Source organism: Pristiophorus japonicus, chromosome 5 (genome assembly GCF_044704955.1).
Source record: "Pristiophorus japonicus isolate sPriJap1 chromosome 5, sPriJap1.hap1, whole genome shotgun sequence".
NCBI lineage: Eukaryota > Metazoa > Chordata > Chondrichthyes > Pristiophoridae > Pristiophorus > Pristiophorus japonicus.
Genome location: NC_091981.1, coordinates 283955257 through 284027345, shown reverse-complemented (window position 1 = coordinate 284027345; position 72089 = coordinate 283955257). Strand labels below are relative to the sequence as shown.

General features: G+C 45.8%; 1 protein-coding gene across 2 annotated transcripts; it reads right to left on the bottom strand.

Annotated features, from left to right (window-relative positions):
• Nucleotides 1–27803: 27803 nt before the first annotated feature.
• Nucleotides 27804–67380, bottom strand: sec22c (SEC22 homolog C, vesicle trafficking protein). 2 transcript variants are annotated; one of them, XM_070881744.1, is made up of 7 exons: nucleotides 67064–67380; nucleotides 54941–55152; nucleotides 46369–46532; nucleotides 43102–43281; nucleotides 36899–37017; nucleotides 34319–34384; nucleotides 27804–32247 (listed from the first exon to the last, which is right to left on the bottom strand). In XM_070881744.1, exons 2-7 carry the CDS (start codon nucleotides 55120–55122, stop codon nucleotides 32047–32049), a joined length of 912 nt encoding a protein of 303 aa, XP_070737845.1. In that variant the 5' UTR covers nucleotides 55123–55152; nucleotides 67064–67380; the 3' UTR covers nucleotides 27804–32046. The 2 variants fall into 2 exon arrangements, with proteins under 2 accessions (XP_070737845.1, XP_070737846.1); XM_070881745.1 differs by having other exon boundaries at nucleotides 67068–67380.
• Nucleotides 67381–72089: the final 4709 nt, after the last annotated feature.

Genomic DNA, 72089 nt, shown 5'->3' with positions numbered 1-72089 from the left:
GATTGTTTCGCTCAGAGATTGTGAACCTGTGAAATTCTTGCACAGAAAGTTGTTGAGTCCAGGCTTGGACAAATTCAAAGGGAGTAGATGTGACCCTAAGGCTAAAGCATTTCAGGGGGTATGGAGAGAAGTTTGGGTGGGGTTGAGAGAGGGTGGGATGGGTACTGAAGTTGAATGATCAGCCATCATCATATTGAATGGCGGTGCAGGCTCGAAGGGCCGAATGGCCTGCTCCTGCACCTATTTTCTATGTTTCGATGTTTCTATGAAGCTAGATAAGCACAAGAGGGAGAAAAGAATAGCAGGATATGCTGATAGAGTGGGATGAAGTAGGGTCGGAAGAGGATCGTATGGAGCACAAACACCGGCACAGACCAGTTGGGCCAAGTGGCCTGTTTCTGTGCTGTCCTGTATCAGCTGTGGCTCAGTGAGTAGCACTCTTGCCCCTGAGTCTCAAGGTTGTGGGTTCAAGTCCCACTCCAGCGACTCGAACACAAAATCTAGGCTGACACTTCAGTGCAGTGCTGAGGGAGTGCCGCACTGTCGGAGGTGCCGTCTTTCGGATGAGACGTTAAACTGAGGCCCCACCTGCTCTCTCAGGTGGACATAAAAGATCCCATGGCACTATTTCCAAGAAGAGCAGGAGATTTATCCCTGATGTCCTGGCCAATATTTATCCCTCAATCAACAGAACAAAAGAAAAACAGATGATCTGGTCATTATCACATTGCTATTTGTGGGAGCGTACTGTGCGCAAATTGGCTGCTGCGTTCCCACATTACAACAGTGACTATGCTCCAAAAGTACTTCATTGGCTGTAAAGCGCTTTGAGACGACCGGTGGTCATGAAAGGCGCTATATAAATACAAATCTTTCTTTCACATTCTATGTAACTCTAGTAACAATATCCCATCAGTCTGGGCTGGATGTGAACCCAGATCTCACAGGTGAAAGGGCAATGTGCTCCTGTACTCGGTCACTTAATCCTCTCGGTGCTTTTTCCTCCTGTCCAGAATAGGAATGGGAATTGGAACTGTTCACTGGAAATATATGGAGCAAATATCTCTCAGTAAGCAAAGCGTCCACTGTATTCGCTCACAATGGTACTTCGGCGCCCTCAGGCTGCGAGACTTAGTAACTACTGCCAGCTGGTTTCCAATGTCAGCAGTAACAACATGGCCTGGATTTTCCGGTCTTCGGCGCTCCCACTTTCCAGCTCTTGGTCCTTAGCCTTGTAGGTTACGACACTTCAGGTGCACATCCAAGTATTTTCTAAATGTGGTGAGGGTTTCTTCCTCCATCACCCTTTCAAGCAGTGCGTTCCAGACCCCAGCATGCTGCTCCCATTTCCATTCACCTTATGGGCGCCATTATACGAAAAGAGTCTGAAATGTATCAAAAGATACATACGTAAAGGGAAAAAAAACAATTACAGGGCTATGGGGAAGGGGCGGGCGATGGTGGCGGTGGGGGTGTCAGCGGCCCGCAGCGATCCTCGGGTCTGGTTTTGCGGCAAAGAGCAGCACCGCCCGGAAGAGCCGCGCCTGGTGTGCAGCGCACCTGATTCCGACACCGGCGCGAATTTGAGCTCCTGCCCGACCCGTCCGCCCGGGAGTGTGTCCCGCAATGACCGCCTGGGAAATCAGGGCGGTCCAACCATCCCGTCGGCGAAGAGGTGAGTAATGGACTCCTAAAGTAAGTGCGATTGCTTTTTCTTTTAATTTTATTCAGCAATTTGTGTTGTGATGGCGTGAGCAACGTTTTGGGAATGTTTGTGTGGAGGTTTTTAAAGTCCCCACCCCAGACGTCTCTCGGCGCGCTCCCGACCCAGCCCTTCAGCTCGGGAGTTTCCCATCCTTGGGCCAAGCGAGGTACACAATGCCTCCCTTCGCGTGGCGTCCCCTGACGCAGGGCCCCGATGTCCAAACTTAAATACTAAAGCGCAAACTATTCCCGGCCACTAACCTTCCCGCTCCGCCGTTATTATTGCCCCAAAAACATCAAAGCCTAAAATCCAGCCCATGAGATAGACAAAAGCAAGTCGGTGCTTGAGGTTAATCAGAGCTCTTAGGTTTTAAATGGGGCACTGATGTTACGACTCCCTCTTCAAAGAGGCATCAAAGTCTTAACTTGTAATGTCTCTTGGGAACATTTTCTTTAGCCTGTGTTTGACAAGCTGATTTCAGCTGAGTGGATTCCAGTCATAAGGGTGTGGTGTATGTAGCACTCAAATCACTGACTCCACACGGTCTGATGTTGTAGCAACTGCTGTGACCTTAGTCCTTTATTGTGTTACTTCAGAGTGTCTCTCAGGTGTGGTGGGCAGCCTTTTATACTCTGTCTTGCAGGTACTTTCAGGTCTCCCACCACAGCGCCCCCTGTGGCGCACCATTGTACTTATACATTTAATGTACCTGGACAATACGTAACATCTCACTCCCCCCCCAGTTCCAAAAGCCATTGCCGGTGACCTCGGCCTTGTTCGTCCTGGTTGATTTGTGAGTGTGGGTCCATGACCATCCACTTCCCTCTTCTCCCCCCTGTGGAGGACCCGGTGCAAACACGTGGTATTTGCAGTCCTTACATGGTGGATAAAGCACCCGAACATAACCTCCAACAGAAAGCAGGTATACATAGACGGTACATTTGCATGGTACATATAATATGTGGTACAGATGTTATGTCAAAAGGTTGCAGTTACACTGAGCAGTTATTTAATCCCAGCCCTTCTGGGTGAGGTATGGTGGCGGTATATTGCCCCTTTTTGCCCGAGGTAATGGGCTGCTCTGAGACAGGGTATCGCAACTGGTGCGTTGCCTCTGTTCTCATGAAGTAGTCGCCTTAGCAGCCGCTGAACCATTGCATGAATCACCTAAATCGAAAATCGCATTAGCCCACTGGTCATGTTAGTCACGGGTCCATATCTCTTTTACTTGAACCTCGTGGTACTAACTCTTTTCGTAATTCATATCCATTATTTTAAACACAGTAACCATTCAGCATTAAAACATTAATTCTTATCATAAATCCGTCATCCTACATTCACATTACTCATTTAGACTCGCTCTTGCCTTACAAAAGTCTCTTTGTGGGGACCGCCAACGGTGTAAGGCCCTTTTAAGATTCCCGGGTGCATTTCCCTTTTAAGACGCTATCTTGTGGTTCCTATGAGGTTCGGGTGCCATGAGGTTCGGGTGCCGCCATTTTAGTTGTACTGCTTGCCTTTGTTCTTTGCAGAGCTCTGCTGCCGCCATCTTGAGCTCGCTGGCCTGCCGTTTTGTTCTCTGGAAAAGAAGAAATAACGAAGAACGAAGGAAAGAAAACAGCCAAAACATGATCTTAAATCTGGCGGTATCCTCTGTTCTGGCTCCTGCATCTGTCCGAGAAATCGCGTTCTCCCGAGTCGTACCTGCCGCCTCCGTAGCCTCCGCCGCCGCTGGTGCCTCCGTTCCTGCCGCCGCTGGTGCCGCCTCTCCTGTGGCCTCCGTTCCTCCCGCTGGTGCCGTCTCTCCTGTGGCCTCCGCCGCCGCTGGTGCCTCCGTTCCTGCCGCTGGTGCCGCCTCTCCTGTGGCCTCCGCCGCCGCTGGTGCCTCCGTTCCTGCCGCTGGTGCCGCCTCTCCTGTGGCCTCCGTTCCTCCCGCTGGTGCCGCCTCTCCTGTGGCCTCCGTTCCTCCCGCTGGTGCCGCCTCTCCTGTGGCCTCCGCCGCCGCTGGTGCCTCCGTTCCTGCCGCCGGTGCCGCCTCTCCTGTGGCCTCCGCCGCCGCTGGTGCCTCCGTTCCTGCCGCCGGTGCCGCCTCTCCTGTGGCCTCCGCCGCCGCTGGTGCCTCCGTTCCTGCCGCCGGTGCCGCCTCTCCTGTGGCCTCCGCCGCCGCTGGTGCCGCCTCTCCTGTGCCTCCGCCGCCGCTGGTGCCTCCGTTCCTCCCGCTGGTGCCGCCTCTCCTGTGGCCTCCGTTCCTCCCGCTGGTGCCGCCTCTCCTGTGGCCTCCGTTCCTCCCGCTGGTGCCGCCTCTCCTGTGGCCTCCGCCGCCGCTGGTGCCTCTGTTCCTGCCGCCGGTGCCGCCTCTCCTGTGGCCTCCGCCGCCGCTGGTGCCTCCGTTCCTGCCGCCGGTGCCGCCTCTCCTGTGGCCTCCGCCGCCGCTGGTGCCGCCTCTCCTGTGCCTCCGCCGCCGCTGGTGCCGCCTCTCCTGTGCCTCCGCCGCCGCTGGTGCCTCCGTTCCTCCCGCTGGTGCCGCCTCTCCTGTGGCCTCCACTCCTGCTCCAGCACCTGCCGCCGCTCCTGCAGCCGGGGTGAAAAGCTGCTCTTCCAGGGTTGGGGCTGCAGGGTTGCTGTGGCCTGTGGAATTGAGACTGCTGATGAACGGCTTAGTTCTTCTCCAGCTCGGTCGGCGCTGCTGCCTGTGAACACGGGGGACAGCGGTCTGTGGAGGAGTGAAGTCTTCCCAGCTCCCACGGACCTTTCCCATCCATCTTCTGCCGAGAAACATCGGCCCATCGCCTGCAATGACCCACAAAGGTAAAGCGTGCGTCTCGCCCCCTGTGAGATACCTGCACCTCCGCTCTGCCAAGAACGGGTATCAGTTCCCTGGTGTAGGTACGCAGCTTCGCCGTGACCGGGACCAGCTTGGGTCGTGCAGCTGGGTTAATCCACAGTTTATCAAAAGTTCTCCGACTCATCAACGACGGACCCGAGCCCGTGTCCACTTCCATACTCACTGGGACTCTGTTAATCTTGACTTCCATAATCACCGGGGCCGAACCGTCGGTACACGTATACAGTCCAAACAACGCCTCGTCTTCTTCTGCCTGCTCCTCGCTGGAAAATGGGCCCTCTGGACCCTCTGCCATCTCCTCAGCCACACAGTGAGTCAGGTGTCTTTTACACATACGCTGAAGGTTGCCTTTCGTGTGGCAGGTGTGGCACGTATACTCCGCAAACCTGCACCGGTGAGCCCCATGGCTTCCTCCACAGCGCCAGCATGGTGCTACTCGATTAGCCCCCCTCGGCGGACTCTGAGTTCCAGGACGCCGAGGTCCGTGCTCTCTGCCCTGGGCAGAGCCACGTTCTGCAGTTTTGTCCATGGTGGGCGCTATCCTGTGGACCGTGCCTGCCGGGTTTGAGACTGTGTGGAACATCTGCTTGGTGCTGCAAGTCGATGCCATAAACGCCCGGCTGATGGTGATGGCTTGCTTCAGGGTGACTGTGGGTTCCGTGGATAACAGCTTGTGAAGGAGACCCTCGTGGCCAATCCCCATAACAAAAACATCTCGCAACGCGTCTTCAAGGTGTGTGCCAAAATCACACAGCGCCGCGAGTCTCCTGAGGTCCGTAGCATATTTGGTGACATCCTGGCCCTCAGGTCTGCAGTGGTGGCAGAATTTGTACCAGGCCGTGAGGATGCTCTCCTTCGGTTTAAGTTGGTCATGAATGAGTACGACCAGCTCCTCATATGACTTGTCTCTGGGGCTTGCGGATGCCAGCAAATCCCTGATGAGACAGTAAACCTCATCGCCACAACTGGAAAGCAATATCGCCTTACACTTCTCTCTCAGTGCGTCCGTGTTCCCCGTCAGGTCGTTTGCCGTAAAGTAGTACTCGAGCCTTTCCGTAAAGGCCTCCCAATCATTTCCCACCATAAAATCCTTTAACGAGCCTAGAGTAGCCATAGTTGTGTGATGTTCGTCTGTGTCTTTGTCGCCAATGTGATGTATGTAGCACTCAAATCACTGACTCCACACGGTCTGGTGTTGTGGTAACTGCTGTGACCTTAGTCCTTTATTGTCTGACTCCAGAGTGGCTCTCAGGTGTGGTGGGCAGCCTTTTATATTCTGTCTTGCAGGTACTTTCAGGTCTCCCACCACAGCGCCCCCTGTGGCGCACCATTGTACTTATACATCTAATGTACCGGGACAATACATAACAATAAGAACATAAGAAATAGAAGCAGTAGTACTGCCCCTCGAGCCTGCTCCGCCATTTAATACGATCATGGCTGATCCAATCATGGACTCAGCTCCACTTCCCCGCCTGTTCCCCATAATCACTTATTCCCTTATCGGTTAAGAAACTGTCTATCTTTGTCTTAAATTTATTCAATGTCCCAGCTTCCACAGCTCTCTGGGTCAGCGAATTCCACAGATTTACAATCCCCTGAGAGAAGAAATTCCTCCTCATCTCAGTTTTAAATGCGCGGCCCTTCATTCTAAGATTATGTCCCCTAGTTCTAGTCTCCCCATCAGTGGAAACATCCTCTCTGCATCCACCTTGTCAAGCCCCCTCATAATCTTACACGTTTCGTAAGATCGACTCTCATTCTTTCCAGAGCCACAATATCACCCACCATGTGAGGAGACCAAAACTGGACACAGTGTTCCAAGTGCAGCCTGACTAAGGTCTTGTACAAGGACAAAACAGTACACCTCGTCTTATACCTGCACTCAGTTGTCCTATGAATACACCCCAATACCCTATTTGCTCTAGCTATCGTTGCAGGGCATTGCTCATGTGCCAGGGATGAGGGATTACAGTTACGTGGATAGACTGGAGAAGCTGGGGTTGTTCTCCTTGGAGCAGAGAAGGCTAAGAGGAAATTTTATAGCGGTCTTTAAAATCATAGGGCTAGACTTTCGTCTTCATTGTCAGCGATTTTCTTGGCGGTACAGCTGGTTTTCCGCCCGGCGAAAGTTTCCCCTTACGTTTTTTCATGGTATCGCCCACATCTGAAGACGCCCGCCGGGACCAAATCGTCGCCGTGCAATGCCGAGAACAGGTTTGGCGTCAACCTCCAGATCGGCGAGAGAACCGCCCTGTAAAAGCTGCTTAAACAGGACGGTAAGGGGGGACCCTGCAAAGAAAGGTTAAGTTAAAAGTTCTTTATTTATTATTTTTAAATTTTAAAATGGCAATTAGGTATAAAAGTGTCTTGGGAATGCTTTGTACATTTTTTTAATTGAATTTTTTTTAAAGTTTCCCCCCCCCACTTCCCTAGGCCCAACCGCAGCCTTGGACTAAATTTTAGTACTTACCGTCCATTCAGGTAACGACCGCCCATATTGCTGCCTTTCCACTTACCCACCAAGAAAACCGGCGACAATGAGTGTGCAACACCCATTTTCTCGCCGGGCGATTAGTTTGTACTTACTTTAAACATTACTCACCAAACGTTAGTGGTTCTTCTCAGCAGGCAATCGGGCGTTGAGGGGCTTTCGGGAAAGTCTAGCCCATAAGAACATAAGAAATCGGAGCAGGAGTAGGCCACCCTCGAGCCTGCTCCGCCATTCAATAAGATCATGGCTGATCTGATCATGGACTCAGCTCCACTTCCCCGCCCACTCCCCATAACCCTTTACTCCCTTATCGCTCAAAAAATCTGTCTTAAATATATTCAATGACCCAGCCTCCACAGCTCATCAATGATTTAGATAGAGTAAATAAAGATAAACTGTTTCCAATGGCTGAAAGGTCGATAACGAGAGGGTACAGATTTAAGGTGATTGGCAAAAGAACCAGAGGCGACGAGGAAAAACTTTTTACGCAGCGAGTGGTTAGGATTTGGAATGCACGGCCTGATAGGGCGCTGGATACAGATTCAATAGTAGCCTTCAAAAGGGAATTGGATTGATACTTGGAGGAAAAAAATTGGAGGGATATGGGGAAAGAGCGGGGCAAATGGGACGAACTGGATGGCTCTTCGAAAGAGCCAGCGCAGGCTCGATGGGCCGAATGGCCTCCTTCTGTGCTGTATTCTTTATGATGCTATGATTCTAAGACCGGGAGATAACTGGTGAGGGGGAAAGGAAAAGCAACATTGCATCACGGACACATTACTGACCTGGATGAGACACAACTATGCTGGTGTTCCCTCAGCCCAGCTGTAATAATAGTGTCTTCTGAATGCTAAGTCTGCCTTCAACGATGCCAGTGCAGTAAACAGAACTGTTCCTCCTCCCCCCCCCCCCCCCCCCGCAGGCTGCAGACAGTTTTCACATTCCACACCCTTCCCCAGCCAAGTAGCCCATTAAATAAATGCAATTAATCCACAGACAGCAGCCCAAACCTGACTGTCATAAACTCTTCATCTCAAGCCAGTTTTAGAACTCTTCTGCCAAAAGCCTGCAAATGTGGCGACCTTGATGGCATTTTAAATAAATTACACCAACAATTTTGCTTTGGAATAGAGGCCCAGATTTTCCTGTCAAAATAACGGTGAGGCTAACGTCTCTCGCTGTTATTTATGCACAAATGGTGCAGCAACTTCAGCCGAGGGCAGACACGCGGTTAAACGCAAGCAGCCGAAAGTTGCCGCTAGCTTTACCGGAATGGCATCTCCCTGTCTGGCTCGCCAATGAAAGGCGTGAAGTTGCTGTATTTGCGCCACAGCAAAACTAGATACAAATAAAACTTGTCACTGAGATAAGTCTTGTCCATCTCAGTCAAAGTACCCCTTTAACGATAAATATTAATTATTGTCAGTCAACTCTCTGGCGCTGAAAATTAACTATTACAAGTGTGGAGTCTCCAGTTTTAATTGTAGTTGGGGATATTAAAAATGTCAAATTTAAAATAAAATAAAAATGTTTTTACTTCACATTTCTGTCTCTTTTCTCTCTCTAGCTTAATCCAATCTTTCTATCCCTCTCTTTATTTTTCTTTCAGTACCTGATTCGACAATGAATTCACCCACTCTAACTTACACTTCTTTGTCTGTCCACTGTTAATTTCACAAGCCTTCAATCTGATTACATAAGAACATAGGAAATAGGAGCAGGAGTAGGCCATCTGATCCTCGAGCCTGCCCCGCCATTCAATAAGATCATGGCTGATCTGATCTTGATCTCAACTCCACTTCCTCGCCCTCTCCTCATAACCCTTGGCTCCCTTATTCTTCAAAAATCTGTCTATCTCCACCTTAATGACCCAGCCTCCACAGCTCTCTGGGGTATACTTCAATGCAAGGAGTATAGCAATAAGGCACATGAGCTGAGAGCCCAGGTAGACACTTGGACGTATGATATTATAGCTATTACAGAGACATCGCTAAAAGAGGGGCAGGTATGGCAGCTCAACATTCCAGGTTACAGGATCTTCAGACAGAATAGAGAGGGGGGTCAAAAGGGAGGGGGGGTCATGGTATTGATTAAAGAAACTTTGAGCTGTGAGGAGGAATGATATGTTAGAGGGATCATCAAACGATATATGGGTCGAAATGAAAACCAAAAAATGGGCAATCACACTGCTGGGAGTGTATTATAGACCCCCAAACAGTGGAAGGGAGATAGAGAAGCAAATATGTAGCACATTTCTGAGAAGTACAAAAACTATAGGACAGTAATAGTAGGGGATTTCGACTATCCTAATATTAACTGGGAAAAATTTTCAGATGACACAAAGATTAGTGGGAAAGCGGGTTGTGTAGAGGACACAGAGAGGCTGCAAAGAGATTTGGATAGGTTAAGCGAATGGGCTAAGGTTTGGCAGATGGAATACAATGTCAGAAAATGTGAGGTCATCCACCTTGGAACAAAAAACAGTAAAAGGGAATATTAATTGAATGGGGAGAAATTACAACATGCTGCGGTGCAGAGGGACCCTCGGGTCCTTGTGCATGAATCCCAAAAGGTTAGTTTGCAGGTGCAGCAGGTAATCAGGAAGGCGAATGGAATGTTGGTCTTCATTGCGAGAGGGATGGAGTACAAAAGCAGGGAGGTCCTGCTGCAACTGTACAGGGTATTGGTGTGACTGCACCTGGAGTACTGCATGCAGTTTTGGTCACCTTTCTTAAGGAAGGATATACTAGCTTTGGAGGGGGTACAGAGACGATTCACTAGGCTGATTCCGGAGATGAGGGGGTTACCTTATGATGATAGATTGAGTAGACTGGGTCTTTACTCGTTGGAGTTCAGAAGGATGAGGGGTGATCTTATAGAAACATTTAAAATAATGAAAGGGATAGACAAGATAGAGGCAGAGAGGTTGTTTCCACTGGTCAGGGACACTAGAACTAGGGGGCACAGCCTCAAAATATGGGTGAGCCAATTTAAAACCGAGTTGAGAAGGAATTTTTTCACCCAGAGGGTTGTGAATCTGTGGAATTCTCTGCCCAAGGAAGCAGTTGAGGCTAGCTCATTGAATGTATTCAAATCACAGACAGATAGATTTTTAACCAATAAGGGAATTAAGGGTTACGGGGAGCGGGCGGGTAAGTGGAGCTGAGTCCACGGCCAGATCAGCCATGATCTTGTTGAATGGCGGAGCAGGCTCGAGGGGCTAGATGGCCTACTCCTGTTCCTAATTCTTATGTTCTTATGTAAAATTAGTGTGAAGGGTATAGAGGGTGCGAAATTCCTAAATTGCATTCAAGAGAATTTTTTAGCCAGTTTGTAGCAAGCCCAACACGGGAGGGGGCGGTTCTGGATTTAGTTTTGGGGAATGAAGCTGGGCAAGTGGAAGGGTTATCAGTGGGAGAGCATTTAGGTGCTCGTGACCATAATTTAGTCAGATTTAAGGTAATTATGGAAAAGGACAAGGATAGACCGGGAATAAAAGTTCTAAATTGGGGAAAAGCCAACTTTGCTAAGCTGAGAAGTGATTTGGCCACAGTGGACTGGAAATAGCTACTTGACGGTAAATCAGTGTCAGAGCAGTGAACGGTATTCAAGGAGGAGATCTGGAGGGTTCAGGCCAAATATGTGCCCTTAAAGAAAAAGGGTGGGACGAACAAATCTAGAGCCCCCTGGATGTCGAGGGACATACAGGGTAGGATAAAGAAAGGAGGCTTATGACAGATACCGAGGGCTAAGTACTGCAGAATCTCTAGTCAAGTATAGAAAGTCCAGGGATGAAATTAAAAAGGATATTAGGAAAGCAAAGAGAGAGCATGAAAAATTCTTGGCAAGTAAAATCAAGGAAAACCCAAAGATGTTTTATAAATATATTAAGTGCAAGAGGATAACTAAAGAAAGGGTAGGGCCTATTAGAGACCATGAGGGTAATCGCTGTGTGGAGGCAGAAGATGTGGATATGGTTATTACTGAATACTTTGCGTCTGATTTCACAAAGGAGAGAGGCGTTGTAGACATTACTATCAAGGAGAAGACGTGTGAAATATTAGCTGAAATAAACAGTGAGAGAGGAGGTATTAAGGGGTTTCGCAGCTTTGAAAGCAGATAATTACCCAGGCCCGGATAAAATGTACACCAGGCTGTTAAGTGAAGCAAAAGAGGAAATAGAGTCTTTGATGGTCATTTTCCAATCCTCTCTGGCTTCAGGTGTGGTGCCAGACGGCTAATGTGGTACCTTTGTTTAAGAAGGGAGAAAGGGATAGACCGAGTAATTACAGGCCAGTCAGCCTAACCTTAGTGGTGGGAAAATTATTGGAAAAAATCCTGAAGGACAGGATAAATCTTCACTTAGAAAGACACGGATTAATCAAGGACAGTCAGCACGGATTTGTTAAGGGAAGGTCGTGTCTGACTAACTTGATTGAATTTTTTGAGGAGGTAACCAGGTGGGTCGATGAAGGCAAAGCATATGATGTAGTGTATATGGATTTTAGCAAAGCTTTTGATAAGGTCCCACATGGCAGACTGGTCACAAAAGCAAAACCCCATGGGATCCAGGGCAAAGTGGCAAGTTGGATCCAAAATTGGCTCAGGGGCAGGAAGCAATCATCATCATCATCATAGGCAGTCCCTCGGAATCGAGGAAGACTTCCTTCCACTCTAAAAATGAGTCATTAGGTGGCTGAACAATCCAATACGAGAACTACAGTTCCTGTCACAGGTGGGGCAGATAGTCGATGAGGGAAAGGGTGAGTGGGACTGGTTTGCCGCACGCTCTTTCTGCTTCCTGCGCATGATTTCTGCATGCTCTCGGCGATGAGACTCGAGGTGCTCAGCGCTCTCCCGGATGCACTTCCTCCACTTAGGGCAGTCTTTGGCTACTGACTCCCAGGTGTCAGTGGGAATGTTGCATTTTATCAGGGAGGCTTTGCGGGTGTCCTTGTAACGTTTCCTCTGCCCACCTTTGGCTTGTTTGCCGTGAAGGAGTTCCGAGTAGAGCGCTTGCTTTGGGAGTCTCGTATCTGACATGCAAACTATGTGGCCTGCCCAGCTTCAATGATGGGGATGTTGGCCTGGTCGAGGACGTTAACGTTGGTGCGTCTGTCCTCCCAGGGGATTTGCAGGATCTTGCAGAGACATCGTTGGTGGTATTTCTCCGGCGACTTGAGGTGTCTACTGTACATGGTTCATGTCTTTGAGCCGTACAGGAGGGAGGGTATTACTACAGCCCTGTAGACCATGGTGACAGATTTGAGGGCCTGGTCTTCAAACACTCTTCCTCAGGCGGCTGAAGGCTGCATTGGTGCAGGTAATGGTTGATGGTGTTTGCGTGACTGGAAGGCTGTTTTCAGTGGGGTTCCGCAGGGCTCAGTACTAGGTCCCTTACTTTTTGTGATATACATCAATGATCTAGACTTGAATATAGGGGATATGATCAAGAAGTTTGCAGATGAAATTAAAATTGGCTGTGTGGTTGATAATGAAGAAGAAAGCTGCAGACTGCAGGAAGATATCAATCAACTGGTCAGGTGGGCAGAACAGTGGCAAATGGAATTTAATCCAGAGACGTATGATATAATGCATTTTGGGAGGGCTAACAAGGAAAGGGAATACACATTAAATGGTAGGATACTGAGAAGTGTAGAGGAACAAAGGGACCTTGGAGTGCATGTCCACAGATCCCTGAAAGTAGCAGGCCAGGTAGATAAGGGGGTTAAGAAGGTATATGGAATGCTTGCCTTTATTAGCTGAGGCTAGAATACAAGAGCAGGGGGGTTATGCTTGAATTGTATAAAACACTGGTTTGGCCACAGCTGGAGTACTACGTGCAGTTCTGGTCACCGCATTACAGGAAGGTAATTGCACTGGAGAGGGTACAGAGGTGATTTACGAGGATGTTGCCGGGAGTGGAGAATCTAAGCTATGAGGATAGATTGGATAGGCTGGGTTTGTTTCCATTGGAACAGAGGAGGCTGAAGGGAGACCTGGTTGAGGTGTATAAAATTATGAAAGGCCTAGATTTAATGCAAAGAAAGAGCCTACTTCCCTTAGCTGAGGGGTCAACAACCAGGTGGCATAAATTTAAAGTAATTGGTAGAAGGTTTAGAGGGGATTTGAGGGGAAATTTTTTCACCCAGAGGGTGGTGGGGGTCTGGAACTCACTGCCTGAAAAGGTGGTAAAGGCAGAAACCCTCACCACATATAAAAAGTACTTGGATGTGCACCTGAAGTGCTGTAACCTGCAGGGTTACAGACCTAGAGCTGGAAAGTGGGATTAGGCTGGAAAGCCTCTTGTTGGCCAGCACAGACACAATGGGCCGAAATGGCCTCCTTCCGTGCTGTAAACTTCTTTGATTCTATGATGGCTCCAATACATCAGGTGACTTTTATTGTATTTACAGTAGCACCTGCATTACCACAGTTATCCACCAGGCAGAGCAGTATTCCGTGCTGTAAACTTCTATGACTCTATGATAGAGAATTCCAAATATTCCTGACCCTCTGAGAGAAGAAGAAATTCTTCCTCATTTCCGTTTTAAATGGGTGACCCCTTATTCTGAGACTGTGCCCACTGGTTCTAGATTCCCCCACGAGGGGAAACATCCTCTTCACATCTACCCTGTCAAGCCGCCTCAAAATCTTACATGTTTCAATCAGATCACCTCTCAGTCTTCTAAACTCCAATGAGTATAGGCCCAACCTACTCAACCTCTCTTCATATCACAACCCCCTCATCTCAGGAATCAACCTCGTGAACTTTCTCTGAACTGCCTCCAATGCAAGTCCTTCCTTAAATAAGGAGACCAACTGTATGCAGTACTCCAGGTGTGGTCTTGCCAATGCCCTGTACAGTTGTAGCAGAACTTCCCCACTTTTATATTCTATCCCCCTTGCAATAAAGGCCAATATTCCATTTGCTTTCCTAATTACTTGCTGTATCTGCATACTAACTTTTTGAGTTTCATGTACAAGGACGCCCAGATCCCTCTGTACTGCAGCATTTTGTAATCTCTCCCCATTTAAATAATAATTTTCTTTTAAATTTTTCCTACCAAAGTGGATAACCTCACATTTTCCCACATTATCCGTCCTCTGGCAATTTTTTTTCCCACTCACTTAGCCTATCTATATCCGTTTGCAGATTCCTCGTGTCCTCCACACAACTTGCTTTCCCACCTATCTTTGTATCATCAGCAAATTTGGCTACATTGCACTCGGTCCCTTCATTCAAATCATTAATATACATTGTAAATAGTTGAGGCCCCAGCACTGATCCCTGTGGCACCCCACTAGTTACTGTTTGCCAAACTGAAAATGACCCTTTTTCCCGATGCTCTGTTTTCTGTTAGTTAGCCAATCCTCTATCCATGATTGTTTAAGGAGATCCACAGCTGCCTGCCCTGTTCACTGCGTCGTGTTTGGTACAGATTGTTGGTAGGTGAGTGATGGGGTAGAGGGGGTCGTGCATTGAGCAGTGTGTGAGGCTAGTGGTGCAGTTGGTAGGAGACGGCTTTAAAAGATGCATTCACTGACCTTGACCACTGGTCTGAGGTCATGAAGCTTCTTTGGGAACTGGAGCCAGGGGGTGGGGATGACACTGGCAGTGACAGCCTCGATGATCTGGTCCTAAATCCTTCTTTCTGGAGGGCCTCCTGGCCCCTTTGGGTAGAGGACCTCTCTTGCAGTATTGATCCCATGCACGAAGCTGGAGTGCTGTGTGCGAGACCTTGGGTGCACCTTTCCTGGCTCACTGAGCCATTTGTGTCAGTGCTGAAGCACTTTTCCCATTTTTCTTAGGTGCGGAAGGCAATTCAGCTTTAAGGGCTGAAGACTGTCATTTGGAAATTATTTTAAATGTTTCTTTTTTTGACTGAAGACAGTTCTCTAAGAGTTAAAAACTGCCTGTTTTTAAATGCTTTTTATTTTTTTCATTTTAGAAGGCAGTTCCCGTTTAAAGGACTGACACTGATTTCTAAAATGTCAGCCTTGCTTTAAGAGCAGGCTGTTCTTGCTCCAGGGATGCTATGTGCACGCTACATTGGGCCACCTGCTGAGAATACCGCCTGAAAACTAGCCTTACACAGTAATTTTAGAGTTGTACCAATGTTAACTAGCAAGCAACACCAATATCGTTGCCAGCGCTATTAGTTTCGGCAGCCGGTAATTGTGGCCCTCGATGGCACCAGCAGGTTTCCAGCGCTCTGGAATTTTTAGCCCAACGTTAACTTTTGCTGCATTAGGTAATGGTTGGACTGCAGCACCATCCAGTGGGTTATATTAGCCATGAACTGATAACATACTTTCACCCAATGGCCCTTAAGTGTCAGCACAGATGAGGAAGACAAGAACATTTATAAATATCAACTCTAAATGCCAATGCACGTATAATTCAAGTTTTGAAAGAAAAAATAAGCTACTTCAAAGATGATGGTTTTGTATAGCAGCATGGGTGTAAAAACACTAGCACGATGAGAGAGTTAAGAGCGGAGAGATTCCATTTATAAAGCAATTTATTAATATCTCTCAGAGATATTGCAAAGCTCTCTGCATACAATTCTTTTCCTTCAAATGTAATCACTGTTATTATTTAAGTGTTAGAATTTGCATCAGAAGTCATTACTGCATCAATTGCACAGCGCATCACTATAATCATCTGGCAAATCAGTACTACACTGAAATGTCAGCTTGAATTTCGTGCTCAAGTCTCTGAAGTGGAGCTTGTGGGCTCAAGTCCCACTTCAGAAACTTGAGAACAAAATCAAGGCTGATGCTCCAGTGCAGTACTGAGGGAATGCTGCACTGTAAGAGGTGCCGTCTTGCAGATGAGATGTTAAACCGAGGCCCTTTCTGCCCCTTCAGGTGGACGTAAAAGATCCCATGGCATTATTTCAAAGAAAAGCAGAGCAGTTATCCCCAGTGTCCTGACCATATTTATCCCTCAATCAACATCACTAAAATCAGATTATCTGATCATTATCACATTGCTGTTTGCAAATTGGCAGCCTCATTGTCTCCATTACAACAGTAACTACAATTCAAAAGTACTTCATTGGCCCAAAAGTGCTTTGGGACATCGTGAAAGGCGCCGTATAAATGCAAGTCTTTCTTTTTCTTGGTAACTGCAATGGCCACCTAACAGGCAGTCAGGACTTCTTTCACTGGAATTCAGAAGAATGAGAGGTGATCTTATCGAAACGTATAAGATTATGAGGGGGCTTGACAAGTTGGATGCAGAGAGGATGTTTCACTGATAGGGGAGACTCGAACTAGAGGGCATGATCTTAGAATAAGGGGCCGCCCATTTAAAACTGAGATGAGAGGAATTTCTTCTCTCAGAGGTTTGTAAATCTGTGGAATTCGCTGCCTCAGAGAGCTGTGGAAGCTGGGTCATTGAATAAATTTAAGACAGAGATAGGCAGTTTCTTAACCGATAAGGGAATAAGGGGTTGTGGGGAGCGGGCAGGGAAGTGGACCTGAGTTCATGATCGGATCAACCATGATCGTATTAAATGATGGAGTAGGCTCGAGGGGCTGTATGGCTTACTCCTGCTCCTATTTCTTATGTTCTTATATTTTTATAGGACTGTTGTTTAATGTCTCATCCAAAGAATAACAACGTGGCACTCCCTCAGTACTGCACTGAAGTATCAGTCTAGATAAAGTATTCAAGTCCTGGAGAGGACCTTGAAGCTACAACCTTCTGAATCAGGAAGAGACAATCAACTAACTGAGCCAAACTGAGCAGAGGCAACTGATTTTACTAGAAGGCCAAGATAAAGAAAATTTGTAAGTCACTCTCCTACACTTCATAGTGGCCTGTTACTATGTGCATTAGTTTTTCTGATCCTTCTGAACTTAACCACTCAATCCTCCTTGTACATGGTCTACTTCTGCAGCACCACCCTATGCTGGTTCCATTTCTAGTTCTCCAAATGCAATCAGCACACCTCCATCAATCATGTCCAACCATTCCCACCCTGTCAACTCAGGGTTTCCCCAAGGCTTTACTCTTTCCCTCCTTCCCATTTCTTATCTGCATGCCGCCTTCAGTCACGTCATCTGAAAGCATGGGGTCAACTTCTATACGTATATCAATGATACCCAATTTCACCTTTCCATCAACACGCTCAATTCCTCAATCCTGCAAGTGCTGCCCAAATTTCTTCGCCTCAAAATCATTGGAAAAAGATCTAGAGGGGAGATGAGGAGAAATGTTATCACTCAAAGAGTTGTTGGGATCTGGAACGCTCTTCCTTAAAAAGGTGGTGGAAGCTGATTCCATGAATAATATTAAAAGGGAGTTGGACAGGTACCCGAGGATGAGGAACTTACAGGGTTATGGACAAAAAGTGGGCATTTGGGCCGAAGCACGACTGCTCTTTCAAAGAGTCAGCACGGGCTCGATGGGCCGAATGGCCTCCTTCTGTGCTGTAAGTTTCTGATTCTCATCATCATAGGCAGTCCCTCAAAATCGAGGAAGACTTGCTTCCATTCTAAAAGTGAGTTCTCAGGTGACTGAACAGTCCAATGTGGAATTACAGTCTCTGTTGCAGGTGGGACAGACAGTGGTTGAAGGAAAGGGTGGGTGGGGAGCCTGGTTTGCCGCACGCTCCTTCCACTGTCTGCGCTTGGTTTCTGCATGCTCTCGGCGATGAGACTCGAGGTGCTCAGTGCCCTTCCGAATGCTCTTTCTCCTCTTTGGGCGGTCTTGGGCCAGGGATTCCCAGGTGCCGGTGGGGATGTTGCACTTTATCAAGAAAGCTTTGAGGGTGTCCTGGAAGCGTTTCCTCTGCCCACCTGGGGCTCGCTTGGCATGTAGGATTTCCGAGTAGAGCACTTGCTTAGGGAGTCTTGTGTCAGGCATGCGGATGATGTGGCCTGCCCAACAGAGCTGGTCGAGTGTGGTCAATGCCTCGATGCTGGGGATGTTGGCCTGAGCGAGAACATTGACGTTGGTGCGTCTATCCTCCCAGTGGATTTGCAGGATCTTGCGGAAGCAGTGCTGGTGGTACTTCTCCAGCACTTTGAGGTGTCTGCTGTATATAGTCCATGTCTCTGAGCCGTATAGGAGGGCAGGTATCACTACTGCCCTGTAGACCATAAGCTTGGTGCCAGATTTGAGGTCCTGGTCTTCAAACACTCTCTTCCTCAGGTGACCGAAGGCTGCACTGGCACACTGGAGGCGGTGTTGGACCTAGTCATCGATGTCTGCCCTTGCTGATAATACACTCCCAAGGTATGGAAAATAGTCCACGTTGTCCAAGGCCGAGCCGTGGATTTTGATGACTGGGGGGCAGTGCTATGTGGCAGGGTCAGATTGGTGGAGAACCTTTGTCCTACAGATGTTTAGTTTAAGGCCTATGCCTCGGTGAAAATGCTGATGATGGCTTGGAGTTCGGCCTGAGTGTGCGCAAACGCAAGCATTGTCTGCGTACTGCAATTCGATGACAGAGGATGGGACGACCCTGGAGGTGACGTAGGTTGAACAGGTTCCCATTGGAGGCAAATGGCCTCCTTCTGTGCTGTAAGTTTCTATGATTCAGAACGAAGGGTCATCGACCTGAAACGTTAACTCTGTTTCTCTCTCCACAGATGTTGTCTGACCCGTTGAGATGTCCAGCATTTTCTTTTTTTATTTCAATCTCTCTAATGCTGACCTCACTGACTTCCTCAGCACCACCAAATATACACTGAGAACTCCACTGCAACCCTCACAAAATCCTGCACACATATCGCCCGTCCTTGCTGACCTCCCCTGGCTCGCTGTCCCCTCCAGTGCCTCACTGCACCATACCTTTACAATCTTCTACAGCCCTGAGTTCTAACTTGCACCCCTTCCATCTATTAAACAGGTTCCTATCCACAGAAAATCTCTCTCGAAACCCCTCCCCCCCCCCCCCCCCCCCTCAAAAGCCTCCTCAATACCTAGCTCTGTTACTGTGCCTTTAGTCACTACCTAGATTCTCTGTTCCTCACAGCCTCCAGTATCTTCACTGGTCTCATTTTCCCTTTTGCAATGTTACGAAGGATAATAAAGAGAAACCTTCTGCGAATTTCTTTATTTACTGTGTGTTCCCACACAACTCTGCTCACGTCTTCAGAAAGAGGCAGAGCACAACAACTCACCAAGGTTCCTTTGACGTGCCGATTCATGACGATTCAAGATCATGGGCTTCTTAATCTAAAGAAACCAGGCGTGAATTCCATTATCTGCAGTGGTGGGAGATCACCATCTTGCAGCACTGCTTTGGCTTCTCACCGGAGACTGACTTTGAAACTTTTACAGCTTTAGCACTGAATTTTCAGTTTATGTTATGTTAACGCTGATGGGATAGTCAACTCCTCACTAATTTTATAAATCTCCATCGTAGTTAGCGCCCAGTGCATGGGAGCTCTTTGTGCACATATAAGTACAGTATGTGTGCACAGGGTTCAGCTTTGCTCAATTAGACGATGGACCACTCGCAGTACTGCAAAATATATCAGCATCAAAACCAGGGTCTACTGGTGTCAGCCGTGGCTCAGTGGGAGCATTCTCGCCCTGTGAGTCAGAAGGTTGTGGGTTTCTGCCCAGACACGACGCTGAAACGGCTCTAATCAAAGTTGCAAATGACCTCTTCTGTGACGGTGATGCATTCTCGCTCCTCATCCTCTCTGCAGCTTTTGACACGGTCGACCACACCACCCTCCTCCAACACCTCTCTTCCATTGTCCAGCTCAGTGGGACTGCCCTCACCTGGTTCCACTCTCACCTATCCAATCGTAGTCACCACACTTCCTCTTTCCGTCTCCGCACACCACGACCGTGGGAATCCGCCAAGGGTTTTTCCTTGTCCCCCCCCCCGCCCATTCCTTTCTCATCCACATGCTGCGCCTCGGCGATATCACCCGCAGACATGGCTTCGACATCCACACTTACACAACACCCAGCCACACCTAGCCTGGCTCTCCCACTGTGAGATTGCTTGGATCAGTCACAATTTCCTCCAGTTAAACATCGGGCAGGACAAAGCCATTATCTTACAACCCCGCCACAAACTCCGTACTCTTGCGACGGCGGCAAAGAGGGACGTCATCAAAGTCCAGGTCGGTGATTGGAGTGCGGGCAGGTACAGCAGGAGCGGCTAGAGATTGTAGAGGGACGCGATCGGGGCCCAGGAGAGGCACGAGTTTGCGGCCCAGAAGAAGCGAGATTCCAGGGGCAGCGATATATGTGCGCACTAGGCCCGTGCAGCAGAGCTGGTCTCCAGCTCTGGTTAATCCTTGTCACTGGAACAAGACCTAGCTGTCAAGCCATGTGGTGGCTGGTGTGCAACGGCCACCACACATTAAAAAAATCCACGCACAGGCATCTTCCACCCTTCAAAATGTAGATCGGGACCTGGAATATTAGGTCCTTCATTGAAACACCTGTGAACTCATCCTTTTTTGGCAGGGAAGCAAGTCATCCTCGTTTCGAGGGACTGCCTATGATGATGACTCTTGCGATTAATTCCATTCCCCTTTTCAGTTTCTCAGTCTGATCCAGACTCTACACATGCGACCAACCTATTCAACTCCAACCTGAGCTTCCAAGCCCATATCCACTTCATCACACGGAGCACCTACTTCCACCTCTGTAACATCACCCAGCTCTACCCTGCCTCTGCCCATCATACTACTGACACATCCAGACTCGACTGTTCCAATGCTTTTCTTGCCGGCCTCCTACCCTCCATGCTCTGTAAATTTGTTTATCTAAAATTCTGCTCCCCTTATCCTATACTGCACCAAGTCCTGCTCACCCCTCACTCCTGTGCTTGCCAACCAGATTCATTCCTGGTCCCTCAACCCTTCAACTTAGAATTCTCATCAGGTTTAATTTACTACACGGTCTTGCCTGCCCCGATTTCCGTAACTGCCTCCAGTTCTGCAAGCCGGTCCTCCACCTCGAAATCTCCATTCCTCTGACTCTGGCCTATGGGGAATTTTCCCCACACTTTACCCCATCAGTGGCAACTATGTCTTCAGGTACCTAGGCATCTGGTTCTGGAATTCCCTCTCTAACTCCATCACCTCCCTTAAGGCGCTTCTTAAAATTTTTGGCAAAGCTTTTCCCCTACTTTGGCTCAGTGTCCATTTTTGTCCGAATGCGCCTGTGAGATGACACACAGGTATTGAGTAAATTGGGCCTATGCTCTCTGGAGTTTAGAAGAATCAGAGGTGATCTCATTGAAACATACAAGATTCTTAGAGAGTTTGACAGGGTAGACGCTGAGAGGCTGTTTCCCCTGGCTGAAGAGTCTTGAACTCAGGGGCACAGTCTCAGGATAAAGGGTCAGCCATTTAGGACTGAGATGAGGAGGGGTTTCTTCACTCAGAGGGTTGTGAATCTTTCCAATTCTCTACCCCAGGGGGCTGTGGATGACCAGTTGTTGAGTATATTCAAGACTGAGATTGATTCCCCTAGTGTTCAAAAATCTATCGAAGTGTTATAAGAACATAACAAATAGGAGGAGTAGTAGGCCATTTGGCCCTTGAGCCTGCTCCACTATTCAATCTGATCTGATCATGGCCTCAACTCCACTTCCCTGCCCGCTCCCCATAACCCTTGACTCCCTTATCATTCAAAAATCTGTCTATCTCCACCTTAAGTATATTCAATGACCCAACCTCCACAGCTCTCTAGGGTAGAGAATTCCAAAGATTCACGACTCAGAAGAAATTCCTCATTTCCATTTTAAATGGGCGACCCCTTATTCTGAAACTATGCTCTAGTTCTAGAATCCCCTACGAGAGGAAACATCCTCATTGCATCTTTCGTGTAAAACCTCCTCAGAATCTTATACATTTCAATAAGATCACCTCTCATTTCAACTCCAATGTGCATAGGCCCAACCTGCTCAACCTTTCTTCATAAGACAACTCCTTCATCTCAGGAATCAACCTCATGAACCTTCTCTGAATTGCCTCCAATGCAAGTATATTCCCCCCTTAACTAAGGCAGGAAAGTGGAGTTGAGGTCAAGATCAGATCAGCAATGATCATATTGAATTGCGGAGCAGGACAGAGAGGCCGTATGGCATTTTGAAATTTGGCCTTCAGTTTTGCCAAAACTCCAGCTTTATTGTCCACCATTGAAGGTGGCCAGACACTCTGCTCTTGTCCAGTCCACATCTATTTTGCTCAGAGTTCCGACCAAGTTACTGAGGTGGTCATTTACTGTTGTGGCTCTCAGTGGCACTGATTCTACAAGGTCCCCTGTAATTCATATGTTCTCATCAAATGAATACTGCGAGGTGAGCCACGGCACTTACATCAGGGCTTTTATCATTTATAATTCAAAAAGGTGCAGAGGGCTATGCTTTGTCCCAATGTTGACTCTTCAAATTATCAGTTAAATCACGGCAGTTCTTGTGGCGGAAAGATTTAGGGAAAAAATTCCAACGCTTGGGGCTGAGGCAGCTGAAGGCATGGCCGCCAATGATGGTGATTAAAATAGAGCAGGTCCTTCACAGTGAATGAAGTACTTTCTGAAGTGCAGTTGCTGTTGTTTTGTAGGGAAGTTTGGCAGCTAATTTGCATACAGCAAGATCTCCAAAATTGCAATAAGATAAATGACAAGTAATTTGATTTTTTTATTGATGTTGCTTGAGGGATAAATTTTGGCCAGGATCCTGCTGATGAAAGAAAGCAGTCAGCTTGTGCAATAGGAAGCAGATATAGGAGCCGGCAGAAACTGGAAGATGGCAAAAATGGACACACTTTTTTAAGGTAAATTTTCGATATGCAAGTGTTTTTCTTTTAGCTATAATGTAAGTAATAGTAATTGTCCTTGATTTGTTGTATTGCGGTTACTACAGAGGAAGTGGTGCATAAATAATGAATTAATAAGAGATCACATGGCTCCGGTTGGGAAGGTGTGTAGAATGTTTCAGTATAAGGGGTGTCACAGTTGTGTGAGGCGGACTGGGTGTTCTTTGCCTTTCTGTCATTGTTCATAGGTTTATATATAACCCTTAGGGCTGCTGACCGAGGGCTGCGTGGCTCTTTGTCGGCCGGCACAGACACGATGGGCCGAAATGGCCTCCTTCTGTGCTGTAAATTTCTATGTTTCTACTCCTGCTCCCAGTTCTTATGACCAATGTTCCTGTTTAGCCACACGGTTGTGTAGCTGTCTGAAGCTCTCACGCGGGCAGCTTGACAGTTTCTCAATGGAAAAACTGCGCACACGCGGAAGTTTGAACGGGCCGCGCACCCAAAAGAAAAATACAGATAACATTGTTTATGACTTGGGACATTTTTCTATGTCGAAGGAGCTATATAAATGCAATTATGTACAAAAAAAGCCAAGCATCAATGTATATATATATATATATATAAAAAACAGAATCTTATTACAAAAGTCTGCAAAAAGCTGAACACTGGAAAAGACTAATTGCAGATAGGAGCCCATGTGCCTGTAATTGGAAGGTTTGTCGGGTTTGTGAGCAATGACCGCACTCATTATATGCTTAATCACACTTGCAATAAAGTGATGCTTTTGTTTTCAGACTTTAATCGAGATGCTGGTTGTTCTTGTGCGTACAATCGGGCACTGGGTTTAAAATAAAATAAGCATGTTTGCAGAATAGATCTTTATTTTTCAGTAATTTCCTTGACAATGCCGAAAGAAATTTAGTTTGACATGCAATGAAAATGGGACTGATGAGAAACAAAACATATAAAATATCAAGTGACTTTAGTCATTGTAGGATTGTCCAAAAAATAATCATTTTGAAAGATGCACCTTTTCACGCAAGGATAGTTTATAAATATGCTTCTAAACATTATGTAGGTTTTCATTTGACTGATAGGGCACAGGCAGGGTGGGCCAAATAGCCTTGTTCTATGCTGTAAGATTCTATGAGTACCTCCAACTGCTATATAAATACATCAAGACATTTTTTTAATAGTTTGACATAATCCATATGCAACTTTTAAAATAATCTTCCATAAACCCTTTGCTAATAAATGATTAGAGTATTTTTGATTATACCAAATTCGCTCCTGGTTATCTAAACTCGGGCAGCTATCCCATATTTTGCTCGTTTACTGTATGGGTTGTCGTTGCACTTCCGAGACTGGTACCTGCCTGCAACGACATGGGACTAGCAAACTCAAGTTATACTGCTAGCTTTGCACCCCCCTCGGCCAGACAAAATGGAGCACTGTGCACATGGTTGTGCTCAATGGCACCCGGAAGCTAGTTCCATTTAAATGTAAAAGAAGCCGGTGGGACAGGTGGCTGACATTGAAATGGTGAAAAGTGGCCTTTGAAAATTTGGTCAAGTGGTCTAAAGGACAGCTCATTTTTTTTTCCCTTTTCAAAAACTTTACTTGGCAAGGACTAGTTCATGGGAGACTACATCATCAGGTAAAGTCACAACTTGTTTGTCTAGATTCAAGTTGGGCAACTTTGTTCAATAATCGCACTGCACAGTTTGTGTCGATGCATAGCAGCAAAGCTTCCCCTCGTGTCACCTAAGCAGATGAGTTATCACCACATGGTGCAATACTGCTGCAGTTTATATTCAGACGTTGGAATGCAAACTATTATCAGCGGGTTTCTTCATCCCTCAACATTATTAGCCTATGGCTTGTAATTTACAATCGCCGACACTGTGCGCTCGTTACACACGGCAGACTCTGCAGGTGAGTGGAGCCTCCCAAAAGGCGTGCGTCAGACAACACGCAAAACAAGAGCTGGTCGGGATAAATTTTTTTTTTTTTTTAAAAGCCTCTTCTGCTGCTCTCAGACAAAAAAAAATGATCAAAGCAGAAAATGGTACGACATTTTACTAAGTTTAAAAATAGCTTCCAATTGAGCTCTAGCGTCACAATGATCAAGAGAAAGCTATCTTTCGAAGCCCACAGCACTAGCCTTAAAGTTGTAAGAATATGGATTAATGCCCTCTCTAACAACATAGGAATAGCTTTAGCCGATTAAGCCCCTCAGGCCTATTCTACTATTCAATTCTTTCACAGCTGATCTGAACCTCATCCCCATTTATCCTCAATTGGTCAATATCCCCTCCAAAACAAATCATCATCATAGGCAGTCCCTCAGAATTGAGGAAGACTTGATTCCACTCTTAAAATGAGTCCTTAGGTGGCTCTGCAGTCCAATAAGAGAACCACAGTCCCCATCACAGGTGGGACAGATAGTCGTTGAGGGTAAGGGAGGGTGGAACTGGTTTGCCGCGCGCTCCTTCCGCTGCCTGCACTTGATTTCTGCATGCTCTCGGCAATGAGACTCGAGGTGCTCAGCACCCTCCCAGATGCACTTCCTCCATTTAGGGCGGTCTTTGGCCAATAAAGCTTATAAACTCAAGGGAATCTGGCAACTTCAAATGACACAATTTTAGAAACGTATCTACTAGTTAAAGTAACAGACTACTCTGGGTAAGTCTGTGGTTGAGAGGTATTCTGCCCATCAGTGAGAACTGGGCCTACATCCACTGTCCATGTCCCAGAGATTGTGAAGGGATTGAGGAGAGATTAAGGGATGTGGCAAAACGGTGGGTAGATGTGGCTGATTCACAAAAAAAAGGACCAACATGTTGGCATATTCCTATTCTTTAAAAATTCTTCTGCCCTCAAACATTGCAAGGGGGTTGGAGTACAAGAGTAAGGAAGTCTTGCTACAAGAGTAAGGAAGTCTTGCTACAATTAGTGAGATCACACCTGGAGTATTGTGCACAATGTTGGTCTCCTTATCTGAGGAAGGATACACTTGCCTTAGAGACAGTGCAACAAAGGTTCACTAGATTAATTCCTGGGATGAGAGGGTCGTCCTATGAGAGATTGGGCCTATACTCTCTGGAGTTTTAGAAAAATATGAGGTGATCTTGTTGAAACATACAAGAGTCTGAGGGGGACTGACAGGGTCGATGCTGAGAGGTTGTTTCCCCTGGCTGGAGTCTAGAACTAGGGGGCATAGTCTCAGGATAAGGAACGGCCTTTATGACTGAGATGAGGAGAAATTTCTTCACTTGGAGGGTTGCGAATTTTTGTAATTCTCGACCCCAAAGGGTATATTCAAGGCGGAGATCGATTTTTGGATTCTAGGGGAATCTAGGGATATGGAGATTGGGTGGGAAAGTGGAGTTGAGTTCAAAGATCAGCCATGATATTGAATGGCGGAGCAGACTCGAGGGGCCGTATAGCCTGCTCCTGCTACTAATTCTTATGTTCTCACGTTCTTATTGCAAAACCTGCCCAGCTGCCTGTAATTCTGATGCGTCTTGTGAATACAGACGGAGCCACAAGACAAAGACAAAAACATGCGGGTCTACTATCATTTCTAACCACAGCAAATGAGCCCACTGGTTAAGCTTAACCTCAGCCACCCTGCAGGGCTGTTGCTGGATCGATGCAGATTCTCCTGCCAGCCCCTCCCATTATCACATTTCTCTGAAAATAATTACAAACATAATAACATACAATAGGATCAGTCGGTGGCCATTTGGCCCCTCGAGCCTGCTCCGCCATTTAATAAGATCATGCATCATCTGATCTTGGGTTCAGCTCCACTTCCCTGTCCACTCCCCAGAACTCTTCACTCCCATGCTTGAAGCACCTTTTGTATTGATGAAAGGGGCAGACAAGGAGGGACAATTTTGACTTTGGACGACACTGTTAAGCGGACGATTATCGATTCAGCTGTCCGTTACGCATCTCTTCCCATTTTCATTGATCTCACTGAATGTGAACAAGCTCGAGGGGGTGGATGTCCTACTCTAATTCCTATGTCTCCAATGAGAAGAGGCGCATAACGGGTGGATGAATCGATATTCGCCCGCTTTACACTATCACCCAAAGTCAAAATGATCCCCCTTTAATCCACAGCCAACAATTCCACAGAGTAAACCTCCGCCACTTGAGCAGCTTCAACTATCGCCAGAGGTCGTCATTGCAGAGTTGCCAAGCTAACGGCTTGAAGGCAAACTACACAACACAAAGCTCCAAAAGTCATTTCCCACCTACCGCAACATAGCAAGTTCTGGTCTGTTATTTTTTCCAAAATTTGGCATTTAAGACAAACCAACAAACATAACTAGGTTCCCCTCACTATAAAGTATTTTGTTTATCGTAGTCACTGATGTGCAATATCTTCCACACATATTTAGGTTTTTGGTGCTGTTTTTCCTATTAAAATCGAGTCATTATAATTTCACACTAATAAATAATATTTTAAAATCTTATAAGCCAAGTGCTTATAACAAAGGATTAGAGCAAATGCAACAGGGCTACATCTATCCCTGTGCACAGTATTAAACACTTACGTCATCGGTAATGAGGCTGACAAACATTCCCAGCACAAGAATTGCACAGACTTATTTTTAAAGTCAGTGCACGGAAAGTGGCGACCCAAACATTACCCTGCATTCACCATTCATAACTTAACACAATGATCATTATAGGTTTTCAATCCTACTTGAATTCTTTCTCGTATGATGTTTCTTTACCATCCCCCCCAATAATTATTGAATCCCTGTAAAACTCCAGATAGCACAGCAAGGAAGAGGCATAGTCCAGCTCAGATCTCTTTGCCCACATGCTCTGGGTGTAAACCGCTGGTATAGAAACACAGGTAGGCCATTTGGTCCAATGAGTCTGATCTGCCATTTTGTTTTACTTCTAGACAACTCCCTCTTAATACCTGCCCTTTCTCCATATTCCCCAATACTTCCCCCCCCCCTCCCCCCCACCAAAACTAGGTAACTACCTCCCTATTAAGCACTACAGTTTAGTTTACACCGATGGACCCTTGTGCCAGTACATTCCACAACTCTTTAGTGTGAGGCAGATTTCTTTTGATTCACTGCAAACTAGTTTAGTTCTATTTCTAAGATTATGTCCCCTTGTTCTGGTCAGGTCGGTGGACCCACGTCACCCTGGATATGAGCGACAGAGAGCTCCTCTCCACTGTCAGAGAAATAGGTACAAATGGCAATGGTCTGGAACTTCCGCTCGTGCTTGGAGGTCAACTGGCCACTAGTTCGAGTTTATTTTGAAGATGTTTAACAGAGTTGGTATGATCAAATTTTTTTTGTCCCCTGTCGAGAAACCAGGGCAAAGAGCCACGGTTCATCGTGAAGAGAGTAAGACAGGAGAGGATAAGATGTGACACCAAACGGATTTTACGAGGAAGGGTAGACCGAGGTTAGAAAGGGATTCACAGTGGGGAGGTCCTGGGAAAGGACGAGTTAGGGAGGAGATGGGGTGATGAAAAGATGCTTCATCTCTTTTAGGGAGGGGGAAATGGTATACTGAAGGGGGAATAGAATACCGTTGGGACTATTGCCAGGTCGGTAGGGCAGCTCCTTCGTCATCCATTTTGGGAGATTTGCTGTCCATCTGGGTGGGCAAGTGGGACGGCACTAAGTCTCACTTGAAAAAGTCAGCCTTGTAGTGTGAATAGCCAAGACACAAGGCACGAGCTGAGGATTCACAGGGTTGGTTCTGAAAACTTCCTGCGAGGCAACAATGCCTCTCAAGAACCCTGTACTGATGCAGACTGAATAAAATTGTACGAGAATGGAATAGACTATAATCATTATTGTAATTAATTCTAATACAGTAGTACAATGAAATGCTGATTTTTCACAAAGTTTTTTTGTAAAATTTGTATTAGAATGACACTAATGCTTTTTTGGGGGAGGAGCATCGGTTATCTCGACATTTAATAGGAATCAATCAATATGGCTTTATAGGTTATTATTAAATATTGTGCATCTTGGATCCCAGTACTAGATTTGAGCGGAAGTCCATTTAGTTGGGCCTTAGTCCACCATTTTCTGACATCAATTAAATCTTTAGGCTTCTTAGAGCAGAATCAAGTTGTCACTACATTAACGCACAGATCACGAAAGCAACTGTTTTTGCCCCAAAATGCGAGCAACTTCTGCTAAAGGTCTGTGAAGTTAGGACAGCAAAGACATCATACACAGTACCACACTTACATAAAATTGTTAACCAAGGCATTACATTTGAAGTAGAATAAATAAAATGCATATAAAAACTTTTTTTTTTTAAACAATAATAGTGCATGCTTAACCTGTAAAAAAAAACACACCCAATCGACTTTTCGTGCACTGAAACTGGAATAAGTAAGATTAATAATCTGACGATTTAACTTCAGGATAATTCTGGATATATAATCGCTGTCCCTTCATTGTTGCTGGGTCACAATCCTGGAATGCCCTACCCAACAGCATTGTGGCAATCCCTTCACCACATGGACTGCAGCAGTTCACAAAAGCAGTCCACTACCTTCTCAAGGCCAATAAATGCCAGCCTTGCCAGCGACGCCAGAATGAAAATGAATAAATAATTCTCGTGACACAGACCGTGCTTCCGCCTGAAACCTGCCCTTTCGCTACCGGCAACAGCAGCTCGCTGTCGGCCCAACACTACGTTTCCTCGTCAGCGACCGCTCCCGCTGTAGTAGCAGAGCCGCAATGTGGCCGAGGGGTTGGTATTGCCCGTGACAGCACATCCAGAGCAGTGCCATAAAAATGGCTTAGTACTGACAATGCCCTATGATGGCAGATGATTAATGTGAGACAGCTGCCATTTTCTCTCAGCCTATAGGCAGGCTGAATGGTCTTGAGCCCATGCGGGCCAGTAATGCCATTTTTACCATCACTGTCTTATCGGTGTCTAACCCCAAGCAACCAGAAAGGTGCGCAGCCAGAGAAAAAGTCGCAGTCCTGACTTTCAAACCAGACAGGTACAAAGTTGAGCATCGTGCAGTCGGTTTTGCGTTGCCACCCAGTACTGTAAGATCCCCCCCTGTAATTTAAGACAGATTTACCAAGTAATGGGATCTGTGTCTTAATCGTAGGCACAAGATTCCCACCCTGTTGACAAGCAGAATACGAAAGCACGAGTGTTTAAAAAGTCTTCCAATTCACCAATTCCCTTCCCTCCCAAAGAATATTAGTTTCCTTTCATAACTTGCTTCACGTGTGCTGTAGGACATCTCGTGATGACCTGCAATCAATTGCAAACATTGGGCTGCCAACATTATCCTGTGCCTTTTGGAAGTCAGATTACAATGGGTTGCACTGCATCACCTTGGCCGTTTCAGGATGCAAGGGGAGCATTCAGGTTTTGGATTTGGGGAAGGTAATGCTTGGCTGAACACTGGAATGCCACAATAAAAATGTGAGAATAGAGGCCGCATGAAGGTGGTGATGCAAGGAAGGGTAATCTTGCCTGGGACAGCTTGGATTCAGCTGGATAAATGAAAATACTGTAGCCTCAACTCTCGTTCCGTAAAACAGAGCCCTGATCCTCACTGGCAAACAAGAAATAAGTGATTGAATGATGGCACGGTCAACATCGCTAAAGTATTTACAGCACTTGAAAAATCAATCTAGCAGTGAAACAGTAAAGAAAAAGGAACATCTGAACAAAGATCGAGAGAGTATTTTTGACACATTCCTGAACATTGCATACCAAAGGAAATTTGAATTTAAATAATTTTGACATGCTTGTTGCAGCAAGAAGGTGAGCAAGTAGTTTGGCTGCAAACAGCCGCAAATTATCTCGGCCTCCCTTTTAAAAGAAAGTGGAGTCTCGTGAACCAGGTGAGGTGTAGGAAATCACCCCCCCCCAGACAGTATCATTAACATTTAAAAATTTGAATTATTGTATTAAATTCGAACATTTTATCTTCTGATTTGTCCCATTAATGAATGACAATCTATTTTTGAAAAGTCACGATCACACGCACCGTAACACAGGGCTCTTTCCCTTGTCTTCTAAAAACCTTGGGCCAGTTTTTGTGCCAATCAAGGGAAGCGGTGTCTAACCTGGAAGCCTGTACAGCATTCTCAGTATCAAGCAGTTTCAGGCTAGATACAACACAACCTAATGCAGTGACAAGCTCCCTCTTTTCTACCTCAACCCATTCCCTTCTGCAGAAAAGGAGACCCTTGCATCCCTCTAAAATTTTCGGGTTCCCACATCGGATTCCTTATGGCCTCTTTAACTTGGGATTGCCAATCCTAATCTAATGTGCCAAGTTATGCTGCTGCAGGTTGGGTTGAAAGTCCCCAAAACTCATTTCACTGAAAACCCTTGCAGATGACAGAGAAAGAAGGTTGGCATCCCATCTGCTGCCTATGAATGTAAACCCTGGACGCAGTAGCCAAGGTGAAAGATCTTAGGACCCAGTGTCCTGAGTAAGGGCTTTCTATCTGACATGTAGACTGCCACATGTCAAATTCACCTTTGCGTGTTATGTAAAGCCAACTCTCACTCATCAGCACCCTTATATCTGTAATCAAAACCTGTGTCTGCACACACATCCCGTCAACTTTTGTTTCATTACAAATTGTTACGCTACCACATTTATAATGGAATCCGTCGGCGTAAACTGGTCATCTTGTAATTACTGGTAAGAAGTACAGCGAGACAAAGTGACACAGGCATTTGCCATTATAAATGTAATGCCGCAATTTATAGTGGAAATATAAATAAGGGCAGAATGTATGACTTTAAAATAAGGATTGAATACATCTGTGCTACCCTGGTCCAAATATCTCCTGCTCCCCAAACCTGCTTTCTTTGAAGACCACACTTGTGTCGACTCCCCCTGTGCAGTACCACGGGACATCGATCCAGTGGTTCCTATGGTTTTACTATCCCACACTAAACTTCCTGACGAGTGTTAAGTATTTGGAAAGGAACACACTGTAAATGAGTGATCACCTTGCTCTCCTCCCACAGAAAATTCCATTTCTCTTTCGATGGGACTTGCATTTTGAGAAAGGGGGCCATTTTACGTTTCCTTTTTGAAGTCTTACGGCTTTCAATTCAAGTCCAAGCAGTAACCGTAGCACGGACAACGACGGCGACATTATTAAACATTTTGAAGGCACGTTTGAGAACGCTCAGTCGCTAATCCTTTCCACCAGTGAGGATGGTCGATGGTGGGCCCGCTGCTCTCGGGTATCAGACTCCGCAGTCAGGCGGTCTCTCAGTGAGTTTCCTCGACAAGATCTGATGTGTGGACAGAGACGCCACTCCTAAGTGGAAGAGGATCTGCCAAACGTTCCTCAGCCCAAATAAATAAAAATTGCATATACAAATGAGAACAAACGCTCCGGGCGCTTTGATCATCCTGGCCGACATGTAGAACAGGTACAGGTAACACTGGAAAAGAAATAGATAAGAACATAAGAAATAAGAGCAGGATTAGGCCATACGGCCCCTCGAGCCTGCTCCACCATTTAATAGGATCATGGCTGATCTGATCATGGACTCAGCTCCACTGCCCTGCCCGCTCCCCATAACCCCTTATCCAACCATTAAAAACAGCATTACACACTGTACTGCTTGGCTCAATCATCAAAGCTAGGCTTTATTCATACAAGTCAGCTGAACTGTTGTCCAAATAGTAGCCATCACAGAGACTGAAATAAAGGGTAAACACTCAATAATCCTTGGCAGGCTTAAACTACATAGCAACAGAAGCAGGCCATTCAGCCACTCAAGCCTGTTCTGCTAGTCAATCAGATCATGGTTGATCTGTGCCTCAACTCCATTTATCGGACTTTGATCCATATCCCTTACCTAACAAAAAATCTATTTCAATTGACCCAGTGTCCACAACCTTTTGGGGGAAGAGTTTTCCAGATTTCCACTACCTTTTGTATGAAAAAGTACTTCCTCATTTAACTCTTAAATGGCCTAGCACTAATTTTAAGATTGCGTCCCCCTCGTTGTGGATTCCCCCACCAGAGGAAATAGTTACTCTGCATCTACTCTATTGAATCCCTTTATCATCTTAATCACGAGGCGAGTACCATAGATGCATTTAAGGGGAAGCTAGATAATCACACAAGAGAGAAAGGAATAGAAGGATATGCTGATAGGGTGAGATGAAGAGGTGTGGAAGGAGGCTCAGACGGGGTGGGAGGAGGAGCATAAACAACAGCATAGAACCATTGGGCCGAATGGCATGTTTCTGTGCTGTAGATTCTACGTAATTCTCTGTAAAACTGACAGCATCAAGAGGAACAGTCAGGGAAACACGATTAGTGCCAAGAACTAGTCGCGGCACAGTTTAGTCGGACTGAATAGCCTTCTTCTGTGCTGTAAAAGTTATGAGACACAGAGACAGACAAAGAGAGGCGGTTACTGATCGCAAGCTACAGATAGGCATAGGGACAAATGAGGCTGGAGATGAAAGGAATAAACGCTAAGGAAAGAATTTTAGAAGAAACAAATACCGAAAATAAAATATTTGAAATGGGAGCTGCTTCCAAACTGCGTCCTTTTTACAGGGTATTAACAGCACAACAACAACTTATATTTATATAGCACCTTTAACATAGTAAAAAGTCCCAAGGTTTCAGAGGAGAGTTATAAGACAAAAAAAAATTGACACTGAGCCAGATAAGAATTACGGCAGATGATCAAAAAGCTTGGTCAAAGAGGTAGGTTTTAAGGAGCATCTTGAAGGAGGAGAGAGAGGTGGCGAGGCAGAGAGGTTTAGGGAGGGAGTTCCAGAGCTTAGGGCCCAGGCAGCTGAAGGCACGGCCACTCAATGATCGAGCAGTTATAATCAGGGATGCTCAAAAGGGCAGAATTCGAGGAGCGCAGACATCTCGGGGGGTTGAGAGGCTGAAGGGGATTACAGAGAAAGGGATGGGCAAGGCCATGGAGGGATTTGTAACAGGTCATTCGATCCAACAAGACCAAGCTGACGTTTATGCTCCACATGAGCCTCCTCCCATCCCTCTTCATCTAACCCCATCAGCATATCCTTCCGTTCCTTTCTCCCTCATGTACTTATCTAGCTTTCCCTTGAATGCCTCCATTCTATTCGCCTCAATGACTCCATGAGGTAGCCAGTTCCACATTCCCACCACTCTCTGGGTAAAGAAGTTTCTCCTGAATTCTTTACTGGATTTAGTTGTGACTATCTCATATTTATGGCCCCTAGTTCTGATCTTGCCCGCAAGTGGAAACACCTTCTCTACACCCTTTCATAATCTTGAAGACCTCTATCAGGTCATCCAGCAGTCTTCTCCTTATACTAAACTCCATCACATGAGAACATTCTCCCTCCTCTCAGACTCGCTCCCTACTCAGTTATCCCAATCTCTAACCACCTGCGCCCCAGCTCAGTGGAAGCTGTAAAACCGTTTTGCTAATTTAGAGTGGCTTTGTGTGCAGAGATATTTGTTTAAACACAATTAAAGAGGAAAGCTAACCTTACCTGAAATACACAGGTAATAAAAGCTACGAGAAATGCAACAACCGTCCCTTTTCCTTCATCGCCATCCTGGTGAGAAACAAAGTAATAATAAACTCTTTTTCCACCAAAGTACATTTCAATAAGGCACCAATAAAAGTTCAACAATTGTCACTTTCTAAATTTATACCTTTCTCTTCCCATGTACCGTTAAAAAGTAACAAATCAGGCATTATCATATGAATAATAAGCCAAATGAGGAGAAAGTTTGAATGTGATAGAAAAAATACATAAGTGGATGGAAGAACGGCAAATGAGATTCAAGACAGACAAGTGGAACGCACCGCACACCGGAACAAACAAATACTGGGTTGACGCATGTAATCTGTGATGGTGTTGAAATAGCTGCGGTTAAATTGAAATTAATAGATTCAACATGCTTAATCACCGTAGCGCAGCAATCAAGAAAACAAACAGAATGCTGAATTATATAGTCAGAAAACAGTCGCGGTCAAGTCAAAAGTCACGCCCAAATGCTATTATATATTGGTTTCTGAGACATAGGGAGATATTCGATCCTGGAGACAGTGCAAAAAGGAGCCAGAAGGCTGATCCGTAATATCAGAATGGCGAGTTATGGTTAAAAACTGGGACTTTTCAGATTGAAGGGAGGCAATTAAGAAGCGACCTTAGAGAAATTTTCAAGACAGTATACTATATATCCAGAATATTATTTCAAACTCAGTAGAGCAGTATTACAAGGGTAGAAATTCGGTCGCGCCTCTGTTGTGGTGTTAACCCGGGCGGAGCCGCAAATTTTGCACCGGGAAATGGTTTGCGTCTCCAGACGCAAAATTCATCGCCTGGGCCCCGAGTGTGGAGCAGAGCGCTAAGGGAGGTGTACCCACGTCTTTTAGGGCGCTAGACCGGCTGAGCAACTGAAAATCCCGAGGTAAACAGCTGGCCTCGGAGCGTCCTAAGAGAGGCTTCCCTTGAAAAAAAAAAATCGGGAAAAAAACCTACCAAAAACATTACTGATGCCATTTCAATATAAATCGCTAAAATAAATTTAAAAATCATCAGGTAGACATTCCTTCCCGCACCTGCTTTCACAGGTGGCCCCACTAGGGCGCGCTATAGGGTGCTACAGTTTCGTGTGCGATTCAAATTTCGAGACGGTGTCGCAACCAGGGGCGTTGCACACCGATCACCTCTCCTGGGTGGTACTGCTCCGTGCCCCTGCAAAACCGGCACCGAATGTCCCGGCGGGACGCTGGAAGCTTGCTGCCCGCCCGGAAATGATTTCCGCCGTCATTACTGCTCCCTCCGGGGCGAAAACAGACCGAAAATCCAGCCACATAGGTTTAAACTAATGAGATGCAATGACTGATGTCATGAAGCTCTGCTTCACACAGAGTGATCGATCCATGCAATTGAGTCGGAGTGGAGTAGTGGAGGCAAAAATCCCGGGAATCATTTATCAATTGGATGCCATGATAGAGCCTGTAATGTCTTTGTGGTTGGACGAGCCAAGACGAGTCAAATTGCTTTCCTCATCTGTATCTATCTGGTCAATTACCAACTGTTTTCTTCCATTGTTAATGCTTTTCTTTGTAACTTTTCACTCGGATTTATTCAATGAAAAAGATCAGCAAGCTCAACTTTTGTCTTGGTCAATACCAATTCCTTGCGCCCCACGAACTATTGACATTTAAAAAAAACACTGCATACAATTGCAAGTACGACAATATCATCTTTTATACAACTATCTGAGCCCTGTACATCTGTAAGTTTATATGTAAAAGGACGCTATGTCAATAAATGCATTTTAAAGGATAGAAAATATATGCAAAAAAAGTGAAAGTAGAAATTAGAATTATAATCACAGAGCGCAGAAGGCGGCCATTCGGCCCATCATGCCTGTCCGGCTCTTTGAAAGAGCTATCTAATCAGTCCCACTTCCCTGATCTTTCCCACTTGCATCACATCTATATTGGAAAAATGTCAAATTGCATTTTGCGAGATACTGTTAATGTTTATCTGAAGAGTACAGAGAGCCTAATGAGCGGTGAGCATCGATTTCAAGGGACTGCCTATGATGATGAAAGTCAACTGGCCATGCCTCGGCATTCTACTGGAATCCCCATCCTCATTTTCTCCCTACGTTTCTCCCGTCTTCCTTCTCCCAACTCATACAGGCTACAATTCCACAGTCACTGATCACCCTCCGGTATCTCAATCAAGTAACCACTGGGTGTGCCTGGACAACGAGTGTTGGCTATTCAACCTCAGGTGTGGCATAAGAGCATGTACTGGCTCTCTTGCATAAATATAAATTAAGGTTATTCTTGCAACATTATATTAACAAAAAGGTCAATACCACCAAGCTATGGGACCAGTCCATGAATGCAGGGAGATCAGGGGTAGTAAATGAACTGGACCAATTAGTGATAAGTTAAGCACCAAATAGATTTTAATACATTTTTGTGGGGATGGGAGGGGGGGGGGGGGAAACAAGGAGAAAACAAAACAAAAATGTTATTCAGCTCTGCTGTCAGCTACTTCATGTAATCTGTAAAAATATTTTGCCAATTTCTCAATTACCTGAAAATTGTGTTCTATGAGGTGAACTCCACGGATCAGGTTGAGAGCTCCACACATGATATTAAGGATAACCGAGAGGATCCCAACTGCATTTACTGGTTCCAGTCTATAACTGGGTGCTGCAGGTAAATAAAACAAGATATTGCATTTGTGAGTAGAGACAATCTGCTGCAGTGACAGCCTTTTTAATAGATGTGACAGTGTGACTGATGCAGCCTGATAGCAGGATATCTGCACTGTACTGATTCCAGATTTCCTTGTTGTTGGCAGGGGGTGGGGGCGGGGGGGGAATAGATTTAGTCAATTTCATGCCTTTCCAATATTATCCTCAGTTATTCTCGATCTGGTTCTGACAGCTCTATATTGCCTCACCTAATTTAGATGCCTGCCCGAGATATAGTGACAGCAAGCTATTTGACTGTGTATGGCATCGCAGCTAAGCCTAATCCCATCCTTAGCCCCAAAATCCACACAGGCATACTTTGCAACTGGGGTTAATTAACCAGTAGCGATAAGGAGCATGAAGCCTGGCTGATTGCTTTCCAGCTCCCTTGCATGGGAATGCTGAAATCAAATTCTCTTTTTAGGTTTGGGGATTTCGCCACACATCATGCAGCATACATCCTCCCCAAGAAAGCAACTGGTTTCCAAGACCCCACTAATGTCCTTGGCACAGAGTGAAATAAAGTACCTGCAGCAAATTTGGAATTTGCGAGCGCAGACAGAGACCTGGAAGAACAGGATCCTGCCCTAAATTTGAACCACCATTGCAACCCTCCAATTAAATAAACTAGTCAGTCGCCTGTAGTGCTGCTCGCACAAGTCAAGAATGGCAGTACGTGTTCAAGGAGCCGAATATCCTACTCCTGTTCCTAAGTGTAGTCTTCAGAAACAGAGTTAGAGTGCATGGGGTAATTGAACCAGGACGTGCAGATGTGATTCAAGTCTCCATTTTCAAGTCATTTTAAAGCAAAGAAGCAGACGGAGAATAGGAGTCTCTCTGCAGTATCGGCTGAGCTGGGAGATGCTAAACAGAGGTGCTACAGCACCACCACTGGTAGGAGGTGTCATTACAGGATGCAAAAATACTGCAGATGCTGGAATCTGAAACTGAACAGTAAATACTGGATATCTCAGCGGGTCAGGCAGCATCTGTGGAGAGAGAAACAGAGTTAACGTTTCATATTGATGACCCTTCATCAGAACAGTTCTGACGAAGGGTCATTGACCTGAAACATTAACTCTGTTTCTCTCCACAGTCATTATAGGATTACAAGTTCACAATGGCAGCTTTTAAGGGAGAGAATATAATCTGTTCATCCTCTTTTTTTTCCATGTAGCACAGCACATCACTGGCTAACGGGGCTAGCTGAAGATGGATCCAGCAAACATGTTCTGAATCTATTGGCAAGGAGCTGCATGGAGGCAGCATTCTCCCCAATACTTTATGGGAAGATGCCTAACCTCTACATCACGGTCAAGATGTGAAGCACAGTGTGCCAGGGAGCACAAACATGAATCCTCACATCACACTCCACAACACAGCGCGTTATTTTCAACATCCTGTACCACCGACTGGATAACATGCTTGTTATTACAGAGACATGCCGGTCACCAACCTTTGGTGTAGAAACATAGAAAAGTCAAGTGATGTCTCAATGGAGTTCTTTAGTCTGCCTTTCACCGTGTTGAGGAGATTGGGCCTCTACTCAATGGAATTCAGAAGAATGAGAGGTGATCTTATCGAAACGTATAAGATTATGAGAGGGCTTGACAAGGTGGATGCAGAGAGGATGTTTCCACTGATAGGGGAGACTAGAACGAGAGGGCATGATCTTAGAATAAGGGGCCGCCCATTTAAAACTGAGATGAGGAGAAATTTCTTATCTGAGGGTTGTAAATCTGTGGAATTTGCTGCCTCAGAGAGCTGTGGAAGCTGGGACATTGAATAAATTTAAGACAGAAATAGACAGTTTATTAAACGATGTGGGATTATGGGGAGGGGGCAGGGAAGTGGACATGAGCCAATGATCAGATTAGACATGATCGTATTAAATGGTGCAGCAAGCTCGAGGGGCCGTATGGCCTGCTCCTGCTCCTATTTCTTATGTTCTTATGGGCATTTTTCAGATTTTAGCGAGTTATCGGTTCGAACAGAACAAAGATGTATGAAAGGTAATCGTGGCGACTGATTCGTAGAATGGATCTTGAATGCCAATCTCTTTCCTTAAGCATTATTATTTGAAGAGGCTATCCATCATTATTGCATGGCGTGGTCAGTGCAAATTGTTATTTGTACAGTCTCGTCAAAGTTTTTTTTTTGGTTAGTGTGGTTTAAGAACTGCGAAGCGAGTCACTGGCCTGGCATTTAAACAGTGGTGTAGACATCTTAACAAGCCGTCTGTAATGAATATATAATGAGACATCTGTCCAGAGGAGTTTTAATTAAAAAAATGATTCAAAGACTTCTTGCACGTCAGTACATTTCTCAAATGATTTAATGACTGCCGCGAACGAGATGAATGTATGGAAACAGCAAATATGACTAAAGATTGACAGGAAGAACGGCCTTAAAACACATCTGGAATGGTGCCATAAAATCCTTCGATAACCTTCAAGCCAAACTCCAGCTTCTGCCGAACTTCTGCTTTCTACAAATCAAAACGCCTAAACAAAAATTTTTGAACGATAAGGGAGTCAAGTGTTATGGGGAGCGGGCAGGGAAGTGGAGTTGAGGCCAGGATCAGATCAGCCATGATCTTATTGAATGGTGCAGCAGGCTCGAGGGGCCAAATGGCCTACTCCTGCTCCTATTTCTTACGTTCTTATGTAAAAGTATACTCCAGATACTTGAAATCTGGAATAAAAACAGAAAATGTGGAAATACTCAGCAGGGCAGGCAGCGTCTGTGGAGAGAGAAACAAAGTTGAAGAGGAGAATTTTCTGGGGGTGGAGGGAGGGTCAACGTGTGCGATCGGTGGCGGCTCGTTTGGGAAAGTATTTTTTTTATAGCGGGTCATGACCCCACTGTCAGCCTGCCACCATGCCCCTTTACCAAATGTCAGCGCTGAGCAGACCTGACACGCAGCGCGGGGGAGGCAATTAAAATAATTAGTGGCTTATTTACAACCACGTATCAATGCTTTTTTCCCAGCTTTTTGAATTTGACAGGTCTCCCACCGATTTCCCGCTGTGCCTGGACCTCGTCTGTGAAGCTGAGGCAGGAGGTCACTTGCCATTGTTTCAGCTGAGGAGTTGACAGCTTCAAATGTCAAGTCGAAGCTCCCAGCTGATTGAGAAATGTTCCCTTAGCCACTAGCTTCTCCAGACTGCATTTCCACTACAGATTCAGAATGCTGCAAGTCTTTACACAAGACTCCATCCAGTCTGACCTCATTAGCTCTCTCACCATTGACAGATCGCTTCTGTCATCTCCACTTCACCTGGCATCTAGTCCATCTGCATTGGTGCACTTTATACTCTCTCACCTTGGTCCTCAGAATCCCACCACAATCAGCCCCAACACCAGCAGCACCAGGCACACCGGCTGTACCACTAACAACGCCAACCTTCTCCGCAATCCACTGATACTGCACAGGACCGAGGGCATCAGCAGCCGACTACTTTGATGCCCGGGAGGCCAGAGATGGCCTCACCATGGCCAGATTTACATCACTTGACGCTGTACACTCTGGCTGCCACATGATGAGCCAGGTTGGCACCACCCCACACCAGCTCCATGAAGCATCCCTACAGCCCAAGCCATTCCTTTCACACTCATCACCATTGCGGGGGGTATCGTTATGTCTCACTAGTCACTGCAACTCACTAACCCACATCCAAACGTGCACACAAATCTGTCCAAGAACACAAAGTGTTGTAAGTAAAGGTTCAATGTTTGACACCACATTAACAGAAACTCTACGTGAACATAGAAACATAGAAAATAGGTGCAGGAGTAGGCCATTCAATAAGATCATGGCTGATCATTCCCTCAGTACCCCTTTCCTGCTTTCTCTCCATACCCCTTGATCTCTTTAGCCGTAAGGGCCATATCTAAATCCCTCTTGAATATATTCAATGAATTGGCATCAACAACTCTCTGCGGCAGGGAATTCCACAGGTTAACAACACTCTGAATGGAGAAGTTTCTCCTCATCTCAGTCCTAAATGGCCTATCTCTTATCCTAAGACTATATCCCCTGGTTCTGGACTTCCCCAACATCGGGAACATTCTTCCTGCATCTAACCCGTCCAGTCCTGTCAGAATCTTATACGTTTCTATGAGATCCCCTCTCATCCTTCTAAACTCCAGTGAATAAAGGCCCAGTTGATACAGTCTCTCCTCATATGTCAGTCCAGCCATCCCGGGAATCAGTCTGGTGAACCTTCGCTGCACTCCCTCAATAGCAAGAACATCCTTCCTCAGATTAGGAGACCAAAACTGAACACAATATTCCAGGTGAGGCCTCACCAAGGCCCTGTACAACTGCAGTAAGACCTCCTTGCTCCTATACTCAACTCCCCTAGCTATGAAGGCCAACATACTATTTGCCTTCTTCACCGCCTGCTGTACCTGCATGCCAACTTTCAATGACTGATGAACCATGACACCCAGGTCTCGTTGCACCTCCCCTTTTCCTAATCTGCCGCCATTCAGTTAATATTCTGCCTTCGTGTTTTTGCCCCCAAAATGGATAACCTTACATTTATCCACATTATACTGCATCTGCCATGCATTTGCCCACTCATCTAACCTGTCCAAGTCACCCTGCAGCCTCTTAGCGTCCTCCTCACAGCTCACACTGCCACCCAGTTTAGTGTCGTCTGCAAACTTGGAGATATTACACTCAATTCCTTCATCTAAATCGTTAATGTATATTGTAAAGAACTGGGGTCCAGGCACTGAGCCCTGCGACACTCCACTAGTCACTGCCTGCCATTTTGAAAAGGACCCATTTATCCCGACTCTCTGCTTCCTGTCTGCCAACCAGTTCTCTATCCACGTCAGTACATTACCCCCAATACCATGTGCTTTGATTTTGCACACGAATCTCTTGTGTGGGACCTTGTTAAAAGCCTTTTGAAAGTCCAAATACACTACATCCACTGGTTCTCCCTTGTCCACTATGCTAGTTAGATCCTCAAAAAATTCCAGAAGATTCGTCAAGCATGATTTCCCTTTCTTAGAATAAGGGGCCACTCATTTAAAACAGAGATGAGGAGGAATTTCTTCTCCCTGTGGAATTCGCTGCCTCAGGGAGCTGTGGAAGCCGGGACATTGAATAAATTTAAGACAGAGATAGACAGTTTCTTAACCGATAAGGGATTAAGGCGGGCAGGGAAGTGGACCTGAGTTCATGATCGGATCGGCCATGATCATATTAAATGGCGGAGCAGGCCCGAGGGGCTGGATGGTCTACTACTGCTCCTATTTCTTATGTTCTTATGTGTTATAATGGAGTTGGACTGCAGCCTTCTCTAGCCTGCTGAAAGGATCTTACGGTCCAAGACAATAAAACAGCAAGCGCAAATTGATACCACTGCCATTCTGTTTGTAAAGAGATACACAATGTACTACATTCACACTTTCAAATATTACATAATAAAGCATTGTAAATACATTCGGTTCTAAAAGGTGGAATTTCAATACTTCACTTTAACTGATGTTTTAAATATGATTTTTTCTTTATATACATTGACTCGGACATTGACTCTGAATTCAACTCAGCAGTCTGCAAACATTACTGACAAACTCTTGGAAATCTCAGAGGGCCAGCTCGAGAAGATAATTTGTGCCATTACCATCTCAAGTTGGCCCATCATCCCTTTTGTCTCTCAAATCTCTCCTGCCTTCCACTCATCACAGACCTTCCCTTTTGTTCTTTCCTCCCCTCCCCCTTTCAGTGCCCCTGCACTTCTTTAAGAATCTGTTCATTTCAAACTTTTGTCAGTTCTGGCGAAGGGTCATCGACCTGAAACGTTAACTCTGATTCTCTGCACAGGTGCTGCCTGACCCGCTGAGATTTCCAGCATTTTCTCTTTTTATTTCAGATTCCAGCATCTGCAGTATTTCGCTTTTGTACTGACTCTTGTTGATCTCACCTGAAGCAAATGAAGTTATGGCATTGGTGGGAGCGCATATACAAGCATTACATTTTAGAGCGACATCAATGCATTCATAAGGCAGTGTCTGCGCTTACCAGAGGCTGAGTACAAATGCAGATGTCCATTCTGTGTCCCGTTGCTAACCACGATATCGTCCACATTCACCAGCCTGGGCGGTGTCACCTTTAACTCTCTCTGGATATTGGTCACACTGATCTTTAACGAAGGACGGTTTGAATAGTTATAGTGCCATTTTATCTTCTGTATCACACTATCTGCAATTAAATAGAATATGCTCATTTTAAACCTGCCGAACAAGGTTACAATGAATGAGAATGAAAAGCCAAGAGCAATACTTCCAATAGGAGCGATTTCCTTACACATATTATTGAAACAAAACAATGGAACGTGTAGCTCCTATCTAGCAGAGGGTTTATTGTGGCCGTTTTTACTCAGCTTGCATTAGCAATTCCCCAACCGAGGCAGCTCCGAATCAGGTTCCAGGCTGCTCTAAACTGCTGGCTCCCATACAAACCCAATAGAACCGTCTGGGCCATGCGCAACCCACCAACGACATAAATCATTGCTGCAACCCGAGTTACGAGCAGAGACCTGAAATGGAGAACCTCGACGGGGATAAAATTACTCAAGAAATAGAAGGTCCCTCCCATCATGTAGGAGCCCTTTATACATGCGAGTACTCCCTAACGTTCATTCATTTTTAACCAAGGGTAGTTGCAATAGAGATCATGAAGAAAGGTTCGAAAGGAGGAAAGGGTCAGTAATACTTAATGAAGCAAAAGGAAAAGGGTTAGAATAATGGATGTATATATATTTTTTTTAATTTAACAGTGTCTCCCTTTCCATCCATCCTTTCCTGGGATCAGGAGGTCACAATCACTGGTATTCCCATTTTTTAAATATTGAACTTGCAACTGAAAGGGTGGGGGGAAGCAGATTCAAGAGTAACTTTTGTATGCAATTAGATAAATACATAAAAAGGAAAAACTTGCAGGGCTATGGGGAAAGAGCAGGGTAGTGGGACTAATTGTACAGTTCTTGCAAAGAGCCGGCACAGGCTCGATTGGCTGAATGACTAAGATTCAATGATTCTTAACTGGCACATAGAAATTCCTGCTGAATGGCCCTGAATTCACGGCCCCTACAAGGTGTGCATGCAACATTAGGGACCCCGCAAGTACCGGATGTAGCCAGGTGAAGCGCATGCGCCTAAACCCCGAACTTGCGATCTGTCACGCATCTGGAAGTAAAGGGTCTCCCCGGGTGGAGAGTTTGCCCAACTTCTGCCCTACAAATTCTAAGTTCTGATAAAAACAGGCAGAAAAATACATTTTTTTCAATAACTTAAACATTTAAAATCCTATTAGGCCGGCCCACATGATCCAAGGGATGTGTAGGAAGCGCCTATGTCCCTGGAATACGTAGGCCTCTATGCAGGCCTTCACATCGAGACCCAGGACCAGAAATCTCCACACCACCGGGACTACCAGGTAAATTCATAGAAATTTCTCAGTTCAGAGGCATCCGCAGGGAAGCCTCTGACCGCAATTTCTGGGCCAATAATTCATGAAATGATGGAAGCAAAGTTCTTTTGGCGGAGGGTGGGGGGCGGGGGAGGGAAATGTGCTGCTGTGGGGGGGGGGGGGGGGGGAATGTGCTGCTGTCAGTCAAGCCTGAACAATTTTGTGTGACAATATATTTTAGGAATAGTTGCAGTAAATTTTGTTTCTTTCAAGTCTCCACTCTATTAGGAGGCCCAATAGAAAGCTCACAGTTGCCCATTTCCTTTGGGAAAAGCATCTGTGCTTCTCTCAAGAGAGCAAAGCTGGAGTTGGGAACGAACAATGTAGTGAACCTAGAGTAGACACAAGAGACCACCAAAGTCTTACAAACCAATAAGCTACCTCACCTATTTCTATTTTAAAATTTCATTCTTAGGATGCACAAGTCGCTGGCAAAGGCCGGCTTTTATTGCCCATCACTAGTTTCCCAAAATGGTGGTTTCCTGTCTTCTTGAACCGCTGCAGTCCCTGTAGTGTAGTGGTTTGATACAAAACGAGTGACTTGTATAATTGGTACCTTCATAAAGCAGCTAAGAGTTAACCATGTTGATGTGGAACTGAAGTCGCATATAAGCCAGACTGGGTGCGCAGGGATCGGTTCTGGGGCCTCAACTATTTACAATCTATATTAATGATTTGGATGAAGGGACCAAGTGTAGCCAAGTTTGCTGATGATACAAAGATGGGTGGGAAAGCAAGTTGTGAGGAGGACACAAATAATCTGCAAAGGGATATAGACAGGCTAGGTGAATGGGCAAAAATTTGGCAGATGACGTATAATGTGGGGAAATGTGAGGTTATACACTTTGGCAGAAAAAATAATAAAGCAAATTATTTAAATGGAGAAAAATTACAAATTGCTGCAGGACAGAGAGACCTGGGGGTCCTTGTGCATGAAACACAAAAAGTTAGTATGCAGGTACTGCAAGTGATCAGGAAGGCAAATGGAATGTTGGCCTTTATTGCAAGGGGGATGGAGTATAAAAGCAGAGAAGTCCTGCTACAACTGTACAGGGTATTGGTGAGGCCACACCTAGAGTACTGCATAGTTTTGGTCTCTGTATTTAAGGATATACTTGCATTGGAGGCAGTTCAGAGAAGGTTCACTCAGTTGATTCCTGAGATGAAAGGACTGATTTATGAAGAAAGGTTGAGCAAGTTGGGCCTGTACTCGTTGGGAATTTAAGAAGAATGAGAGGTGATCTTATTGAGACGTAATGAGGGGGCTCGACAAGGTAGATGCAGAGAGAATGTTTCCACTCGTGGGGGAATCTAGAACTAGGAAGCATAGTCTCAGAATAAGGGGTTGCCATTTAAAACTGAGATATGGAGGAATTTCTTCTCTCAGAGGGTTGTAAAACTGTGGAATTCTCTGCCCCAGAGAGCTGTGGAGGCTGGGTCATTGAATATATTTAAGGCGGAGATAGACAGAATTTTGAGCGATAAGGGAATAAGGGATTATGGGGAGCGGGGAGGGAAGTGGAGCTGAGCCCATGATCAGATCAGCCATGATCTTATTGAATGGCGGAGCAGGCTCGAGGTGCAAATGGCCTACTCCTGCTCCTAGTTCTTAGGTGCTAATGTTCCCACTCACAACATTTCACACAGACAGGTGCACATGTAATGGAGTGTCAATTTACAGGAACGTTCGAGGAATCTGTGGTGTACGCTGCTCGCCAATGTTGAATAGATAAAAAGGGGGAAAGAGGGCTAAGTGATAGAAAGCTGAGAGCCAGGAAATGGTAAACAGGTTGCAAAAATAAAAGGCAGAAAACTAACCAAATTCAAGGAAAGCATAGGGTCTTGAAACCACGTGGATTTTCGCAATCTCGAAGGAAGAAACAAACTCCATTCCAAGTTCCTCTAGGAAGCAAAATGCCATGGTTGTGGGATAGTAGCTGCAGCAGATGGTCATGTAGGCAATGCCCTGCGAAGAAGTAAAACTGGGGGGAAAAGTCATTAAAGTCGTTATAGCAACAGAATGTGAAATTTGTATCTTCTATAACTTAAAATTCTATTCTTTGTAAGACCGGGCAGTGGAGCTCCAATTTACTGTTGAATACTGAAATTATCAGCTTACTCTGAGCATCCCTGATCATAATCGCTCAACCATTAGTGGCCGTGCCTTATATTGCCGAGGCCCCAAGCTCTGGAATTCCTTCCCTAAACATCTCTGCCTCTCTTTCTTCCTTTAAGATGCTCCTTAAAACCTACCCCTTTGATCATTTTGGTCATCTGCCGTAATTCCTTCTTATGTGGCTCAGTGTCAAGTTTATTTGTTTTGTCTTGTAACGCTGCAGTGAATCGCCTTGGGACCATTTACTACATTAAAGGCGCTACATAAATAAAAGTTGTTGTTATACACTATTTACAGCCATCACAGAGGGAAGCGCGAGCAGCTCAGAGAGGGTGACAAAGGCGAAGAAACATATAAAATAGAAGGCCATTCAGCCCTTTGAGCCTGCACCACCATTCAATAAGATCATGGCTGATCATGCAACTTCAGTACCCCATTCCTGCTTTCTATCCATACCTCTTGATCCTTTTAGCCGTAAGGGCCACATCTAACTCCCTTTTGAATGTATCTAACGAACTGGCCTCAACAACTTTCTGTGGTAGAGAATTCCTCTGGGTGAAGAAGTTTCTCCTCATCTCGGTCCTAAATGGCTTACCCCTTATCCTTAGACCATGACCCCTGGTTCTGGACTTCCCCAACATTGGGAACATTCTTCCTGCATCTAACCTGACCAGTCCCGTCAGAATCTTATATGTTTCTATGAGTTCCCATCTCATTCTCCTAAATTCCAGTGAATATAAGCCTAGTCGATCCAGTCCAGTATCTCAACTGTAAATTAATAATCAGGAAGCAGTTAATGCTGAATTACTATGACATAACTTTTGTCTTTTGTCAATTATCCCTAAATATCAATTATTTGCATACTCAATGTTTATGTGCTGCTAAGTATAGTCCTACGGTTAATACAGAATTGTTAGTTCATGACGTTGTTGTCTGACAATTTCTTTGATAATTGGCAAGAAATGGTTAATTCATTTATTCAGTAGATTGTGTAAATCTTGATGGGAGACTGGCAGGGTAAATGCTGATAAATTACAAAATGGCAAACCAAATTTAGACAAACTCCAGATGGTTACTTGACAGAGTTATGGTGAAGGATTGAAGGATTCATCTAGCTCCCTTGATGAATATTCTTCATAGTATCGATCCCAGTATTTTTCCAATTGTATCAAAGCAACCTCTTCAATAATGTGCAGACTAGTGATTTTATACACTAAGCAACTAAGTGCTCAAAAACTGACTTAAACTGGGCTTAAAAAAAATGGATATCTGGAAATGATTACAAGACAGTAATATAATGGGGGTGAGGATTCCAAATGGTCCATATAGAACGTAATAAATCAAGTCATCTCATTGAGTGGTTCCAAATGGCAACAGAATTGTAAAAGCGAAACTCAAGTGAGTTACAACAGCTATAAAAAAAAATCCCAAAATAAGATCACTTAATATGTCGTGTATATTTAGTCATTCCACATAGCTTATGTGCCAAGTTTGGCTGTCGTTGGAGACACTGATGGTCACTGCGTTCCATGCATGTGCGACTTGAAAGCCCTCGTGAAGAATTACTACCTTCGACATATTCACTGCTAGCTCACCAAATAATCAATAACTGATAGGGAGGAAATCGCAGTCGGTTCAGATTTTAACAATTACCATCAACTTCCTGTAACCAAACATACAGGTGGATTCCAGAAGCATAGAAACATAGAAAATAGGTGCAGGAGTAGGCCATTCGGCCCTTTGAGCCTGCACCACCATTCAATATGATCATGGCTGATTATGCAACTTCAGTACCCCATTCCTGCTTTCTCTCCATACCCCTTGATCCCTTTAGCCGTAAGGGCCACATCTAACTCCCTTATGAATATATCTAACGAACTGGCCTCAACAACTTTCTGTGGTAGAGAATTCCACAGGTTCACAATTCTCTGAGTGAAGAAGTTTCTCCTCATCTCGGTCCTAAATGGCTTACCCCTTATCCTTAGACAGTGACCCCTGGTTTGGGACTTCCCCAATATCGGGAACATTCTTCCTGCATCTAACCTGTCCAATCCCGTCAGAATTTTATATGTTTCTATGAGATCCCCTCTCATTCTTCTAAATTCCAGTGAATATAAGCCGAGTCGATCCAATCTTTCTTTATGTCAGTCCTGCCATCCCGGGAATCAGTCTGGTGAACCTTCGCTGCACTTCCTCAATAGCAAGAATGCCCTTCCTCAGATTAGGAGACCAAAACTGCACACAATATTCAAGGTGTGGCCTCACCAAGGCCCTGTACAACTGCAGTAAGACCTCCCTGCTCCTATACTCAAATCCTCTAGCTATGAAGGCGAACATGCCATTTGCCTTCTTCACCGCCTGCTGTACCTGCATGCCAAATTTCAATGATTGATGTACCATGGCACCCAGGTCTCGTTGCACCTCTCCTTTTCCTAATCTGTCACCGTTCAGATAATATTCTGCCTTCCTGTTTTTGCCACCGAAGTGGATAACCTCACATTTATCTACATTATACTGCATCTGCCATGCATTTGCCCACTCACCTAACCTGTCCAAGTCACCCTGCAGCCTCTTAGCATCCTCCTCACAGCTCACATTGCCACCCAGCTTAGTGTCATCTGCAAACTCGGAGATATTACACTCAATTCCTTCATCAAAATCATTAATGTATATTGTAAATAGCTGGGGTCTCAGCACTGAACCCTGCAGCACCCCACTAGTCACTGCCTGCCATTCTAAAAAGGACCTGTTTATTCCTACTCTTTGCTTCCTGTCTGCCAACCAGTTCTCTATCCACATCAATACATTACCCTCAATACCATGTGCTTTAATTTTGCACACTAATCTCTTGTGTGGGACCTTGCTAAAAGTCTTTTGAAAGTCCAAATACACCATATCCACTGGTTCTCCCTTGTCCACTCTACTCATTACATCCTCAAAAAATTCTAGAAGATTTGTCAAGCATGATTTCCCTTTCATAAATCCATGCTGACTTGGACAGATCCAGTCACTGCTTTCCAAATGCGCTGCTATTTCATCTTTAATAATTGATTCCAACATTTTCCCCACTACCAATGTCAGGCTCACCGGTCTATAATTCCCTGTTTTCTCTCTCCCTCCTTTTTTAAAAAGTGGGCTTACATTAGCTACCCTCCAATCTATAGGAACTGATCCAGAGTCTATAGAATGTTGGAAAATGATCAGCAATGTATCCACTATTTCTAGGGCTACTTCCTTAACTACTCTGGGATGCAGCCTATCAGGCCCTGGGGATTTATCGACTTTCAATCCCATCAATTTCCCCAACACAATTTCCTGACTAATAAGGATTTCCTTCAGTTCCTCCTTCTCGCTCGACCCTCGGTCCCCGAGTATTTCCGGAAGGTTATTTGTGTCTTCCTTAGTGAAAACAGAACCCAAGTATTTGTTCAATTGGTCTGCCATTTCTTTGTTCCCCATTATAAATTCACCTGATTCTGACTGCAAGGGACCTACGTTTGCCTTCACTAATCTTTTTCTCTTCACATATCTATAGAAGCTTTTGCTGTCAGTTTTTATGTTCCCTGCAAGCTTATTCTCATACTCTATTTTCTCCCTCCTAATTAAACTCTTTGTCCTCCTCTGCTGAATTTTAAATTTCTCCCAGTCCTCAGGTTTGCTGTTTTTTCTGGCCAATTTATATGCCTCCTCCTTGGATTTAACACTATCCCTAATTTCCCTTGTTAGCCACGGGTTGAGCCACCTTCCCCGAAGAGGGCGACTACATTCGACATCACCAGATCTCAGGGAGCGGATTGGTGGGGTGTCGTGGAACGAGGCCGAGCCCAGCGGAGGGGTTGGAGCCCAGGAGGAGTCAGAGGTCGGAACCCAGGAGGATTCAGCGGAAGGGGCCCAAGAGGATTCGGAGGTCGGAGGTCGGGGCCCAGGAGGAGTCAGAGGTCGGAGGGCCGGGGCCCAGGAGGAGTCAGAGGTCGGAGGGCCAGGGCCCAGGAGGAGTCGGTGGTCGAGGGGGTTGGAGCCGAAGTGGAGTTGGAGAGTCAGGGCCCAGGAGAAGCCAGAAGTCGGGGGCCGGAGCCCAAGAGGAGTTGGAGAGTTGGGGCCCAGAAGAAGTTGGGAGGTCGGGGACCAGAGCGGGAGGAGAGGTGGTCGGGGCCAGGAGGAGTCGGAGGAAGGTGCCCAAAACCAGAAGTCGGGTCCCAGAACGGAGGTCGGAAGCCCAGGAGCGGCGAGGTCGAGGAGTAGCCCAGGGAAGGAACAGCACTGGCCAACAACAAGGTGTCACGAGGACTACACTGCGCCCTATGAATCCCAAGGAGAGATTTCCTGTGGAATGGAGGAAGGAGGACAGTAGGAGTATGCGTGTGTGTATGAACTAGGCCAATACAGCAGAGCCTGGTCTCGAGTCGTCTTGGATCCCTCTCTGGAGTAGGCTTCGCCATAAAAAATGAGCTAGTGGGCCGTCTCAGAGACTCCCCCTATGGGATAAGCGAATGCCTCATGCCTCTTCGGCTCACCCTAGCCCAGTGCGCTACGGTCTTCAGCGCGTACACCCCAACGCTGGAAGCTACAGATGAGACCAAAGAGGAATTCTAGTTCAGCCTTGAATAATCCCTGTCCTGAGTCCCAACAGGCGACAAGCTGATCCTCCTTGGCGACTTCAATGGCAGAATTGGAAAGGTCACTGACCTCTGAGGAGGTGTGATCAACAGAGAGGGGGTAGGGAAATCCAACTCCAATGGCACCCTCCTCCTGACAAAATGCTTCGAACATGGCTTCATCATAACCAATACCTTGTTCCGTCAAAAGGACAAATTTAAGGCCTCTTGGCAACACCCTCCATCCAAGCACTGGCATCTGCTAGACGACATCATCGTCCGAGCGAGGGACCACAAAGACGTGCGCATCACCTGTGCATGACAGAAGCTGACGGCTGTTGGACAGACCACCGCCTAATTCACTCTGTCTTCACCATCAACATTGCCCCAAAACGACGATGGCAACAGAAACAATGCCACAGGAAAATAAACGCCGGAGCACTCAATGATCCTTCTAAGAAAGCCCTATTCAGCCAGCGCCTCGCTACCAACTTTGTGAATCTCTTTTTGTTATTTTTTAAAAATATATCCTAGAGAAAAATGTAAAACCTCATTGAATATAGAGACCAATCTCCAGCCAAAGTCTTCCTGAGGTTCTGTGGCCGGGGCACCAAAGCACATTTGCAGTTTCATTTGGCCCCATCGCCACCCCTTCGATGATTCTTTGAAGGAGGGGGGGGGGGGGGGGGGGGCGGGGGGAAGGGGAGGAAAATGAGGAGGAAATGTTAATAGCACGGAGCCGTATTTACAAAAAAGTTATTAAAGCACAAAATAAAGACGGGCAGAGGAATAGAAAATGCAATCGGTTCCCAAAGCTGCTGCCGTGTGGTTTTACAAGGAGCCAGGACAAAGTTGGCAGTGTTGCACAAAACCAAGTTATTTGCTCAAGCCCAGAACACTGTTATTTGAAATACATTTGAATTCTAATTACAGGAGACAGTCTAATTAAAGTATGCAATCATTGAACAGCCTTCGACCATTACATGGGAATGCTTTATAATTTTCATACAGAGGAAACTAGGCTCAAACATGATTTAAGGCTCAATTTTGCTTTCTGCTGTTGAAGGTAACGTGGAGGGGGCAATTTACATTACTTTATATAACATTCAGCAGATTTTCCAAACTATGCGTCACACTCTGGTTCTCTTAGTCAGGGAACAGTAGGCACAGGGAAGGTAGAATAGGAGTAAAACACACAAAATGGTAATATGAGCCACGATTTTAAAATTCTTATCTATGCCTAGAATTTTCTCCCTAAACCCCTCTCTCCTCCTTTAAAATAAACTATTTAATTAATACAGCTAACCATTCAAAGCTCAACACTCTGTATTGTTATTTTAAAAGTGCAACTTGTGTTGGAAGCAACCGTTTAGTTTCAGATGAATTGTCCTCCTGAGTTGTTTGGTGCAACAACCCATGAAGCTACCTTTTGGTCACCTGTCCTCATGTCTCCTTATATGGCTCGGTGTCATTTTTCCTACGTTAAAGGCGCTTTACAAATGCGAGTTGTTGCTGCTGCTTTAGACATCTCTGTAGTTTGCCTCCTGAATTTGGAGGCTCAGAAATGAAGCAATTTTTTTTCCCTGTTCTTTCACAATTCATTCCCTCAGTTTCTACTTTTCCATCTCTCGCCTCCCTTCAACCAGGCTGAAGCTGCAATTATTTGCAGTCTGAAATCTCGCCCTTAAGGCTGAACGTTAAACCACTGATGCTCAGTGCTACTGACCAAGGACAAGTGCAAGTCCAGGTTCTGCTTCACTCCTTCCCCAATCGGAGACGCATTACGTGAGCAGAAGTAGAGCAGTGGTTAGTGTGTCTCCGAAAGGGAAAGAGCTCAGCAAACTGGGAAGAAAAGAGGGAGAATGAATCCAGAGCTTTTCCTGATACTTCCTGGTGATGGCCTACAGAAAGCATTTATATTGGGTGGGAGACAGGCAAGCGAATTAAGGGAAAATTACAGGCAAACAATCCAAAATATCCCCTTGAAAAGTGAGGGGAAAATTAGCTTTTTTTTTAAATTTCAGTGTTTTATTTTTGAAATGTCTGTCCTAGAGAAACCAATCAATCAATTTTGGTAACCAGAGTTAATATTAGCCATTCCGAGGTTCGATACTTCAGAGCCTGATGCAGGCTATAACTCACACAATGCTGCATGAATAACATACTTTAATATTCACCTTAAAAAGCCTATTCTCCACAACTATACTTTGTTACGCACCCACTACCCTAACTTACAGCTTCCTGATTTGGTACCACACTGTGGGCAGGTTCATAGCATGGACCAGTGCCCATTGGGCTCGGTTGAGATTTCTCAAACTTATTTCAAACGTGTCCGAGCACAGAATACAAAATAAGGAGGCCAATGGTGAACTCGTACAACGCCTTAAGTTAAAATGCAGTTGCAGTGCTGTGTGCAGTTTTGTGCAACTTATTACAGGAGGGTAAAAAAGCAATGGAAAAGGTGCAGCGTAGATTTACTAAGGCAGTACTAGGGCTGAAGGGTTCCGGTATGAATACTGACTTGAGAAATTCGGGCTTTGTTTACTAGAGCTGAGAAAGTGAAGAGCTGACCTGATGGGGGTCTCAGATAAGGGAAATAGTGAGAGATTGTTTCCAGTCGTCAGTGAGATGGCAACAAGAGGGCACAAATTTAAGACAAAAAGTATTAATATTAGAAACAACAGCCCCGATATTTACAGGGAGGGTGCGGGGTAACGCGAAGGAAAGCCAGCAAGGCTAGGGACGCAGAGGTCCTGTTGTTAAAATTATTTCTTTCTTCGGTTCCCCGTCCGGCAGCTGGCTATATTGACAGTCCCCAGCAATCGGAGAAAGAGCAGGCTGTAGGTCGGGGTTTGGAGTGGGGGGAGGGGCGGAGGGGGTGTTTGGCCGTGATCACGGGGAGCAGGGAAAGCAGGGTAGGGGTCGGCGACCACCGGAGGGGCTCGACAGAGAGGAGACCGAAGGCTTCCTGGAGGGGCATGGAGGAGCTCTCCTGCTCCTGCTAGCCCACAAGGTGCTATATAATAAGCACTTAGCTTCTGAAGCCGGCAGCTCCCGCCTCCCTTTCGCTGCCGGGTTTCCCCGAGCCCTGGGAAATCCAGCCAGCAACAGGAAAATTCAAATCAGGTTCCCAACTGCACTGTGGGAGCCTAATTTAAATATGTTAATGAAGTGCCCCGCCTCTCCAAGACGGGACACGCGCACGGCTCGCTATCTGTCGCTGTAAAACGGCGCGTACATGTTGGGTTTGGGTTGTGTTTTTTGGGGGGTATAATCCCACCCCAGCCCTCCGCCTGCCCATGGTGGGGGTTAATGTTGAGGCCAATGTCTTTATAGAGTTAACATCTCAGGTCTGTGACCTTTGGTCAAGACTCCAGATCACAGACATGAAGCGTTAGCTCTGCTTCTCTCGCCACAGATGCTGCCTGATCTGCTGAGTGTTTCCCGCATTTTCTGCTTATATAGTAGCAGCCATCACCAACTTGCATAGCTGCATCACGGAGTAATTGTCGGAACTGGAAGTCAATCCTTAAGTTCAAGAGCTTAGTCATCGCAACCGTTGTGATTCAAGAGGCTCAACTTTCACAAAGACTGGAAGCATTTGGCTCCAAGCACTCAGTTAACTGTAACAAGAAATTTATAGCATTCACACTGGTGATGAGTGTGGCTGTGTACTCACTGTATGTGAAGTTGATTGCTCTTCACCGTCCCACGGCCAGGAAACTGCCCAAGCATTTTAGACACAATCTTCAGGTGTTTTTTACATTCTTGCAGCTCCCTGTTGTATTCGAAGTCTGTGGAAGCAGAGAGCGGCAGCCCATCCTTCACCCGGACCACATAGGCAAACAGGATCATAGACATGATCTTCTTCGGTATTCATGAAGGCTACCGCTGAAATTACAAACAGAAAGTAAATCAGATGGCCGCCCCTCCAAAGTTTCCGGTAGTGCACGTGAGCCACGCAGACTACAAGGTCCCAGGCCTGATTCCTGTTCTGTGCCAAGACCAGTCGAGGTGCTCCAATTAACCTCAGTGATTCTTTATTTTTTTTAGTTTTCCGGACGTGTGCGTCGCTGGCAAGGCCAGCATTTATTGCCCATCCCTAGTTGCCCTCGAGATGGTGGTGTGATGGGCCTTCTTGAACCGCTGCAGTTCATGTGCTGTTAAGTGGGAAGTTGCATGATTTTGATCCAGCGACGATAAAGGAACGGGGATATATGTTCAAGTGGGACTAACTGCATCGCTCTTTCAAAGAGCCGGCACAGGTACAATGGGCTGAATAGTCTCCTTTTGTACTGTATCATTCTATGATTCCAAGTCTGGGTGGTGTAAATCTAAGATGGGAAACATGGAGGTGATGATGTTCTGCACTAGGGAAGGACAAATCAACCAGCGTCCCACTCTCATAACTAACTAGTGACCCTCCACTGGAAAGTGAAGGTGTGTGGATGTCACGTGATGGACTGTGCTCTGCTGTGATGTTCTCCAAAGCCAAATAATCTACAGTCACTGTTTAGAATCACAGAATCACAGACATTTACAGCACGGAAGGAGGCCATTCGGCCCATCGTGTCCGTGCCGGCCGACCAAGAGCTACCCAGCCTAATCCCACTTTCCCGCTCTCGGTCCTTAGCCCTGTAGGTTACGGCACTAGGCTCACACATCAATAACGGACACCTGGATGAGGTAGCAAAGTGCGTGCAGTGCCCACGGAACAACAGTACCCCTGCAGTAGTCTACATTTACTGCACACGGGAAGCAGAGACAAATGGTATGCACAAAAAAATTACATTAAATCACATCAGGTGACTGTCTCAATAATAACAACTTGCGCCTTTAACGTAGTAAAACTTAACATGGCAATTTTTCAGCAAAGAATAGTCTGTCTTGTGCCAGTATCTAAAAAATACAACACATCTTTGGTAAAGTGATCTCCGTGAAACAATCCTGTGGGACTGGAGTTGTGACTTGTATAATTGACACCAGTCATTACTAAATATACTCTGTCCTATATACATAACCATTGTTGGAGGCTTGCCTAGAAGTTGAAGACAGTGTTACTTGCGGATCTTCACGTATGCTTAAGAGGAGATAGAAAAAGAGAGAGATTAATGGCAAATGCATACAGAGTCAACATTGTCGACAATAGTATGCCAGTAGTGAATAACGGTGGACACATGACTTTTCAGCTTTAATTGTGAAGACCATCCATTGTCACCGTTATAGATTCTGTCCTTCCAAAGAGATTGTGTCTGTGCATTTTGTGCTAATTCAACACTAGGGTGCATTATAGACAGTTGCAGAGCTCTGTCACTCGGGATGATAGAACTTTAAGCTGATAAATTAAAGGCTCTTTTGCTTTATAAAAGTACAGCACACACTGTTCTCCTGATATTAGCTGCACAAGGAAATTTAAAAGCGCGACTTGGCTTATTAGTACCAGTGGTCGACTGTTTTGACGACCTTGAGAACTATTACCAAATTCACGCCTGCCTGGTGTCTGAAGGAACACCAGGTGAGAATACAAAGAAAGACTTGCATTTATATAGCACCTTTCATGACCACCGGACGTCTCAAAGCGCTTTACAACCAATGAAGTATTTTTGGAGTATAGTCACCGTCCACACTCGATCAGCTCCGCTGGGCAGGCCACATAGTCCGCATGCCAGACACAAGACTCCCAAAGCAAGTGCTCTACTTGGAGCTCCCTCACGGCAAACGAGCCAAAGTTGGGCAGCGGAAACGCTACAAGGACACCCTCAAAGCCTCCCTGATAAAGTGCGACATCCAAACTGACACCTGGGAGTCCCTGGCCAAAGACCGCCTTAAGTGGAGGAAGTGCATCCATCTGGGAGGGCGCTGAGCACCTCGAGTCTCAACGCCGAGAGCATGCAGAAATCAAGCGCAGGCAGTGGAAGGAGCGTGCGGCAAACCAGTCCCACCCACCCCTTCCCTCAACGACTATCTGTCCCACCTGTAACAGAGTCTGTGGCTCTCGTATTGGACTGTTCAGCCACCAAATAATTCACTTCAGGAGTGGAAGCAAGTCTTCCTCGATTCCAAGGGACTGCCTATGACAATGATGATGAAGATGATGAATGTGGGAAATGCAGCAGCCAACTTGTGCACTGCAAGCTCCCACAAGCAGCAATGTGATAATGACCAGATAATTTTATTTTTGTTATGTTGATTGAGGGGTAAATATTGGCCAGGACACTGGACAGAACTCCCCTGCTCTTAAATAGTGCCATGGGATCTTTTACGTCCACCCGAGAGGGCAGACAGGACCTCGGTTTAACGTCCCATCCGAAAGAAGGCACCTCCAACAGTGCAGCACTCCCTCAGCACTGCACTGGAGTGTCAGCCTAGATTGTGTGTTCAAGTCCCTGGAGTGGGACTTGAACCCACAACCTTCTGATTCAGAGGCGAGAGTGCTACCCACTGAGCCACAGCTGACACTAAAGATGGGGGCAGCGTGACACCCTCTGAAAATCTGAACTACAAAGTGAAAGAGCCATTCGAGTATCATGCAAGAAGCTTATTAGCCAAGTCCACTTTTCTCCGTATAGTACATTAGTGCCATTATGCTAAATAAGCCTAGCTAAAACTCTGCGAATATGGCCACACACTATGAATTGCAGGGATTAAGAGTTCAGTTTCAGACAAAGACTGTAAAATGTTTTAACTCTAATTTAAGTTTTCTGCCTCTGCCATTTTTTAGAAATTATTTAAATAAGTAAATTGAGATCATTACCCATTGAGATCAGCATAATTTACAGACCTTTAACCCGTGGCCATTGTAACAGGTGGTTACTTAATGCGACTCTAAATCCTACTTAAAGCTGAGAAAAATGTCTGTTGGGCCAAGGTTACCTGAAGGCTTGGCTTCACAAGAACATATACACTGTACTCATTTGCCTGCCTTTTAAAAGCAAATTATTGTAAAAACGACGATCTTTTGCATCCGTTTTGTTTTTGTCCCTGCCTATTCGAACACTTCCCTTTAAACAGCGAGTACCAATGAATTGACCAGGTAAACTGATTTCTTCAGGAGTCACCACACCCAAGAATTATTTATTTACTTTAGCGCTCTACCCGCCAGACGTTACTACATGTTGCTGAGATATGATTCAGGCAGCCCTCCCGGTAACTCACCTGTGCCCATTCTCCACACACTCGGCCATTCTTCATGTGCGAGCCTTGGGAGTGCCAGCAGCTATCATAGCCGACCATATACAGCAGACACCTCAAATCGCTGGAGAAATACCACCAACGATGTCACTGCAAGATGCTGCAAATCCCCTGGGAGTACAGACGCACCAACGTTAGCGTCCTCGATCAGGCCAACATCCCCAGCATCGAAGCACTGACCACACTCAACCAGCTCCATTGGGCGGGCCACATTGTTCGCATGCCCGACACAAGACTTCCAAAGCAAGCGCTCTACTCAGAACTCCTACACGGTAAGCGAGCCCCAGGTGGGCAGAGGAAACATTTCACAGACACCCTCAAAGCCTCCTTGATAAAAATGCAACATCCCCACCGACACCTGGGAATCCCTGGACAAAGACCGCCCTAAGTGGAGGAAGAGTGTGTGGCAAACTAGACTCCCCACCCACCCTTTCCTTCAACAGCAGTACAGCAGGACCTGGGGGTACTTGTACATGAAACACAAAAGGATAGTATGCAGGTACAGCAAGTGATCAGGAAGCCCAATGGTATCTTGGCCTTTATTGCAAAGGAGATGGAGTATAAAAGCAGGGAAGTCTTACTACAGCTATATAAGGTATTGGTGAGGCCACACCTGGAATACTGCGTGCAGTTTTGGTTTCTATATTTACGAAAGGATATACTTGCTTTGGAGGCAGTTCAGAGAAGGTTCACTAAGTTGATTCCGGGGATGAGGGGTTGACTTATGAGGAAAGGTTGAGTAGGTTGGGCCTCTACTCATTTGAATTCAGAAGAATGAGAAGTGATCTTATCGAAACGTATAAGATTATGAGGGAGCTTGACAAGGTGGATGTAGAGAGGATGTTTCCAACTACAGGGCATGATCTTAGAATAAGGGGCTGCCCATTTAAAACAGAGATGAGGAGAAATTTCTTCTCTCAGAGGGTTGTAAATCTGTGGCATTCACTGCCTCAGAAAGTGTGGATGATGGGACATTGAATAAATTTAAGACAGAAATAGACAGTTTCTTAAACAATAAGGGAATAGGGGGTTGTGGGAGGCGGGCCGGGAAATGGAGCTGAGTCCATGATCGGATTAGCCATGATCTTATTGAATGACGGAGCAGGCTCGAGGGGCCGTATGGCCTACTCCTGTTCCTATTTCTTATTTTCTTATGACTGTCTGTCCCACCTGTGACAGAGACTGTAATTCCCGTATTGGACTGTTCAGTCACGTAAGAACTCACTTTTAGAGTGGAAGCAAGTCTTCCTCAAGTTCAAAGGACTGCCTATGATGATGATAGCTAACCTGAACCCATCCCCACCCAACCTGTGAATGCACCGTGATCAGGAATTGGAGCCATTAATGACTTTTCCTATCCCGGATCCAAGGGTGCAGAATACAATTGCAGCACCCCCAACTACTGCCCAGCCAACTCGGCAGGCTCTGGACTTAACGATCGAAATGGCACAAAGGCAAAAGATTAGCATAGACTTCATTCTGAACCACCCACAGTCAAAGCCGGCAACAAATGAAATTAATTCAGGTCCCACACTCAGTGCTCCTTTGGGGAGCCTGCTTAAATTGGCAATTTTTGAGAGTAATCAGAAAGATATACATATTAAAGATGTTCAATTCTTTAAAACTAATTTTAAAAAGGTTGCTGAATGAGATAATTTTTTTTAATAAACGGTTCCATTTACAATTAAATTTTGCAGCAACTCTCAACTTGCAACAAGATGCATTTTTCTCAGTGTTTTGACCCTCAATGAAATACTGTACACAGTGCAGCAAGAACAATAGGGACTGAGAACTCAATGAGGACTATAAAAAGAACTTCATATACAGGTAGCTGCAATAAATCATAAATGAGATATGCTAGGATGACAAGAATGTTGGCCAGTACCTCAAGTTCTCAAAAAAAAGCTCAAGAGGAATTAATAAGACCCTTAACTGTGCCAGTAAAACTGAGGCATTCACAATTTATTGATTTTGGATGGTGTGACTATCTGATATTTTCCCCACATGAAGAAACAAATGTCACCATCAGGCCCTGCAGCATTTTCCAAAATTATGTCAGAACATTTACCCAACTTGCCCTGCAATTTTGGACCTGCAATGCTGAATGTCAACTGCCCACTCCAGTGAATTATTAATTAAATCCCAAATATTATACTGATCTGTTTCTCTCTGATGCCCATTAATTCTGATTTCACATTGTAAAAAACGCTTGTTAAAGGCAACAAAAGAACAAGTATTCTGCATAGAACTCACCTGCTTTGACATTATTTTCACCTGTTTCCGTGCTGTAAAATGCTATGTAACTCTAAGATGGGTGACAGAACTCTTCCCATTTCAGGTACCAATTATCAGCACCAAGCACTGCCAAGCAATGTACAGTACAGCCAGCTGCACAATACTCTGTCCCAACAACATGCCTCAGTGCCAAACGCTGCAATGTTGTGACACCCCTCCGCCCGCTCCATTTCAACAACCCTGTGGCCTGCCGGATTGAAATGACCCAAACTCATTTCACATAAAGCCAAGTATAAACAATGCTGTTCAAATGGAGAGTCACGGGTCTCGATTTGTGCAGTGAAGGGGGGTGCCGGAGTAGTGCAGGTGAGCAGTGGGCACACTCGAATAGTGCGGGGATGTGGAGGCCATGACAATCAATGACAGGAACTCATTGACATAAATGTTCCCGGATTCCGCCCGACATTAGGGCAGATTCCATACCTGGCGGGCGGGCGCTGAACTTTAGTGGCAGGGGACCACAGTTGGTGACACGTAGGGAGGGTTCCAGGGTGGGGTTCTCTCGGGATTGGGAAAAGCGATTTCCATTGAGATCGGAGGGTGGAGGCTGGGCCCGGGGAGGCCCTACAACTCTCCTCCCGCTGTAGTTCAGCGGCTGGGCATCACGGTCTTACACCATCATCATCATCATAGGCGGTCCTTCGAACGAGGATGACTTGCTTCCACACCAAAAGGGATGAGTTCACAAATGTTTCAATGAAGGACCCGATGTTCCAGTTCTGAACTCCAGGGGTGGAAGATGCCTTTGCGTGGATTTTTTTAACGTGTGGTGGCCGTTGCACACCAGCCACCACACGAGCTTGACAGAGCTAGGTCTTGGTCCAGTGGCAAGGGTTAACCAAGACGACTGGAGACCTGATCTGCTGCACGGACCTAGTGCGCACACATATCGGCTCTTCTGGGCCCAGGGGCAATGGTTTAGAAGTGTTATCAGCCATATTTGGAACAGCAGAGGCTGAGGGGAGATTTAATTGAAGTGTACAAAATTATGAGGGGCCTGGATAGAGTGGATAAGAAGGACCTGTTTCCCTTAGCAGAAGGGTCAACAACCAAGGGGCATAGATTTAAAGTAATTGGTGGAAGGATTAGAGGGGAGATGAGGGGAAATCTTTCATCCAGGAGGATGGTGGGGGTCTGGAAGGGTGGTAAAGGCAGAAACCTTCACCACATTATTTTAAGGGAGACTTTAAGACAAGTTAATATTAATACCTAATTGTTTCCGCTGCTTTAAATAATATCTTCCATTTTACAATAAGTTCACTATTACACCAGGGCGCCAACAACGTCATCGGGCCGTGACTTTTGCATGTTAAGTAGGCCCCGTTCTGTCCTTCGCGGGGGCCCCGTCGATGGCCTGGATCTTAATATTATGGCGGGCAATTGGAGGCGGGATTTTGATTTTCAAGATTTTAACCCCTCGTTACACCCTTCCCTACCTATTGGGGGAGGGGAGGTTATCTCTGTGACCCATTCACCACTATTTTGTTTTATCAGTGCTCAGTGTCAACTGTGGCTCAGTGGGTAGCATGCTCGCCTGAGTCAGAAGGTTGTGGGTTCAAGTCCCACTTCAGGTATTTGTGCGCATAAAAAAAAAATCTAGGCTGACACTCTAGTGCAGTGCTGAGGGCACGCTGCGCTGTCGGAGGTGCCGACTTTCAAATGAGACGTTAAACCAAGGCCCCATCTGCTCTCTCAGGTAGATGTAAAAGATCCCATGGCACTATTTCAAAGAAGAGCAGGGGAGTTATCCCCGGTCTCCTGGCCAATACTTATCCCTCAATCAACATAACAAAAACAGTTTATCTGGTCATTATCACATTGCTGTTTGTGGGAGCTTGCTGTGCGTGAATTGGCTGTCGTGTTTCTCACATTACAACAGTGACTACACTCCAAAAGTACAAAAAGTTGGCTGTAAAGCGCTTTGAGAAGTCTGGCGGTCGTGAAAGGCGCTATATAAATGCAAGTCTTTCTTTCTCCTTACAAAGGTTCATTGAAAAGCGTTCCCTCCTCCCCCATTATACCAAGGGTATACTTTGTGCACATCTGAAATTTTCACAGCTGGCGTGCACAAGACATCTCAACAATTACTAGGACTGCAACCCTTGCACAAATTTCATGTTGCCAGAAAGATTTAAGATTAGCTGTCTTTACATTTCAACTTGAACATAAAACTAGAACCTCAGTTAATCCATCAAAGGACATGACGTGCATCTGAAGGGGGTTAAATTCAAAATGAATCTGTGGAACCATTATTTCAGTGAACAAGTGGCCAATCTACAAAACATGCTCCCTGGAGAGACAGTTAGTCAACTGCATTATTATTGTATCATGTAACTACCAGGATGGTAGAATACAAACTAAAATGGGCCCTGGCCTTTTGTTTTAAAAAAATCTAGCAATTCTTATGTTCTTACCATCTCACCCCAAAAATAGGGAATTCTGATTATTTAGCTTTTCACCAGCAGTGCACTAGAATGTCAGCCTAAATTATGCATTCGTCTGCACTCTGGGAGTCAACTCGCAACCTCCAGACCCAAGGCAAGAGTGCTATCGACTGACGCAAGCTTACACTCCATGCTATATCTTAGTCATAGTCATTCAATTAATAATAAATCAGGTCTATATATAACCACACTTTAATTACACTCCTGCATACTACCACTGTAAATGTAATCAATAAAGGGACATGCAGTACAGATACCATATATTTTTAAGCAAGTAGAAACCAGATAGTAGCTTATGCACAAAATATTATGTTCCAGATGCTGTGGTCAGATGTTTTACATTGAAAGTTGACAGTAAGTATATTGCACAATTGTTGATAGCTTCCCATCAATGTAAACCCACCATAGGTTCCATTTCATTAACATAACCAGTGTACGATGAGCAGCATTCCTGTTTCGCATGGTCCACAAAATCCTGTACTGCCTCTAACTAGCAGGGATCAGTGCTGAGACCCCAACTATTTACAATCTATATTAACGACTTGGAAGAAGGAACTGAGTGTAACGTAGCCAAGTTTGCTGATGATACAAAGATGGGAGGAAAAGCAATGTGTGAGGAGGACACAAAAAATCTGCAAAAAGACATAGACAAGCTAAGTGAGTGGGCAAAAATTCGGCAGATGGAGTATAATGTCAGAAAGTGTGATGTCATGCAGTTTGGCAGAAATAAATCAAAGAGCAAGTTATTATTTAAATGGAGAAAGATTGCAAAGTGCCACAGCACAGCAGGACCTGGGGGTACTTGTGCATGAAATACAAAAGGATAGTACAGCAAGTGATCAGGAAGGCCAATGGTATCTTGGCCTTTATTGCAAAGGGGATGGAGTATAAAAGCAGGGAAGTCTTGCTACAGCTATACAAGGTTTTGGTGAATACTGCGTGCAGTTTTGGTTTCCATATTTACGAAAGAATATACTTGCTTTGGAGGCAGTTCAGAGAAGGTTCACTAGGTTGATTCCGGGGATGAGGGGGTTGACTTATGAGGAAAGGTTGAGTAGGTTGGGCCTCTACTCACTGGAATTCAGAAGAATGAGAGGTGATCTTATCGAAACGTATAAGATTATGAGGGGGCTTGACAAGGTGGATGCAGAGAGGGTGTTTCCACTGGTAGGGGAGACTAGAACTAGAGGGCATGATCTTAGAATAAGAGGCCGCCCATTTAAAACAGAGATGAGGAAAAATGTCTTCTCTCAGAGGGTTGTAAATCTGTGTAATTCGCTGACTCAGAGAGCTGTGGAAGTTGGGACATTGAATAAATTTAAGACAAAAATAGACAGTTTCTTAAACGAGAAGGGGATAAAGGGTTATGGGGAGCAGGCGGGGAAGTGGAGCTGAGTCCATGATCAGATCAGTCATGATCTTATTAAATGGCAGAGCAGGCTCGAGGGGCCGTATGGCCTACTCCTGTTCCTATTTCTTATGTTCTTGAGTTCTAACAAAGACAGGAAGAGGTAACAGACCTGTCAGTACATAGGAAAGCATAGAACAAGACTCCACCATGGGATTTTCTCAATTCATCAAATCCCCTTTGAGAAATATACTTAACGTTTTGCCTTAACCCCAGGAAATAATCCAGAAAGAGGCCAGAATACCTATTTAATCCCATTCAGCACCTTTCACAACCTCAGGATATACCAAAGCACTTTACAACCAATGAAGTACTTTGGAAGTGTAGTCATTGTTGAAATGTTGGAAACAGAGCAGCCAATTTGCACACAGCAAGATCCCACAAACAGCAATGTAACCTTTTTCGACCTCACAACCCCAGAAGATATCTGCGCTCCTCAAATTCTGGCCTTTTGAAAATCCGTCATTATAACTGCTCAACCATCAGTGGACATGCCTTCAACTGCCTGGGCCCTAAGCTCTGGAACTCCCTCCCTAAACCTCTTCACCTTTCTATTCTCCTTTAAGACACTCCTTAAAACCTACCTCTTTAAACAAGCTTTTGGTCATCTGCCTTAATTTCTTTTGTGGCTCGGTGTCAAATTTATCTGTTTAGTCTTGTAACACTGCTGTAAAGCGCCTTGGGACGTTTTACTATGTTAAAGGCACTATATAAATAAAAGTTATTATTATGAAACAAATGACCAGATCATCCATTTGTGATATTGGTTGAGGGATTAAGTATTGTCCAGGAGACCAGGGAGAACTCTCCTGCTCTTCTTCAAAATAGTGCCATGGAATCTTTTAGGTCCACCATAGGGGACAGGTGAGGCCGTGGTTTAACATCTCATCCTAAAGACAGCACCTCTGACAGTGCAGCACTCCCTCAGTATTTCACTGGGAGTGTCGGCCTGGATTATGTGCTCAAGTCTCTGGATGGGACACAGAGGCGAGAGTGCTACCACGGAGCTAATCCTGGACAGTTGCGAATATCGATATTCGCATCAGAACAAGAACCATCAAGTTACACACGCAGGTTGGTGAAAACATGTAATTATTATGTGACCAATGTTCCCTCTAATTAGTTTGGGTGTACAGTCCCTTTTACAGGCTGCGCAGCACGTTCAAATTTTCGCACGTGCAGTTTTTCCATTTATAAGCCAGTGACGTGCGTGGGATCTCCAGACCACTGCACAGCTTCACAGGAATACTGCATATGACAATCATGAAGAATACTCTCCTCGCCCTGTGTGCTCTACTCATTTGGTCACAACAAAAGCTTTTAGGAGGAGCAGTTCTGCTTCACCATTCTCAAGTTTTTAGACCAGCTTTTTCCACAGTCTAGACAAACACTGAAAATCATTTTCCATCAGTGTGATATAATTCATATCAGGAAACATTACTTAATCAATGATACATCGTGGGCCGTTCTGACCTGTGTGAGAACACCACCGCAGATCGGGGCTATATATAGAGCTGGAGTTCCGGGTCCTGGAACATCATGGCGGAGGTGCAGCGAATGAGGGTACAGGGCCCAGAAGAGCCATGGCCCAGAGGCAGCACGGACCTGCCCACACTGCACTATGTGCGCGCACTAGGTCCGTGCAGCAGAGCAGCTCTGCAGTCATCCGGGTTAATCCTTGCCACTGGATAAAGGCTTAGCTCTGTCAAGCCCGTGTGGTGATTGATGTGCAACGGTCACCACACGTTAAAAAAATCCACACACAGGCATCTTCTGCCCCCTCAACTGGAACATCAGGTCCTTCATTGAAACATCTGTGAACTCTCATGGAAGCAAGTCATCCTCATTCGAGGGACCGCCTATGATGACTATGATAATATGGCAACTCAGTACTGTACTGGAGTGCATGCTCAGATTTATGCTCAAGTCTCTGGTATGGGACTTCAGCACAAAAACTCAGCTGACGCTCCAGTGCAGTACTGAGGGAGCGCTGCACGGGCAGAGGTGCCGTCTTTCGGCTGAGGTGTTAAACCGAGGTCCCATGTGCCATCTCCGGTGGACCTAAACGGTCCCCTGGCACTATTGGAAGGAGAGCAGATGAATTCTCCCAGGTGCAATGGCTAATATTTATCCCTCAAGCAACATCACTGAAAAGAGATTATCTCGTCTTGGCTAGAGCAAAGATTGGCTGCCACGTTTGCTACATGACAACAGTGACTACAACTTCCAAAAGTACTTCAGGAGAGTGCTGTGGGAGGTCCTGGGGTCGTGAAAGGCGCTGTAGAAATGCAAGTTCGTCTGCACTGAGCACTTTCCAGGTCTTTTCCTTTCCAACCCCCTCCCCTGCAGAAAAACACCGTGCAAGATCGAGGCTGATCAATCTCAGAACACTTATAAAAGGCAGACATTTTACGCAAGCACACTCCCCAACTGAGCCAAGGCACTATTATTTGATCAATCTCACCTACTGCTTCTTATTGATGCCCCATTGCAGCTGCGCATGGGCCGTGCGGTCCGGGAGCCCTGCGCACGCGCCCTCCGCCGCACTGCATGCTGGGAGTTGTAGTTTGTCGCTGACCCTGCCCCGCCGGCCGATGGCGGACCGACGTCTCAGGCCTCCTGCGCTCGGAGCCACCCCCTCCCCACAAACCAAATCGCTATGGCCCGTGCTGTTCCTCACAGCGGCGTCATCCCTTGAGCAAAATCTCCCACTGACGTGGCACCCGGCTTTCCTTATTTACGGTAAGCGCCTCTTTGGAATCCTTCCCAAACAAACATGGCTGCTCTCACTTGCATGAGCGGACAAGCTCCTCTCGCGAGAACACGTGCTCCCTGAGGAGAGCGAGGAGAGCGAGCGCGCGACCTCTAGTGGGGCCCCCGCGCGCAGGCGCTTGCGGGATCGGCTGAGCCCCGCCGCGCGCCCCACTGTGTGGACGTGGATTTTCCGTTGGTGACAGTTGGAACTCAGCGCGCGCGCGCGCGCGCGCTCCGTCAAAGCGAGCGGGAAATTTAAATCCAGGAGGCTTTGTGCAGAGCGAGAGAGAGAGAGAGAGAAAGAGGTGGGAAACACACTGGAATTACAATATTAAAGTCAGTTGAAAAAAAGGGGACCTGGCCCAAAGGCAATCCAAGAATTGGCAGGTTAAAATCAGCAATGGGAGGCTTTCAACCCACAAAAATCTGGGCTGACACTCCAGTGCAGTGGTGAGGAGGTGCTGCACTGTCGGAGGTGCCGTCTTTCGGATCAGACGTTAATAATCACAGGCAGTCGCTGGGAATCGAGGAAGACTTGCTTCCGCTCTAAACACGAGTCCATAGGTGGCTGAACTAACATTAAACCGAGCCCCCGCTGACGTAAAAGATCCCAATACTATTTTTAAGAGTAGGGGAGTTCCTGGGACAATATTTATTGTCCCTCAACATCGCTAAAACAGATTATCTGGTCATTATCACATTGTTGTCTGAGAGCTTGTTCACTGCACGTTGACTGCTGTTTCCTAAACTGCAACAGCAACTACACTTCAAAAAGTACTTCCTTGGCTGTAAATCACTTTGGGACGTCCTGAGGTTGTGTAAGGTGCTATATAAATGCAACTCTTTTACTTTTCAAAGAGTACTTACACATTCCAACAGAGGGAAAGGAAGAGCTCCCTGGATGACTAAAGATATCGAGGTTTGAAATAAAACAGAAAAAGGAAGCTTACAATAAACCTGTTGCATCTGTAACATTTTCCAGTTCTGACGAAAGGTCATCGACCTGAAAGGTGAACTCTGTCTCTCTCTCTCCACAGATGCTGCCTGACCTGCTGAGCATGTCCCAGCTCTTTCTGTTTCCATTTCAGATTTTTCAGCATCCGCAGTATTTCACCTTTGGCTTATGATAAATATCGGGTTCATAATACAGTAGAGAACTGAATAAAGAAAGTATAGAGGAAACTGATAAAGGAAATAAGAGAAGTAAAGAGGGTTACGTGAAAAGGAGCTCAAAAGTCTTTTATAAACATATAAATAGTAAAAGAATGGGTGGGGCCAATTAGGGACCAAAAAGGTTGGAGGCAAGGGGCATGGCTGAGGTACTAAATTAATACTTTGCATTTGTCTTCACTAGAGAAGAGTATGTTGCCAATGAAGCAGTAAAGGAGGAGCAAGTAGAGAAATTGGATAGGATAAAAATAGATGGAGGATAGAAACATAGAAATTTACAGCGCAGAAGGAGGCCATTTCGGTCCATTGTGTCCGCACCGGACGACAAAGAGCCGCACGGCCCTTGGTCAGCAGCCCGAAAGGTTACATATAAACCCATGAACAATAATGGAAAGGCGACGAGCACCCATCCAGCCCAACTAGTCCCCCTCACACAACTGCAACACCCCTTACACTGAAAACATCTACACTCACCCCAACCGGAGTCATGTGATCTGCTGGGAGAGGCAAAAACCAGATAAAAACCCAGGCCAATTTAGGGAGAAAAAATCTGGGAAAATTCCTCTCCGACCCATTCAGGCGATCGACACTAGTCCAGGAGATCACCCTGGCCGTATTCTATTCCCTGCAGTACTTACCATTCTATCTGCGCCGTCTAACAAAAGGTCATCCAGTCTAATCCCAGTTACCAGCTCTAGGTCCGTAACCCTGCAGGTTACTGCACTTTAAGTGACCATCCAACCATCTCTTAAAAGTGGTGAGGGTTTCTGCATCCACCACTCTTCCAGGCAGCGAGTTCCAGATCCCCACAACCCTCTGTGTAACGAAGCCCCCCCCCCCTCAAATCCCCCCTAAACCTTCCATCAACCACCTTAAAACTATGCCCCGTCATAATAGACCCCTCCACCAATGGAAATACACCCTTACTATCCACTATGTCTAGGCCCTTCAATATTTTGTACACCTCGATGAGGTTTCCTCTCAACCTCCTCTGTTCCAATGAGAACAAACCCAGCCTATCCAATCTGTCTTCATAACTAAGATTCTCCATTCCTAGTAAATCTCCTCTGCACCCTTTATTTAATACAGCGACCAGAACTGCACAAAAAGGACATTGCTCGTCAAGTTGAGAAGGCTGTTAAAAAAGCTTACAGAGCCCTTGACTTTATAAATAGAGGCATAGAGTACAGTACAAATGCAAGGACGTTATGCTGAACCCTTATAAAACACTGGTTAGGTCCCAGCTGGAGTATTGTGGTTAATTCTGAGCACCACATTTTAGGATGGATGTCAAGGCCTTAGAGAGTGCAGAAGAGATTTACTTTTTTTTAATTCGTTCATGGGATGTCGCTAGCAAGGCTGCATTTATTACCCATCCCTAGTTGCCCTTGAGAAGGTGGTGATGAGCCGCCTTCTCGAACCGCTGCAGACCGTGTGGTGAAGGCTGTTGCAGAGGGAGTTCCGGGTTTTTGACAGAGCGACGATGAAGGAACGGCGATATGCTTCCAAGTCAGGCTGATGTGTGACTTGGAGGGGATAATGGAGGTGATGGTGTTCCTGTCCTTCTAGGTGACAGTGGTTGTGGGTTTGGGAGGTGCTGCCGAAGAAGCCTTGGCGAGTTGCTGCAGTGCATCTTGTAGATGGTACACACTGCAGTCACGGTACGACAGTGATGGAGGAAGTGAATGTTTAAGATAGTGGATGGGATGCCAATCAAGCGGGCTGCTTTGTCATGGACGGTACCAGGGAAGGAAGACGAGCGAAACTAGGGTTGTTTTTCGAACCAGAGGACACAGATTTAACATAATCCACAAAGAATCAGGCGACATGAGGAGAAAAAAGTTACGCAGTGAGTTGTTATGATCTAGAAATCACTTTCTGCAAGGGCAGTAGAAGCAGATTCAATAATAACTTTCAAAAGGGAATTGGATAAATACTGCGGGCTCGATTTTCCCCGGTGAATTGCGGTGTTTTTTTGGCATGCGCCGCTTTTTTTGATGTAAGTTTTTAAATTAAAGTTTCCCCAAGGAATCTGCGCCAGCGTAACTGAGTTAGTTAACGATTTTTTTAGGTTCGGTTTTTTTTCGTCATGGAGGCATAACACAATGTCTGCGTCAGTTTTTGTCAATTATGGAAGTTTGCCCCCAAAAAATTTCTCCTAGGTCGGCATATCTGACTCCCGAAAAACCTTTTGGTGAGTTATGAAAAACAGCACACATTGAAAAATCGGCACAGAAAGACGCCATTGTTTTTCAGCGAAGTTTTGGAGGGAGTCAAGAAGACTTAAATATACATAATAAAGATTTTTTTTACCTTATAACGCAGTAAATGGAAGTTTGATCGAATTCTATAACTTTTCATATTCTTTCAATTGACACACCACCACAAAACGTCTGCAAACAGGGCTGGAGGGTCCAAGCGTCGGCCGGCAGAATCGGTCCCGCACCCAGACACGGGGGCTCGGCTGCAAAAGAAGCCCAAGGGGGGTAGGTGGGGGACTGTGGAAGGTATCAGAAGCCTGCACTATCCATCAAATGTAGCCCGGGTGATTTGGGAGCTGTGGAAGGCATAAGGAAAGCATCACAAGTAGGCATCATATGTAGCCCGAGGTAGGGGCGGTGGGGGGGGTCTGTGGAAGGCGATTGGAAGGCATCACAAGACTGCACTCGGCATCAAATGTAGCCCGGGGGGGCGGGAGGGGTGTTCCCGATCACTGCGCCTGCTCAGACCTGGGAGTGGTCCATACAGACCTGTGGGGAGAAAGAACAAAGAACCTTGTCCTACCTGCCTGCCGTTTTGAGCTTCTTGCAAAGGTAACATTTAAGCATGGGGGCAATGCCATACCTTGTGCAAGCCTTTTGCATCATGGTACTGCAGAGGAGACAATTGATACAATGTCATTGCATCAGGAACCTCAGAGCCCATAGGGTGATCGGTAGAAGGCCTTACCCACATCGGGTATATCAAGATAGGCATTCATACCTGCACCCGAATGATGCAGACTGTGTCAGAAGGCTGCGTTTCTGCAAATAAGTTGTAACTGTGAGTTGGTGAAAGCAGACCTGCAATCTAGAAGCTTCAGCAGGACTGCTTTGTCAGTTGAAGTGAAGGTTACAGCTGCACTTTCATTCTATGCATCCAGATCCTTCCAAGCTACAACTGGGGATGTGTGTGCCTTTTCTCAACATGCAACACATGTCTGCATTCGGCAGGTGACTGCTGCACTATCTGCCTGGAGGAATGCCGACATAAAGTTCCCCCTGACCGCCAGGCAATGCGTGACAAGGCTATGGGCTTCTCCAGGATTGCAGGCTTCCCCAAGGTACAGGGCTGCAGTGATTGTACCCACATTGCCTTGCGAGAACCTTTGGAGGATTCCAAGATGTACAGGAACAGAAAAGGCTTCCAGTCCATTAATGTGCAGCTCGTGTGTGACGACATGCATCGCATCATGTCAGTTGTTGCAAGATACCCTGGGAGCATCCATAATGCATTCGTCCTAGGCGAGAGCATTATATCTGCCATGTTTCAGCAGCAGCCAGAAGGGCAGGGCTGGCTACTGGGAG

Bases quoted from the DNA above. Each gene is read 5' to 3' on its own strand.
- sec22c (XM_070881744.1), bottom strand. From the start codon at position 55,122: ATGTCTATGATCCTGTTTGCCTATGTGGTCCGGGTGAAGGATGGGCTG. The intron at 46,533-54,940 runs GTGAGTACACAG...TTTTCCCCCCAG, and splicing joins AGCAATCAACTTCACATACA to TTTTACTTCTTCGCAGGGCA. The intron at 37,018-43,101 runs GTAAGCGCAGAC...ATTTACCTGCAG, and splicing joins GCATTTGTACTCAGCCTCTG to CACCCAGTTATAGACTGGAA.